At 33.4% G+C, this 72,089-nt stretch overlaps 4 protein-coding genes across 4 annotated transcripts; all 4 read right to left on the minus strand.

The window, feature by feature from the left end:
- Window positions 1–2,438: 2,438 nt before the first annotated feature.
- LOC103493074 (cellulose synthase-like protein G3) lies at window positions 2,439–6,368 on the minus strand. Its single transcript, XM_008453697.3, has 6 exons — window positions 5,542–6,368; window positions 5,252–5,383; window positions 4,399–4,524; window positions 3,831–4,274; window positions 3,391–3,738; window positions 2,439–3,134 (listed from the first exon to the last, which is right to left on the minus strand). The coding sequence occupies exons 1-6, from the start codon at window positions 6,175–6,177 to the stop codon at window positions 2,586–2,588; spliced, it is 2,235 nt and encodes a 744-aa protein (XP_008451919.2). The 5' UTR covers window positions 6,178–6,368; the 3' UTR covers window positions 2,439–2,585.
- A 42,872-nt stretch (window positions 6,369–49,240) lies between these two features.
- Window positions 49,241–53,809, minus strand: LOC103493072 (cellulose synthase-like protein G3). The gene is given in 8 exon segments (XM_051087107.1): window positions 49,241–49,879; window positions 50,252–50,599; window positions 50,684–51,127; window positions 51,229–51,264; window positions 51,266–51,322; window positions 51,514–51,551; window positions 51,554–51,683; window positions 53,122–53,809. Coding segments are annotated over 8 exon segments (2,211 nt in total). The 5' UTR covers window positions 53,731–53,809; the 3' UTR covers window positions 49,241–49,330.
- A 3,620-nt stretch (window positions 53,810–57,429) lies between these two features.
- Window positions 57,430–62,085, minus strand: LOC103493071 (cellulose synthase-like protein G3). The gene is made up of 6 exons (XM_008453696.3): window positions 61,260–62,085; window positions 59,528–59,674; window positions 59,258–59,383; window positions 58,727–59,170; window positions 58,230–58,577; window positions 57,430–58,072 (listed from the first exon to the last, which is right to left on the minus strand). Exons 1-6 carry the CDS (start codon window positions 61,863–61,865, stop codon window positions 57,524–57,526), a joined length of 2,220 nt encoding a protein of 739 aa, XP_008451918.2. The 5' UTR covers window positions 61,866–62,085; the 3' UTR covers window positions 57,430–57,523.
- Window positions 62,086–63,372: 1,287 nt separating this feature from the next.
- On the minus strand, window positions 63,373–67,474 carry LOC103493260 (cellulose synthase-like protein G3; the record flags this gene model as incomplete). Its single annotated transcript, XM_051088121.1, is given in 7 exon segments — window positions 63,373–63,788; window positions 63,790–64,068; window positions 64,243–64,593; window positions 64,706–65,146; window positions 65,271–65,396; window positions 65,589–65,738; window positions 67,364–67,474. Coding segments are annotated over 7 exon segments (1,728 nt in total), but the record flags the coding sequence as incomplete, so codon positions are not given.
- Between the last annotated feature and the right edge of the window lie 4,615 nt (window positions 67,475–72,089).

Here is a 72,089-nt window from a genome sequence, read left to right on the forward strand (position 1 = left end):
TAATAGAAATCGGAGAAGAATGTCGACGTCGAAATTAATGATCGTAAGAAAATAATTTTTGGTTGAACATCAAACTGAAAATATTAATTTTGTAGAATAATTAAAAATATTATAATATTTATTTTGAAAAACTCTACTCCCACTTATCTTTATTTTGTGATGCAAAGGTAGGTGACAAAAGAAATCCATAAAATGAAATTTAGACTTGCATGCCTCGTTTAAGTAACAATTATTTTGTATTTTCCCCTCATTTTTTTGGAAAATGTTTTCCACTTTCTTGGTCCATATTTTTATCAATTTTGAGTATCTCTTATAATTCAATATAATTTTTCTAACATATTTAACCTACGTAAAATAAGTCAAAATTAACATTATTCAATTAGGATATAAAGAAAGTTTTTTTATTTAAAAAAACAATAAAAAGATATTTTCAATGAGAATTTTTTTAAAAAAATATTTATAAATATAGTAAAAAATTAAAATTTAGCAGTAATAAATCATGATAGATTTCTATATATGTCTATTAAGATACAATTAGACAGAGATCCTATTCTCATCTCTAACTTTCTTTATTTGTTATCTATTAAACTTTCAAAAGTTTTACCAAAATTCATGAATTTTAATTAAAAAGAACCTTAAGCTTTATGCATTTTTCTCAAAAAAAAAAAAAAAAAAACCAGTATTAATTTTCTTATTAACCCATGCTATTTAATGTAGTAAACTCTTTTTTAAATTACATTCGGGTGAGAAATTAGTATTTAGATAGTTAAAGCTTGCAACATTTCCAAAATTTTAAGGTTAAAAGATCGAACATTTATCTAGTTCGAGTTGTAATTTAATTTAATTTCTTTTAGTAATAATTTATACAACCTAACAAAGTTTAAAGGTTAAAATGAATTATATACAATAAATAAAGAGGAGATCTTTTCAATTACATGAAGTGTTAAAAAAATTATAAATATTTAAAAATTTAATTATTATATTCATATTCCAACGTGGTATCAAGAATGAATTAAACTTCATATAATAATATAAACTGACTGTAAAATAATATGTGTGTTAATTAATGACACTAAGAAGCTTCAACTTGTCTCGGTATGGGATAAGAAACATGGCATATTACTATATACCTCTCCATTTATCTTTCATTTCAATTGCTAAGGGCAGGTGGGGAAAAAAAATCCATAAAACTAAATTAAGGTACTTAATTATGCATTTTGATTTTTCTTCTTTTTTATTTTGTTTAAATTAAACTTATTTCTTCCCTATCTATATATCTAAATTATTATACTCAAATTGTGTCATAATCATAACATTTAAAAATCTGTATTAACTCTAATTAATACCATGGAACAATCTCAATATGATACCATGAACTACAAAGTCACGAGTCACAACATGCATGGTAGCAACACAATATTCCAAATTTTTCAATGTTTGATGGAAACATGACCTTAAATTTTCAAGGAGAGTTCAACAATATCGTTATCGTTAGTTTTAGATGGAAATCGTTAAAAATTTGTTTAAAAAATATCCAAAAGTTTCATAAATATACCTTTAAACTTAAAAAAGAAAAAAAAAAAATACTTTTATTGATCTAATGTTTACACTCAGTTTTTTAGTACAAAAAAAACTTAAAACATAAAATTTAAAATTTAAAATCCAAAATAAAAATTATTCTCTAAAATATACTAAAACAAATAAAAATTACAATTATCCATTAATACGATTTGAAGAATGAGTCGATTTCCTCTACTTTCCTTGATGATTTGTTTGTTTCTTTTAAGTTGTAATCGATTCATATAAAAAAAATCACACAAATAACCTATATTCATTTTTAAATTCATTCAAACTTTTTTTTCTTCAAGAAATTAAAATTTTGGCTACACTTTAATCAAATTAAAAATTTGATTAAAAAGGATAAGAACTCTACACCATGAAACAACTAAAATACAATAGGATAAACTATTGGCTCATGTATCGTGTTTTAAATAACACTACCGATGTTTTACTTTTCTCGATGTGAGATGGAAGCATCATCTTTCATCTCTAGTACTTAAAAGATTGGTGAAAAAATCCATATAATAAAATTTAGATAATTAATATTATCACTTCTTCTTCAAATGATTTTCATATTTTTCTTAAAATTTCAATAAACCATTGCTTACACCACACTTTTGTCAGCCATTATATGGAGATGTTTAGGGACACCGATTCCTCAAGGACCATTTGAATCCTTGTTTGAAAAGGCTCCCCACACCATAAAGATGCTTGGCTAAGGATAGAAACTAGAGAGGTTATCTCCTATCATTATGGTTGAAGAACTCATTGAAATTTTAGCCATAGAGTTCTAAAAATGCAAATGTTTTCATGTGGTTGAATAGAAGTTGAATTCAATTTTTTAAAGGTTAACAATACCTGGAATCAAAATAGAAAGATTCAAGCTTCTAACTCAAGATTCCTTAATTAATCTTAAGATGAACACAAGGTCCTAACTTTCTTTATTTTTACATTTCGAATCTCTAACCACCTGATGAGACATCGCTTAACATTAGAACTACTATCATTGTATTACATTTAAGATTTCAGAACACATGCAGAAAAGCAAAGAACAAAGAGTAAAGAAGCAAAGCGAGGAAAAGGGAAATGAAAGTAATTTTGGGTGGCAGTTTCCCTCCATCGTTCCTAAACACCATGGCCTCATATAGAGGCCAACAATTGATCACCACAAATCCAGTTAAAAATACTTGAAGGAAGAGTTGTTCCCATGCGCCGCCCAACAATCTCCAAATGCCAATGACTCCTGCGGTAAAATTGACAATGGACGCCGTGGTCATCGGCACGAACATGGGGGATGGGGTTCCGAAATCGAACAATCCCTGATAGTACCTCTTGCTCTGTTCTTGATCAATAACTTTACTTGTAACATTAAAACTTAAGGCAGAAATTTTAAAAGATCTTAAAACGAACTCAATGAATCCAAAGAAGAAGCCAGATAGAGCCCTTATGCTCCATATTCTTTGATCATTCCACCATTTATGAAATGCGTATCCCTCTAATATGAATTCAAAAAGGTCTTGTCCATAAGCTCCCAAGAATAGAAATGCATACAATACAAACCATGGATCCAAAACCTATCAAACATTTGATCAACCATGAAAAGGAAAACACAAAGTGAGTATCTTTTAGAAATTTAATTTACTATGATTTTTTGTTTTTGTGTGTAGTAGATCTTTAGACATTAACTTTCTTTTTCCTGAATAGATGTTTGAGCTTTCAATTAATTTTAAAAATGTGAAATATATAACCGATTTATCATATACAACATTAAAAGCATAGAATCACAAACACTATTTTATAAATTTTAAATGAACTAGATAATTAGATTACCTTTGGAAAGATGGAGATGCCATTGATGAGGGCCAATTGGGGAAGGAAGGCATAAACGATGACCGAAAAGGGTAGAAGGGCCCAAAATATATTGTAGCTATAAGAAAGGCCCATTAGAAGGCCCAAAGTCCTTACGCCGAATGTGATTGTGTTGTATTTCGAGACTGCAACGTCCAAAAGACCAATAACCCATCTCTTCACTTGATTCATTCCGTCAAGGAGGGTAATGGGCGCATCGCCGTAGAAAGCCGCCCTCTTTGGATTACAGAATAAGCTTCTCCACCCCTCCGATTGCAGATGATACCCTGTGAAATAGTCCTCCACTAAAGACCCATATCTAAAACCTATCTGCAATACATACACAAACCCACACCTTCGTTAATCATTGATCATATACTTGGTTGTTTATCATATAGTAAGCCTAGCTAGCTAAGCCATACCTTGGAACCCCATTTGGTGTTGTTTTCATAGTCACAACCTGCAACCACATGGGCCAAGTCTAAGACTTGTTGAGAACAAATGGCAGTTTTCACAACATGATTAGGGTCGAGTTGAGGGAGTTCGGGTGGCTCAAATGATGATGGACCTCCAAATAAAGCTCGTCGAGCAAAAAAACACCCTGTGCCAAGATAAGCTGGGCCTAATAATCCATCCATACCCATTGGATTAAATATATACAACCGCTTAAAGTCACTAGCATAGATGTCGTTTTTGTTAACTCCGTGAAAAAGTTGAGGGAATTGAATATAACTTAAATTCCTAGCAAGTTTTGAGTCTAAGAAGTAACATAAGACTCGATTTGGTGTTTGTGGATCATTTGAATACACATCACAATCCGAAGTGAGAATAAGTGGTGCATTGGTCATTGTAGCTGATACTCGAAGCTATTGCAATAAAAGTAATAGAGTTAGATCGAGGGAAGAAAAAGAAGAATATATGGATAATTCTAAATTGACTTGAGTGAAAAAAGAAAGAAACAAAGTAAAAAGAGTTTATAGAGTTAATTACCAGATTATTAAGAGCACCAGCCTTAAAATGATGATGAGAAGTTACACTTTTTTGTCTTGAAACATAGATGAGATTTGGCAATGACTCTCCAACAATGTCTTTGTTTTTACCGCTCTCCAATAATACCTAAAGTCACACATAAAAGTATCATGAAATTCTATTACAATTTTTATATAAAAAAATTAAAACAAAAAGTACCATTCTTTTAATCTTATAATTAGTATACACTTTTTGTTGATTAATCGTAAATTAAAGTTAAGTATGTTTGAACGTGATTTTTTACTCATCAAGCTCATTTTTACCATTATTAAACTTTTGTCTTAGTGTTTGACTCATTTGAGTTAGATTTAATATAAGTCTAAGGTGAATATACGTTGGAGTTAGTGAGATAGTGTTTTGTGTATAAAATTGGAAGATTGAGTTGTCAGTTCAGTATATTAAAAAAATTGGTAAATGTGAAAGGGAAAATTTAATTTGGGTCTTATTTTACTCCAATAGTAAAAACGTAATAGATCAATGCTAAAATAAAAGTGGGCTCAATTTGACGTAGATGCAAAGGTAAAGATAACAACAGTAAACTTTCATAATTTTAAGCAGAGGAGATGAAGCATTTCAGTTATATTTATGCAAACCTTGTCATAATTAATTTATCAATAAAATTTGATTATGATTCGATCAATATTGCTTTATTATTAATGTGAAATATATGAAGAAAAAATAAAAAAATAAAGTTACTCAACAGATATAACACTCATTATTATGATAATTATTAGACATAGATTAAAGAAATTAAAAATTAAAGTTACTGGGTAAATATGACATACAATTATTACACATGACAGGATGACGTTACCTGAATTATGGCAGGATGATTGTGAGAGGTGAAAGATTTTGTCCATTTGTGAAAAGCCAAATGTTCTTCATTTCCAACCTCCCCTTTCTCCATCACATTTTCCACTCCCATTTTCATTTTCTCATACATTATCTGTACATCCAACACATCATTTCATCAAATCTTTACAATTAATAATTTTAATGCATTCAAGGGAAAGTTAATTTCTTCTATTACTAAATTTTAGATTTAATATTCATTCATGAATAACATAAATTGAATCTAAATTTTGATTATGATCATGAAAATACCTTAATCTTCTCCATCTCAGGATTGCAATAATAATCCTTATTAGAAGCAAAGAATGCATCGGGGTTTCTCTCAACCACCTCGTTTTTCCTACAAAACGGCAACCACACGGCGGCGAATTTAGCCGCTTCCATGAAAGCAAAGAGCGTCAAAGCAGAGCCGCCGTCATCGGAAACGTAAACCGAAATCTTCGATGTCGGGTAATCATAAGCCATGACGGACAAAGCCGTGTTGACGACGTTCATCGGTGGCTCCTTATACGGATCCGCCGTGCAAATGAACACATCCAACGCCGGAAAATCAGAATCCTTCTTGAGCAACAGTTTCAAGTTTCCGAGAAACTCGCGACGGCGGAGAGGATTCATCCGGTTGGATTGACAAGCGACCCATGAGAATGCCAAAACGAGGTCGGAGATAAACAGAGAAAGGGAAATGAAGAAGGAAGTAAAAGAGATGGGATTGAAAAGTGAAGATAAATGGTGATAAAACAGAGCTAAGATGGCGAGGGAGTAAAGGGCAGCGAAGAGGCGGTTGAAGGTGGTGGCACGGGGAGAGATGTGTTGGGTATGGGAGTTAAGTGGCAATGGCTTGGGAGCGGCAGCGGCAGCCGCGGCGGCGCGTGCTCTGTATTCCTCCATGAATGATTATTTGATGTGTTAAAATTTTGGGTGGCGATGGTTATGGTGTTTTAAGGTTGTAGATGAAACATGAGAGTGATATTTTATGTCATCTTCGTAAAAATTCCTAACACTGTGGGGTTTGGGAATGGGTGATGCCCATAATTAAGCTTTTTGTTTGGATAATAAATAAATAATAGCAAATTTTTGATATCAAGAAGAATATACTTTTCAATTGTTTTGTCCAGTGGACTTAACACAACTTTCTATCTTGATAAAATATTTTTCATTCTCTAGAATTATTGTTGTACTAAAAGAACGTTATTTTCGAATATAGAAAAATAAGTCAATTTATTTGTATAGACAGTAAAATGTCATCGATGTGTCGAAAACATAATACATGTTTTTTTTTATATTGCTTGGAGCCTATGATTTATTTTGAACAATAACATTTTTTAATATTTTATCAATTAAATTATGTTTTAACGACAATAAATAAATAATATGGAAAAACGAAGGATAATAAATAGATAAAATAATAGAAGAAAAAAAGTAATGTGATTGAGTGGTTTAAGAAAGGACCCATCCTTTAACTAGTGGGACAAAATTGTCAGAAACAGGACAACATTATTGAGAGGTTAAAAAAAGTTTTATAATCTCTCTTCTTTTTCTTTTTGAAGGTCAACAATAACATGTGAAGTTGAGGATTCCAACTTCCAAATCAACTTTTTGGTTGATGGTTTTGGGTTATTTATGGTATAAACATATTATATATTCTAAAAAAATTAAGATATCTTTTAAATATAAACTTAAAAATTGAAGGGATGAAACTTGAGGCCGCCTTGGATAGCCATTTGATCTTTTCTTTTTCCTTATCTTTTGAAAATTTAGTTTAGAAACACCAATTTCACCGCTTAATTTTTCGTTTTATTATCTATTTTCTAATACAGTTTATCAAAAACCAAAATAAAATTCGAAAATCGAAAAAAAAAACATACGTTGTTATTCTTATTATTTTGAAATTTAAAATTTGACTTCAAATTCAATTACTACTTAAGATAGATTAATACTATTACAAGATATCTAAGAGAAAATAAATTTAATGTTAAAAAAAATTAAAAAAAAGAACAAAAAACCAAATAATTAATTACTAAACAAGACCTAAAATTTTAAGTCGTAAGATTAAAGATTTTGGAAACTAGTTTGGAAAGATAGAAATGACTTTGATGAGAGCCAATTGGGGAGGAAGGCATAAATGGTGATTGGAAAGTATATGTGATTGAGCTACAGATATATATACTCTTCAACGCTTTTGAAATGTAAACAAAACTTTGGGATATAGTCTTCTACTGGAGATTCATAGCTAAAGCCCAACTACAAAATATAAAGTCTCCTTAATCATTAATTATCATACACACAATCTTCTGTTTACTCATCAACATGTTATTGTTTTCAATTTAGTCAACTATGTTATTAATTGTAATAACATAGTTTAGTATGTAATAATATACGGAAAGAAGTAAGTTGGATTAAGTAAGTTGGATTTTTAAGTGACGGAAATATAATTTAAAAGTGATTAGATTTATAAGATCTAAAGTGAAACTTTTGAAATCAAAGAGACTAAGTAACATTACGTGGTTCAACAAGAAAAAAGAGGTATTTTAAAAAATATAACAAAACGACTGTTCACACGAGATTTCCGAAGAAATTTGTTTCGTGGAGTTGAACTTGTGTTGATCTTGTATTTATGTTGATTTGATGCAATGTGGTTCGATCTCTAGAATTTGATCCTCTGATTCTCTCTCGACTGGATGCTTACGCTTGATTTGAGGAAGCGAAACACGTGATGTTCTTGAAGTTGGAGTCTTGGAAGAAAGGTTGTATCTTCGAAGAAGCTTCAATCTTCGAGGGTGTTCTTGAAGTTGAAGACTTGGAAGAAAGTTTGAATCTTCAAAGGAGCTTCAATTTTTGAAGGTATTCTTGAAGTTGAAGACTTGGAAGAAAGCTTGTATCTTCAAAGGAGCTTCAATCTTTGAGGGTGTTCTTGAAGTTGGAGTCTTGGAAAAAGTTTGTATCTTCAAAGAAGCTTCAATCTTTGAGGGTGTTCTTGAAGTTGGAATGTTGGAAGAAAGTTTGTATCTTCAAAGAACTTTGATCTTCGAGGTTGGTTGACTTCAGGAGTTAAGAGGCTTTTATCTCTTGGGAGAATCCTCTCTAGACCTTATGGAGTCAAAAATTTCCCACCTCCACAAATTAAGAGAACTCCTCTATTTATAGAGTTCCCTGGTGGGCTTTTATGGACTTGAGTCTGTTCTGGTCTATGGACCATACCCATGGATTTGAGTCATATTTTATTTTAGGCTAAATTAAGTTTATTTTTTGGCTCAATTGAATTTTAGACTAACTAAATAATATTTAATTGAATCAAAATAATTAATTTGACCCAATTATCATAATAAAGACACGTGACATCATTAGAATTGTCTAATTTGTCTTTAAATTTAATTTGAGACACATGCCAATTTTTAGTTAATCCCAAATATAATTATTTTAGTAAATGATGTGGCAATTTGTGATTGGTTCCAAAATTTCTTATTCAACAAATGCCCCCTTTCGAGATTTATACACGTGTATGAGTGGGTCAATCTCAAAAAGATAAATTTAAAGTCCAAATATGAGTTTTTTTTTTTTTTGCTCAATTTGACATATCTAATTAATCAAACTATGAATTTAGTACATGAGTTTGATTTAAATTTGAAATAATAGTTGGGATATGGCCAACCCTTAATTTAGAAAAATTTAAGATTTTATCCAGAATTTACTTTAATTTGAGGATAAAAATTTAAGTTTGATGATGGTTTGATTTGATTTTAATAATTTGGAATGACCAATTTTAACATGAGATAATTGAATTTTAATTTCATTTTAAAAATTAAAATGTTAAAATGTGTTTGAATATTTTAAAAGTGAAATTCGAGATTTTATTCCAAAATAAAATATCATAAAATAATTGAATTTTGATTTTATTTATTATTAAAAAGAAAATTAAAACCTTTCCAAATCCTATTAGGAATTGGATTTTAATTTTATTTATTATTAAAAAGGAAATTAAAATCTTTCCAAATCCTATTAAGAATTGGACTTGTTAGCCTTATAAATAGACTCATACCATAATCATTCTTTTCTCATCAAGGAGAACAAAGGTTTGAAAGAAAAAGAAAAAAAATTTCTCTTCTCCCTTTTTTTTGTTTTTTTTTTTTTTTGCTCTTTTTTTTTAACTCTCCATCTTTTTTTTTAGGAACTAGAGTTATTGTCAAAAGGTAAGGATTTATTTATTTATTTATTGTTTTTTTAAATCATTTGTAGAAGTAACTTCGCCGTTAGCGATCCAACTTCTACTGGGGGACGATCGGGCTTTTGCCGTCAGATCCACCACCCTGGTAGGAGCGATCGGGCACCATAGTCATTTGGAGAGTTGATAATGCCGTCAGCGATCCAACTTCTATCGGGGGACGATCGGGCTTTTGCCGTTAGATCCACCGTCCTGGTAGGAGCAATCGGGCACCATCGTCATTTGGAGAGGTGATACTGCCGTCAGCGATCCAACTTCTATCGGGGGACGATCGGGCTTTTGCCGTCAGATCCTCCGCCCTGGTAGGAGCGATCGGGCACCTTCGTCCTTTGGAGAGGTGGTACTGCCGTCAGCGATCCAACTTCTATCGGGGGACGATCGGGCTTTTGCCGTCAGATCCTCCGCCCTGGTAGGAGCGATCGGGCACCTTCGTCCTTTGGAGAGGTGGTACTGCCGTCAGCGATCCAACTTCTATCGGGAGACGATTGGGCTTTTGCCGTCAGATCCACCCCCTGATAGGAGCGATCGGGCGTCTTCGATATATCATTATTATTATTTATATATTTTATTTATTTATTATTTCTTTTTTTCTTCTTTATATGACTGAACTTAGATCTCTTTACGTCGCCCACGTACCCTTTATAATATATGGATCAAGTCATAAGCGTAGTTCAATTGTTTTTTTTTACTGGACTGAACTTAAAGTTTCCTTTAAGCTGCCTACGTACCCTTTATAATATAGAGATCAAGTCATAACGTAGTTCAATTGTTTTTTTTACTGGACTGAACTTAAGGTTTCCCTTAAGTTGCCTACGTACCCTTTATAATATAGGGATCAAGTTATAACGTAGTTCAATTGTTTTTTTTACTGGACTGAACTTAAGGTTTCCCTTAAGTTGCCTACGTACCCTTTATAATATAGGGATCAAGTCATAACGTAGTTCAATTGTTTTTTTTTCTACCATTCACATTTTAAGCTCTTGTGGGCTAGGAGCACCATGCAGTTTAGGCTCTTGCGATAAGGAGATTTGCATATTTAGCAACTTTTATTTTCATCAAGAATTTTCTAATCTCCTTCGTTTATGGGATTGGTGAAGATAATGAATCTTGGTTTCACGGTCAAGGAACCTTCTGTATTTATGTCAACAGACAATTTCCTCTTCATGCGTGATGGGACACGACTGTGAATCTTATCGTCATCATTTTCTTCATGAAATGGTTTTGCCTTAAAAGATTTCATCTCTCTTTGTTGTTGATCGTTTGTCATCTTTAGACGATCAAAAGCAGATGTTGAAGGTCGATGTTTCTTCGATGTGGAGATGCTTAGCCTTTTGAAAGCTGATGTTCGAGCGTAAGTAGACATTGGACATTGGTTTTCTTCTTCTTTCGTGGCCATACTCAATCTTTGAAAGACTAAAGATCGAGTAGTTAAAGGCTTGATACGATCAAAGACAGAAGTCCTTTGCTTAATTTCATTTGAATTGTCTACTTCTTCATAAGAATCATAATTGTTGTCGACTTCTACTATGTTGGTAGTATGACATGCAGTGACTTCTAGTATTTCTTCTGGATGATCCTCAAGGAAACTTCTTGGGAGGAATTCTGCCAAAGTTATCGACCGTCGAGGTTGGAGGAAGTGCTCGTCTTTTCCTTTGATGGGCTTAGGCTTCCACATCTTCTTGTTCCTTCTTCCCTTCTTTTTATGGAAAATGTTTCCTTTTGAATGCTTTTGATGGAAGTGCGAATTCGTTTGTACGGAACTGAAGGAATGGAATTCCTAAAGCGAAAGCTTATGAACGCCCGTGCGAGTGAAATTCAATTTATGAAACCAATAAATTCAAAGAAAAATAATAAACATGCTTTTCATGGAAAAGGTGAAAATAAACTGACCTTTGTAGAACCAATTCTTCTTCCAAGCTTCGTGGCACCACAAAATCTTCCTCGTTATTCTCCAAGAAAAGAATCACAGAGAGTTGTGGGCTTCTGTAATTTTGGTGAGGGAAGAAGCTTTTGAGAGAATTTTGTTTTGTTGGGATACAGAGAGATGGTAAGATCGTGTTCTGCTGTTCAAAAAAAAAACCTTTCTTTTTATTTTCTTTTAAAACAAATCTCAACAATGGAGTTATTCTATTCTATTTAAATATATTAATATATATATATATATATTAATTAAATTAAATAAAATCAATATAAATTTAATTAATATACATTATATCTCATATAACATAAAATTAATATAAATTTAATTACAAATATATTATATCTCATATAATATAAACTTTATATTATATCATATATAATATAACCAATGATTTAGATCTCTCATATAATCTATAGTTCTAATATGAATCGAATTCAATTTTAACCTATAGTTTATTTATGAATCTCATTCATATTATTATTATTATTTGAATCATATTCAAATATTAACTTCTCTCATAAAAAACTTTACATTATAATGTATCAAATACATTATATTAATTGTATCATATACAATTTATTCCCTTTAATCAATTTGAACAATTCAAATTAAACCAAAATAAATTTGATTCTCATTTATCCTTATTGAGCTAACAAGGGGACCTTATGGACCTACAGATTGAAGCTCTAATGAAATGAGATTAATTAATTAAACTCTTTAATTAAATTTAATCTCTATTCATTAACTATTAGTCATTCCATTAAAGACTAATAGTTGCACTCTTCTAACTGTAGATATATTTTTGTGTCCATTAGATATAACCAATCAACAGTGCAATGACCCTTCACAAATTGCTCGTAAGTACAGCTAGGCCAAAAATTACCGTCTTGCCCCTGTAGTTACATCTAACTCCTTAAGTACCATTGATTCCTCTAATGAACAATAATTATAGTCCTACTATAACTGAACTCCTCTCAGGCCAAGAGAGGGTGTGGCGCCACATTGTTCAAGCCCTGAAATCAACTCTTAAGAGAGCAAATTCTATACTTACTCTATCTATAGAGAAGGAGTGAATTCCTTCTTGTGTAGCTGCGTTCCCAGCTCCCCAATCAGACGAATCCCCAAAATGGTAGGCATATTGAGTCGGCTACATAGGCCACTCTCACCCATACAAATCAAAGGATCGCCTACATAGGCAGGAGTTCACAACTCACTCAAGATTCAGGTCAAGTTACCTATAGTCATCCTGGTGAAATGTAGTCTCAACTAGTAACGGTGTTAATAAGAGAGACTATTCATTTCATGGTCCGGTCTTATACAAACTCTTTGTATAGAATACCCCCGCTCTAATGTCTCGACATAAATGATTAGGATCAAATCATTTGTAGCACTTTAGAACAATTGTAACAACTACAAAGCAGACCGTATTCGTAGTGTCACCAGGATAAGGTATCCAGCCTTATCCATTTACTACAGACCATTTAGGTTATCACTTAAACATGATCCACTTGTATGTCTCTACATACATGTTTAGGTTATAGAAGATAACCTTGGATGTTAGTTTATTGGTTTTGTGAGTTAATGCAACTAAATATCAAATAAAATAAAACACTTTATTTTATTAGATAAATAAAAAGTTTGTATTATATATACAATTACAAACTACAAGACCACGAGATTTAGGGCATCAACCCCAACAATCTCCCACTTGTCCTAAAGCTAGTGGGGTGTACAAAATAAAAAATAAAATACTATAATAGTACACAAAACAAGAAACTAGGGCATACAATATGCACCCAGTAAATCTCCCACTTGCCCTAGGTTAAATGTGGCATGTCACGTAGACCCAGACTCTCTAGGTGACCCTCAAACACCTTAGCCGTGAGGGGCTTTGTAAACGGATCAGCAACATTGTGTGTCGAAGCTATCTGTATGACGATCACATCCCCTCGATGCACTATCTCTCGAATCAAGTGATACTTGCGCTCAATATGCTTTCCACGTTTGTGGCTTCTGGGCTCCCTAGAATTAGCCACTGCCCCACTATTATCACAGTAAAGAGTAATTGGCTTTGACATGTTTGGAACTACTTCCAAATCAATCAAGAAATTTCTAAGCCAAACAGCCTCTTTGGCAGCTTCACAAGCTGCAACGTACTCTGCCTCCATAGTGGAGTCAGCAATACATCCTTGCTTGATACTTCTCCAAACTACAGCTCCTCCGTTAAGAGTGAACACTGAACCTGAAGTAGATTTCCTAGAATCTCTATCAGTCTGAAAGTCAGAGTCTGTGTATCCTGTAAGAATCAAATCCTTAGAACCATACACAAGCGTGTAGTCCCTCGTTCTCCGAAGATACTTGAGGATAGTTTTAACGGCAGTCCAATGAGCTAATCCTGGATTAGATTGATATCTACTGACTATCCCCACCGCATAACAAATGTCAGGTCTAGTACATAACATCGCATACATCAAGCTGCCAACAGCTGATGCATAGGGGATATGTCTCATTTCCTCAACGTCTTGAGGTGTCTTAGGACACTGTTCCTTAGACAAAGTAACTCCATGCCTGAAAGGTAGTAAGCCTCTCTTGGAGTTTTGCATTGAATATTTAACAACTATTTTGTCAATATACGATGCTTGAGACAAAGCTAGCATTTTGTTCTTACGATCTCTAAAGATCTGAATACCCAGAACAAATTGTGCCTCTCCCAAATCTTTCATTTGAAATTGGGTTGCTAGCCATTGTTTGATGTCAGTTAGTAAACCTATATCATTCCCAATGAGTAGGATATCATCTACGTACAAAACTAAGAAAGCTACTGATTTGTTGATGATTCTTTTGTAGACACAAGGTTCATCAACGATTTGATCAAATCCATAAGATTTTATTGCGGTATCAAATCTTATGTTCCAAGATCGAGAAGCTTGTTTTAATCCATAAATAGAACGATTAAGCTTGCAAATCTTTTGCTCTTGACCTGGAATTATGAATCCTTCTGGTTGTTGCATATAGATGGTCTCCTCAAGATTGCCATTCAAAAAGGCAGTCTTTACATCCATTTGCCAAATCTCATAGTCAAAATATGCAGCAATGGACAAAAGTATTCGAATAGACTTTAACATGGCAACAGGTGAGAAAGTCTCCTCATAGTCAACTCCCTCAACTTGGGTATAACCTTTTGCCACTAGTCTAGCTTTAAAAGTTTGTACCTTACCATCTGCACCTCTTTTTCTCTTGTAGATCCATTTACAACCTATAGGTTTTACCCCATCAGGTTGATCTACAAGATCCCAGACCGAATTGAAGTACATAGACTCCAATTCAAGATTCATAGCTTTGATCCATTCATCTTTATCCACATCCTCCATTGCCTTCTTAAAAGTCAATGGATCCTCAATGTCGCCATCAGATATGACAGTTAAGGTTTCAGTTAAACTCATATAACGAATAGGTAAGTTTGTAACCCTCCCAGAGGTTCCTTCAACGATTGAGGTTGATGTGTCCTAGTAGATGAACCGACATGAACAACTCTTGTTAATGCACTAGGCTCTTCAACAACTCTTGTTGAAGGTTCAGTAGTTTCTTTGGAAAGTTCATTTAATACTATCTTACTACGAGGTTTGTGCTCCCTTATGTGGTCCTCTTCTAAAAATGTAGCATTTGTCGGTACAAACACTTTATTATCTTTAGGATCATAGAAGTAACCACCTCTAGTTCCTTTGGGGTAGCCTACAAATAAACATAATTTTGAACGAGGTTCCAATTTCTTAGGGTTATTCTCAAGCACGTGTGCTGGACAACCCCAAATTCTGAAATGACGTAAACTACCTTTACGACCATTCCATAATTTTAAAGGTGTTTCAGAAACACTTTTAGATGGAACACAATTCAAAATATAGACTGCAGTTTGCACTGCATAACCCCAAAACGAATTAGGTAAGTGAGCGCAACTCATCATAGACCGAACCATGTCCAACAAGGTTCGATTACTCCTTTCTGATACACCATTCTGTTGAGGTGTACCAGGTGCTGAGAGTTGAGATACAATTCCACATTCCATCAAATAGTTTTGGAATTTCAAATCCATATACTCTCCACCTCGATCCGATCGAAATGTTTTAATAGTTTTACTTAATGCGTTTTCAACTTCAGCCTTGTATTCCTTGAACTTTTCAAGGGCTTCAGACTTATGTTGCATTAAATAAACATACCCATATCTTGAATAATCATCAGTAAAAGTGATGAAATATTCAAATCCTCCTCTTGCTTTAACATTCATAGGACCACATAGCTCTGAATGTACAAGTTCTAGAGGTTCTTTGGCCCTATGACCTTTTCCAGTAAAAGGTCTTTTGGTCATCTTACCTTCAAGGCATGACTCACATACAGGTAAAGAATTTTCTTCTAACTCACTTAGAAGTCCATTCTTTACTAATCTCTCAATCCTATTGAGATTTATATGCCCTAATCTTAGGTGCCAAAGATGAGCATTTTCTTTTGGAGAAATTTTAAGTCTTTTATTTTGAGTTATTGCAGTTTTGAACATTTCAGTATTAAGAAGAGCTTTAGATGTTAATGATCTTAACACATAAAGATTATTTTCTAACTTTGCAGAACAAATCTCAACACCATTTTTGTAAATAAACATTTTATTTACATTAAAAGTTAACGAGTAAGATTGTTCTAGTAAGCACTTTACAGAAATCAAATTCCTTTTTAAATCAGGAACAACATATACATTTTCTAATAAAAGAAAAGATTTCTGTAAATAAAGTCGAAGCCCTCCCACTGCAATTGCTGAGACGACATGCCCAGTTCCAACTCGCATCGTCATCTCTCCAGTCTCCAACTGCCGCCAGGAACTAATTCCCTGAAATGAAGAACAAACATGATTAGTGGCACCTGAATCTATTATCCAGGCTGAATCATCATTTTCCACTAAACAAGTCTCTAGCACTAGTAAATCATATTTACCTTGTTTAGCCTTCTTCTTTTCTGCCAAGTACTTAGGACAGTTTCTCTTCCAATGTCCCTCTTGGTTGCAATGGAAACATATTCCCTTTGCAGCTTTGGCTTTCTTGGTCGTTTTAGCAGCAGCGAGGTTAGCTTTATTTCCTTGGCCACCCTTCTTCTTCTTCCACTTCTTATTGCCAGATGAAGAAGGCATAGACTTAGTTCCAGAGGTCGAACCCCTATGGAACTTTCTTGTGGAAGTAGCAACATTTGCCTCTCCCTTCTGTCCCTTGATTTTCATCAGAGACTCAAAAGTCTGTAGCTCGTTGAAAAGGGTGGTAAGGGTATAAGCAATCTTATTCATAACAGCATTGCTTCTAAATTGCAGGAAACTCTCTGGCAGAGATTCCAAAATAAAGCTAACCTGACTGGCTTCATCGATGACAGCCCCATTCATTTCTGCCACATTGAAATGAACCATCATATTGAGAACATGTTCTCGCACTGAGGCTCCCTCATTCATACGGGCATTATAAATGTATTTCAGAGCATCATGCTTGATCTGATAAGAGGCCTGACCAAACATCTCCTGCAAGGAGTCCATAATCTCACGAGCAGTGAGCATTGATTCATGTTTCTTGGCCAATACTTCAGATAAGCTTGCCAAGATGTATGCTCGGGCTTTTTCATTTGCCTTGGCCCAACGCTCATATGGTTCTCGAACAGTTCGAGTTGCATTAGCAGCTGGGACTTGAGGACACTCCTCAACTAGGACAAATCTAAGGTCATCGATGATTAGCACAGTGTTGATAGTATTTTTCCAAGATGCATAATTATTGCCATTAAGTTTATCAGCAGCCAGCATATTCAAAGTAGCACTCGTCATTATCAAATTACTGAAAACATACAATTTATTTATATTAGTTATACTAGCATTTTCCATATAAAACCAATCAATTTAGCAAAATTTTAATGTATCCTAAGTGATATCTATTTTGCAATGATGCTTCAGTGAGGTAGGATAAAAATCTCCGTAGGGTGATTAATTATCCCTTCACTAAATTGAGACAATCTCAACTAAATATTACACTAGAATAACTCTTATTCCTATAATAGTTAGTCATCATTGTTTAGTCAAGAAATGATTAACTTACTTAAAAATTTCTTGTAAGTGTAACCTTTCATTTTAGATTCTAGAGTTCCGCCCCAATAAGTAATCCGTAGGGAAAAAACCAATTGGAGCAAAAACTAAAGAAATCTTATCCATTTCTGGAGTTTGAGTAAAATCTAATGCAAACACCTTCCGTAGGGGAACACAAGCAAAGGTGCCTCAAGGCCAAGCATGAGAATTTACTAAAAACTAATGAAAGAGACCGCGGGATGTGTTGACACACATCCCTCTCCCACTTACTATAAACACTATCTCCATTCACCTTGTTATTGACTTACACAAACACCATCCGTAGGGGAACACAAGCAAAGGTGCCTCGAGGCCGAGCATAAGTCTCACGGTGTGAATGTTTAAGGAGAAACATGAAAAGAAAAATGAAGTATCATATACCTCATTTCCTCCCACTTAGTGTTTTACTTAAAAAAAAAACAACTTAGAAAATACGGCTAATTATTTATCTAAGTCCATTGTTAAATTGGCCCAATATAACTCTTATATTGGATAGTTTAACAATATATGATTATTGTTCATCAAACACTTTGATAAATATAATCATGTATTGCATGCTTATAAAATGTTTGACTAATTCACCTTCCAGGTCAGTTCCCAGGTAGGGGTGTTCCGTTACCGTCAGCTTAAGTACCCCAGCCTAGACAGAACCTTCCTTAGACAAAGGTCCCTTATAGACAAATATTTTATAAATTTAATCTTTTATTGATATCATTTTAATCCTAATAAAACGAGAAAAGATTAACCCTATTTCTAATCTCATTAGAAATATTATTCATTAAGGTCTAGGTGAATTAATTTTAAACTATTTAAAACTAATTGTGACCTTATGTTAGCATGCAACTCTTTATTATAGATTTTAATTCTAAATTCATAAACTTATAACACTTATAAGGAAAGAAAATAATTAAAATCTATAAACATGCAATTCTAATGTCATTTAATATATATATTCTCTAAGTAATGACATGCTCAATGCATTTTCATTTTCATCACACAATACAACAATTATATTAATGCAATGAAAATAAAAACATCCATCAATCAAACTATATAATACAACATGTTAAATTATAGGATGATGCATGAATATATTAATTATACATGCTATCATATAATATAACAATTATATTAAATATGATGCATGAGCATGCTTAGAAAATCATGCAACTAAAATACAACACTTATATTTAAGTATGATGCATGATAATTATAATCCTAAGGTGGGATTTTAAACTATATGACATACATTATGTATATAATTAGTTTAATAAAACATCACATGCAATAAAATATTAAAAGCAAAATAGACCGAATTTGGCACTCCTAAAAAAATAATCAAATTAATATAATCAAATTATATTAATTTAATTAATTAAAACAAAAAAAATGAAAAACTACACGATCTGGATCTCGAAGCCACGACCTCTTGCAACAGAAATGGACAACAAGCCACTGCACCAGGAAGCAATCAACGATGTTTGGAAGACGCGCGTAAAACATATATTTGTTTTGTTTGTTTTTTAATAACAAAATCTGCTGCAACTCTGTACAGATTTGAATCTGTACGAACTGGAAAAAAAACTCCGTAATGCCTCCGAAAATCGTTCATCAACCCAGCAACACTTGCCTCGAACGACATGGACTTACAGACTCGATTACAGAATTAAAATGGCCAAAACAACAGCCCCTTACATCAATCAAATTAATGAAAAATAAAAAAAACTGTAATCTAAGGTGCCAAAATCGAAAACATCTATTTTGCAAACCCACATACAACAATGCAGAGAAAAAATACCCACCTTTTCTTTGAATTTTGTTTCAAAAAAAAATTGAAAAAACAATTGCACGATTTGGCTCTGATACCAATTGAAGGAATGGAATTCCTAAAGCGAAAGCTTATGAACGCCCGTGCGAGTGAAATTCAATTTATGAAACCAATAAATTCAAAGAAAAATAATAAACATGCTTTTCATGGAAAAGGTGAAAATAAACTGACCTTTGTAGAACCAATTCTTCTTCCAAGCTTCGTGGCACCACAAAATCTTCCTCGTTATTCTCCAAGAAAAGAATCACAGAGAGTTGTGGGCTTCTGTAATTTTGGTGAGGGAAGAAGCTTTTGAGAGAATTTTGTTTTGTTGGGATACAGAGAGATGGTAAGATCGTGTTCTGCTGTTCAAAAAAAAAACCTTTCTTTTTATTTTCTTTTAAAACAAATCTCAACAATGGAGTTATTCTATTCTATTTAAATATATTAATATATATATATATATATATTAATTAAATTAAATAAAATCAATATAAATTTAATTAATATACATTATATCTCATATAACATAAAATTAATATAAATTTAATTACAAATATATTATATCTCATATAATATAAACTTTATATTATATCATATATAATATAACCAATGATTTAGATCTCTCATATAATCTATAGTTCTAATATGAATCGAATTCAATTTTAACCTATAGTTTATTTATGAATCTCATTCATATTATTATTATTATTTGAATCATATTCAAATATTAACTTCTCTCATAAAAAACTTTACATTATAATGTATCAAATACATTATATTAATTGTATCATATACAATTTATTCCCTTTAATCAATTTGAACAATTCAAATTAAACCAAAATAAATTTGATTCTCATTTATCCTTATTGAGCTAACAAGGGGACCTTATGGACCTACAGATTGAAGCTCTAATGAAATGAGATTAATTAATTAAACTCTTTAATTAAATTTAATCTCTATTCATTAACTATTAGTCATTCCATTAAAGACTAATAGTTGCACTCTTCTAACTGTTTTGTATTTGTTTTGTTTCTTTTAGAGAAAGTTTTCAATGGAGTCTCTTGGACAAGCATAGACTCGTTTAGGACATTATTTGCAATCTTTTTAGTGTCATTGATTTCATTCTTGTCACTCCTTGTTCTTTGAACCAAGAAATCTTTTGCTCCTCTGTTAGCTATACTCAACTCCATATCATAGCCTTTTGTAAAATATAGAGAAGTTCCCAATGCATACCTTGGGTGCACATCTCTACTGCAGATAGTTCTGTGAGTTTGTCTTTGCAATCCAGGCTTAGAGCTCTCCATCGGGTTATGTAGTCGATGACTGGCTCTCCCTTCCACTGTTTTGTATTTGTTAACTCCATCATGCTGACGACACGCCTAGTGCTATAAAAGCGGTAGAGAAACTCTATTTCCAGCTGCTCTCAGCTATCAATTACTTCTGGCTCTAGATCAGTATACCACTTGAAAGCATTTCCTTTTAAGCTTCGAATGAACTGCCTGACTAGTTGATCTCCTCTTGATCCTGCATTTTCGCATGTTTCGACAAAGTGGGCGATATGCTGCTTTGGGTTGCCCTTTCCATCGAATTGCTGGAATTTTGGAGGTTGGTACCCAAGTGGCATTCTCAAGCTGTCGATTCTCTTGGTGTACGACTTAGAGTACATGAAAGAAGTTTGCGGTGGTCCTCCATATTGAGCTCTAATGGAATTCGCGATCATATCCTGTAGCTGTTGAACTGAGAGAAGCAACAGAGACTGATTGTTGTTGTGGTTGGTTTTTCTGCACCACATTCTTCCCTTTATCAGTAGCTTTGACAACAGGAGTTTGACTTAACTCACCAGTTTCGCAAGCCTTCATTTGATCTTTCAAGGCGGCGATTTCATGATCTCGCTCCTCAACAACTTTCATTAGGAAATTTATTTTTCTCTCCGTCTCTGCCATGGTTGCCTCAGCTGTCACATCTACCATCATGACAAACACTACTTCAAGGTGTGATTCTTTGTCTGATAGATTAGAAGCAGGCGTAGAGTTATCGAACAAAGGATTATCTCTGATGATGATCCCGCCTTTAGGAGATTCTATCAGTTGTTCCAAACTTTTCTTCTTGAGGACAAAACCTTGTTCTTGTTCTTGCATGCTTCTCTTTAAGTGACTTTGGGTGACAAGTCCAATGTAAGAGTCACTTGCAGCAGAAAATTTGGATGCAACCTTATTTGTTGCCATTGATTTTCTTGTAGTTGGATGACGAGAGAGAGATGAGAGGTAGAGAGGTTCCACTGGGCGTGCCAATTTGTTCACACGAGATTTCCGAAGAAATTTGTTTTGTGGAGTTGAACTTGTGTTGATGTTGTATTTATGTTGATTTGATGCGATGTGGTTTGATCTCTAGAATTTGATCCTCTGATTCTCTCTCGGCTGGATGCTTACGCTTGATTTGAGGAAGCGAATCACGTGATGTTCTTGAAGTTGGAGTCTTGGAAGAAAGGTTGTATCTTCGAAGAAGCTTCAATCTTCGAGGGTGTTCTTGAAGTTGAAGACTTGGAAGAAAGCTTGGATCTTCAAAGGAGCTTCAATCTTCGAAGGTATTCTTGAAGTTGGAGACTTGAAAGAAAGCTTGGATCTTCAAAGGAGCTTCAATCTTCGAAGGTATTCTTGAAGTTGAAGATTTGGAAGAAAGCTTGTATCTTCAAAGGAGCTTCAATATTTGAGGGTGTTCTTGAAGTTGGAGTCTTGGAAGAAAGTTTGTATCTTCAAAGAAGCTTCAATCTTTGAGGGTGTTATTGAAGTTGGAGTCTTGGAAGAAAGTTTGTATCTTCAAAGAACTTTGATCTTCGAGGTTGGTTGACTTCAGGAGTTAAGGAGGCTTCTATCTCTTGGGAGAATCCTCTCTAGACCTTATGGAGTCAAAAATTTTCCACCTTCACAAATGAAGAGAACTCCTCTATTTGTAGAGTTCCCTGGTGGGCTTTTATGGACTTGAGCCTGTTCTGGTCCATGGACCATACCCATGGGCTCAATCACATGGATTTGGGTCATATTTTATTTTAGGCTAAATTAAGCTTATTTTTGGGCTTAATTGAATTTTAGCCTAACTAAATAATATTTAATTGAATCAAAATAATTAATTCGACCCAATTGTCATAATAAAGACACGTGACATCATTAGAATTGTCCAATTTGTCTTTAAATTTAATTTGGGACACATGCCAATTTTTAGTTAATCCCAAATATAATTATTTTAGTAAATGATGTGGCAATTTGTGATTGGTTCCAAAATTTCTTATTCAACAGCGGCAAAATAGTTATACAAGATAAAATAATTTTGAAAACAGAAAAAGTCCACAGGCCCACAATAAAAAATATGCCGTCAACTATGCTGTCAACAACGCGCGCAATATATTTGGTACACAATTGTTTATATTTGGCTATTGTTTAGTATATGATCGTTTAATTTGGTTACACGATCGTTTAATTTGGTTAGACGATCATTTAGATTTAGTTACACGATCGTTTAGAATTGAGTAGCCAAATCTAAACGATTTATTTTTTTAAATTTTATGTACATGATTGTTTAATTTGGTTACACAAGCGTTTAGATTTGATCGTTTAGACTTGGGTAGTCAAATCTAAACGATCGATTTTTTTTTCAAGATTTGGTACACGATCGTTTTGATTTGGCTAAACGATTTTTTAAGATTCTTTTGGTACACGATTGTTTAAACTTGTCTACACGATCGTTTTTTTTTGTACATGATCGTTTAGACTTGGCTACCCAAATCTAAGCGAAGTTTTTTTCAGTCTTTTATATTTAGTACACGATCATAAACAACCAAATAAAAGTTTGAAAAATAAATAGATCTCTTTATATTTGATACATGGTTTTGAACCAAATAAAAGTTTGAAAAAAAAAGATGAAAGAAAGAAAGACGAAGGAAAGAAAAAAATCAAATCGCAGATAAAGAGGAGAAGAAAGACGATAAAAGAGAAAGAAAAACCTGAAATATTTAGAAAATGACTAACTTTATGGGCTTTGTCACACGAGTCGTAACTATTTTACCGATTTGTTATATTTATGAAAATTTCCAAAAAGAAAAAAAGAACCAGAATTTCAAATAAGTGGTAAAATTAGGAGAAATTTTCATAAATATAACGAATGACAAAATATTTACAGTCTGTGTAGCAAAATGAAAAAGCCCCATGAAGATGACCATTTTTTTTTAAATATTCCTGGTTTGCCATTCCTTTTCATCGTTTTTTCTCATCTTCTTCTGAGATTTTTTTTCTTTCCATTGTATTTTTTCTCCAAGATCGTGTACCAAATTAAATTTTTTTTATTTTTCTCAAACTATTATTTGGTTGTTGAAGATCGTACACTAAATATAAAAGATCTTGAAAAAAAAGTAGTTTAGATTTGGGTAGTAAAATCTAAACGATTTTGTAGCACTACAAGAAGTGGGGAGATTCTCGACGCATAAAAACATAGACAGAAGTGGAAAAGACGTCGAGAAACAAATTTTTGATGCAAAAGGGAACGTCGAGAAGACCATCAGAAGAAGCGTGTCGGAAGACCTTTTCACGATGCGCACCAACAAGGCGTCGGCAATAACCTTCTCTTGACGTCGTCTTCACCGACGTTCTTGATGTGTCAGGAGTAAGTAATCTCCGACATTGATATTTCCAACGTCATTGGTGCGTCGAAAATAACTACTCCCGATGTGTATATATCTAATGTTGGCTATACGTCGAAAAAAAATTATCCCCGACACGACGTTTGTAGCATATTTCTGACGTTTGTAGTGCGTCAGGAAATATTTTTAATATGTATTTTTTATATTTTTAATATGTAACTTTTATTTTTTCCTAAAATATTTTCTTGTAATGTTTTTAAATCGAGTCTCTATTTCCTAAAATATTCACATTCGTTTTCGATTAAATTAAAGAAAATTCAAAATAAATTAGTAAATTACGAAATACAAACACAAATTCAACAAAAACTTTAATGATCATAATACAAAGAAGTTAGCGTTCATAATAAAAAAAATGTAATGTTCATAATACAAAAAAGTGTAAAGAAAGTCATACGTCTCCTAATGAGCCTCGTACGCCATTCTATACTGTGGGTCCTACAATGATACAAAAGTGGCTAAGTTTAGTATATATATATGCATATCATCACTGTATACTGTAATTTCAAAAACTTAAGAATAATGAAAACATATATACGTACTGCAAAAGCTAGGTATCATCATGTGGTGGTCCTTACTATGCCCGAGTCACGTCTTCTATCAACTTCGCATTTGTTCCACTTCTGAAACTAACGCTTTGTAATTTTTTGTCTACTATTCAATCCATTGCATAACTTGTAATTGAAGCTTTACTGTGGATTGCGAACATGACTTATTGGAACTGCTCGCACTCGTCGTCTTGCGGGCCTTCGACTTGGGTCCCCAACAAAGGCCTTTTGAGTAGCCCGATCGTCTATCCAACACCATCTCGCATATCTCATCTCCAGAGAGTGACTGATTATCCTCTAGGATAGGCTGGGACTGGAGCTCCAACATTTGATTCTGCAACAAATTTAGAAACTATCTTAGTAAGTAAATAATATATTATATATTAAAGAGGACAAATGAAAGCAGAAGTGTTCGTTGGATAACTTACATGCCCGCAACCTGGGACACGAACGACCTATCTCGAACGTGTGTTTGTCAGAACAACTTCACATGATCGACCAACTCCCCTCTTTGCTCGGAGAGCTCGTGCTGTCGTTGTAGAAACGACTTTGACCCGCTATTATATTACCAGGCTGATTCTGTTTAGCAGCCTTGTTCGTTCGTGATTGCTCCTGCATGAAAACAATTATATTGTTTATTTCTTATATATATTAAAAGTTGAAATCATAATTAACCATGAGAAAGCATTCAGTTGCTCACCTAGAATGCATGACTCATGTAGTGGACACAGAGGAAGTGTCAATCCTCATCACGTCCCACCAATAGATTTGGTGGGTAGGCACGAGCCTCCTTGGGTTTGCTATACTTTTTAAAGTGTCTGTGACAGTCACCCCAAAACTCTTTAAAGGTGATAAGCATCTGATGCTCATCGAACCTATTCATTGGTTGATCATTGAAATCAAGCACAAAAAACCGCTACACATTACAAAAACAACATATTAGCTTGGTTAACTTAAATATGATTCAAATGAAATCATAAATGTGTAATTGACTTACCTGGAGGTTTCCTTTGATGACCTTGATGTATCCTCTGCCTACGTCTGTCCACTTAAGGTAGCAGACGAGAAATTTCTTTCGCACACATACGCCTATCGTCTAGTTGAAGCAAACGACGTGTGGAAAAAAAGGCTTCACTAGTAGAAAAAGAGCATACAATGACAGTTAAATGCTGTCATAAAAGGTTTTCATGACAGTTTTTTGCAGTCATTGATGCGACAATCATGGAAATTATTTTATGACAGTTGTATAAACTATCACGAAATGTTGTTTCAATGACATATAATACTTGTCACGAAAGAACTTTTTTTATGACTGATTATAACTGTCATTATTTAGTTACGATGACAGTTAATAACTATCACAGTTTACATTTTATGACAGGGTATAACTGTCATTATTTATTTTCAATGACAGTTAATAACTATTATTGTTTATATTTTATGATAGCTTATAACTGTCATAGTTTACATTTTATGATGGAAGATAACTGTCATTGTTAATATTCTATGACTGGTATTAAATGTCATTATTTATCATTTATGACACTTTTTAACTGTCATCATTTTACTTACCATGACTTTAATTAACTGTCAATAATACTTTTTCGATGACAGTTTTATTTTTCAATTTAAATGTCATAGTTGTGTTTTTAGTCACTTTTTTCAAAAGCCCTATTTCTTATTGAATTCTGTATTTGTTGTCGCCCTGCCATTACACATATCATTACATACAAATACAATAACAAATGGAAAAAGGGTAAACACTTTAATAGAAAGAAACACACTTACTAATATTGCTTTAATTGTTAGTACAAATATTTTTTGGTACGAACAAACTATTTTAAATAATTACATTTAAACAAAAAAATTTCCTACCAAACCTATAAAAAAGGCTATACATCAACCGTATCCATGGTTTCATTGCTCCAATTGATTATGGCAAAACCTAATAAGAAAAGAAACGGAAAAAAAATAATTCAACAAGACAACACATTCACCCACATAAACACATCACATTCACTTCATGATGAACAACACACTTCAACAACATATAACACATACACATTTCAAATATGTTTACCTATTCAACCATAACATGATTGAGTACATACCTTATAGAATGCCATAGGATTCCCTTTTGCCTTGTTAAGACCTTTGTCAACCTTGCAAAACAAAAAAGAACACACTTCAAGATCAACAACACTTCAAGATTAACAACACACTTCAAGATCAACAACACTTCAAGATTAACAACACACTTCAAGATTAACAACACTTCTTTATCTATAACACTTTTTTATCAGCAACACACTTCAACAATAATTACATATACTCTTCAAGATCAACAACACACTTCAAGATCAACAACACTTCAAGATTAACAACACACTTCAAGATCAACAACACTTCTTTATCTATAACACTTTTTTATCAGCAACACACTTCAACAATAATTACATACACTCTTCAAGATCAACAACACTTCTTTATCTACAACACTCTTTTATCAACAACACACTTCAACAATAATTACATACACACTTCAAGAACAACAACACACTTCAAGATCAACAACACTTCTTTATATACAACACTCTTTTATCAACAACACACTTCAACAATAATTACATACACACTTCAAGATCAACAACACTCTTTTATCAACAACACACTTCAACAATAATTACATACACACTTCAAGAACAACAACACACTTCAAGATCAACAACACTTCTTTATATACAACACTCTTTTATCAACAACACACTTCAACAATAATTACATACACACTTCAAAATCAACAACACTTCTTTATCTACAACACTCTTTTATCAACAACACACTTTAACAATAATTACATACACACTTCAAGATCAACAACACTTCTTTATATACAACACTCTTTTATCAACAACACACTTCAACAATAATTACATACACACTTCAAGATCAACAACACTTCTTTATCTACAACACTCTTTTATCAACAACACACTTTAACAATAATTACATACACACTTCAAGATCAACAACACTTCTTTATATACAACACTCTTTTATCAACAACACACTTCAACAATAATTACATACACACTTCTTTATCTACAACACTTCTTTATCTACAACACACTTCAACAATAATTACATACACACTTCAAGATCAACAACACGCTTCAAGATCAACAACACGCTTCAACAAAGTGCAAAGTACAAAAGGAGAGAAAACCAACCTATTGAAGTGCTGGGATTTGAAGTACAAGAGGATAGAAAACCAACCTATTGATTGAACGATGCACTAGAACAAAGTAAAAAAGGAGATACTAAATCAATGGAGATAATTTGATGAACTTAAAAAACTGCATTTTAGTACATTCTAAGATGACCTTACCTCATTGATATTGAACATGACAGTTGTATTTTCCTCCAGCACTGTATTTTCCATGGTAGCTCGAACACAAAAATATGTGACAAAATATATGACAAAATATGTGCAAAATATGTGCAAAGTATGTGACAAAATATGTGACAAAATGTGTAATAAAATATCTTATCCTAAGCACAATGTACGTGCTTCCCTACAAACTCAGCCCACTCAGACCTTATACAATCAATGTCATCCTGTGTGTATGCACAAGGTGAATCTTTCATCTGTAGACAATAAAGTGGTTCTAACTGTTATGCACGTTATATGCACGTTAGTTTTATAACTGTTATGCTTACTATCTGTATGATAGAAGTACTCGTTGACATTATGATGTCACGCATGAACCGCATCACGTAATAACCACATTCTACTACTCCTGATTGCTTCGGACTCCCGATAGCTATTGGTCGCATAGATGTAAAATCCTTCAACGACTCTATCATTATGCAACATTTTCTTCGGACCCCAAATACGTCATATGGTGTGGTGATTTGAATTGCTGACCCCATATGTTCAACCATTCGTAGTAAGAACTGTAGTGCAACTGGAGCATTTTGAATTGGTGTCGGTGCGAATGTGCTCATATCCTTAGTAAATTCTCCATAATCCATCTACAAAAGATATTGCAATTAGGGTTAATACAAAATGCGACATGTATATCCTTTAATGACAATTTCATTACCTTTATATTGTTCGTAATGACAAGATCACGTGAACCAACTTCCTGGGATATTTTGTACATCCCTTGCTCTGATGGAATGGGAATTGCACAATCCCCATCCACCACGACATTTACTACCACTTTAACATTGTCACCTTCTACATCTGAATCAATTATGGTCCCCCATGCAACGACATGATCTTTCGTTTCAAACGCCAACTTGCACGGGGTTCCAACCTATTTAGAAGACATTGTCAAATATGTATACCTCACAAAAGTTTAATTAATAAATCAATTACTTTAGATTCACTAACCTTCATTTTCTCTAACGTCACACCTTCCACCTTCTTATCATCCTTCGCTATGTTGACCTTTACGAATCCAAGTGAATTGTTAGAATAGTATACACATAGAACATGTAACCTTATGGATTAAAGGTCTTTAGAAAAACATACCTTGATGTCTTCATTCAATTCAACAACATCCTCTACGTCTTTTTCTGATTCTAAATCATTTGATAAATCTTCCAAATCGTTCACATTTTCATCCCCTTCCATGAATGATTTTTCTTTAGAACCCATACCTGGTTCTTCTTTTGAGTTGCCTACGCAATCATCATTCTCTTTCATTTTCAACAATTCCTCCTCCAACTCTTTTATTCTTTTAGCCATTCGATCGTGTTCTTTAGAAGTGGCCTTGTCATCCTCTTTTTCATTTGTTTTTTGTTGTGTTGCGGTATGAAAGTACTTTTTCCTTGTGAAATACTTTCCCACACCGCGGAGTATTCCAAGACGATCCTTACCACCCAAAGCCCTTGTTAGAATATCCTCTTCATCGAAAGCATTAGTCGTATTTTGGGTCGCTACAAGTTCATCCTACAAAATTGCAAAGAATGGAAATTAGTACTTGCTTATACAAAAAAAAAAGTACAAAAAATGCAAGTACTTACTATAAGATTCACCATTTCCTTCGTCTCTTCATCCGGAATTTGTCCCTTACGATCCATTCTAGCTTGTTTCCAAACTATGGATCGATCAATTTGATCCGATGACGATGCTTTCTATTTATAGTTAAAACACGGAGCGAATGTTAAAGAATGTGGCAAAAGAGTAACTATAACACAATAAGCTATTTAGAATTACATATAATCCTACAACAGCTTAAAGGAAATCAGCTTACCAACTCCTCCATAAGATTTGCATACCCCTTTCTAGAGGTTCTGTGGTTGTACTTATGTTTCTTTCGCTTCTCCTTCCCATTTTCACTCTTTTTCTTTACATTTCATTATACAAATTTAATCAATTACCATATGAAACCTATAAAATTGCAATTCAAATTTAAAGAAGGATAGGAAGCGTTATAATTACTTTGAAGTCTTCCTTCAACCGAGATGCAACAAACTCAGTCCAATGTTGTTGATCTATGAAAGAGTACTCATTCGGCGGAAATTTTAGTTTTTCGATATCATCCAAAAATGGCAAGACATATGTTGTCGTCAATCTGTACTTGAATTGACGAAAGCATACGCCAGCGTTCTGGATGATAGTCTTCTTTTATTGAGGGTCTACCACAAATCCAGCCTACATAATATTCACATAACATGTTACATAGCAAAATAAATGGATAGTGTACCAAAGTTCAAATGTTCATGGCAATTGTTACCTCTATTAATTCAAATATTTTGTCCTTTATTTCCTTTGGCACCGTAGGCCAATCAGAGTATATAATGGGAACATGGAACCGCACAGTCGTTCCTGTGAAACTCTTCAATTTCGTTGCATTTTGACCAATTGCTTGACCCAACTCGTTGTACTGAATCACTAGTTTTTGACCCTCACTCCTAGCACGAGTTATTTCCTTCATTTCAGTTGGACCACGTTTTCTTTTTTGTGTACTACTTTCTCCTTTTTCCTTATGTGGAGCAACATCCGGTGAATCAACCATATCTACGATACTGATCTAATAGTAAAAGAAGAAACGGTTAGTAATAACCATAATTACAGTACTAATGGAAAAGTACGAAAAATAATTAGATTCGAAATAGAACACATAGTACTTTAGCAAATTGTTCTTTCAAACGCTAACATCATGATTAACTCATACTAACAATAATACAACACATACTACTTTAAATATGGCAAATAAAAGACTTAATAATGTTCAAAGTTGTAAAAAAATTCTTCAACATGAAATAAGTTTGCTTCATAACAGTACGGTTCGTATCTCCAACTGCCTTTGTCCTGCAAATTAAGAACGACTATCATTATCATTAAACATAACCAAAAAAAGGACATCCAAAGAGAGTTTAATTACTTTACATACGTATGAAAGTCAAGTGGTAACCCATGTGCCTTCACAGTCAAGTCTAGTGTATGCATCCCCACTTTCATCAATGTCACTTGTTGAATTCCATTTTGAGACTGGGGGTAGTGCGTCAACATATCTCCAAGGTCATCATTAGCACATTTGTACGGAAAGTCTTTTTGTGGTGGCCTTACAATAACCGACCATCTTGGATTAATAGGATCTGAGACATAAAAGACTTGTTGTCCGTGTGTGGCAATAATGAAGGAATCTGAAGAATGTCTAATTCGGCTAAGGTCAACCAACGTGAAATGAAGATCGTCTATTCAAATACCATTCTTATTTTCAACCCATTTGTATTTGAAAAGAACAGTATTGAACGTATTGTAACTAACTTCCCAAATGTCTTCAATGATCCCATAGAAAGACATGTCACCAATCACTGGATTTTTGTCCTTCGCACTAAACACCTGCATTGTCGTTGCCACTAACATAATCCCACTATTTTGAACAGTTCGATGGTCATCACGGGACTTAGTGTGGTAAGAACATCCGTTAACCATATACCTTTCATACGTCATTACACCACAATTGGGGCCCTGTGCAAACCATCGTATTGTGTTCGAGACTACCTTTCCTTCATGTAATTCACACATCACCTATTAAAAAAAGAGTTATATGTTGGGACTGGTAAATAATAATAATAAAACAACATGAATGATTTGAAGTTTTCATACACCTTATCTCGTATCCATGCACCGAATGATCGATTATGTTCAACTTGTAGCCACTGTTCATTTTTTGCTCTTCTTGGGTTTTCAATTTTGAGATGGTTCATATGTTCTCTACAATATAGGTAATAAATATAAATTATGTGTTCTTAAGGGTAATTTAATGGTGTTAGTGTATGATGATAAGAAATCATACTCTATATATGGATGTACTTCTTCAGTGTTCTGTAAAATGTGAAGATGTGCTTGCTTTAGTTCTTGCATATCAGGGCGGACATAGGTTCCCGCTAACAACGACCTATCTGTTTGTTTCTCTTTCCTTGAATTTAGTGATCCAAGACCAATTTCATCTAATCCAGAAAGGAAATCCGAACAGAAGTGAACAGCCTCTTTACATACTTGTGCTTCTGCAATGCATCCTTCAGGTCGATTTCTATTACGAACAAAACTTTTCAACACTTTCATGTATCTTTCAAATGGGTACATCCACCGCAAATATACAGGACCACAAAGTTTTACTTCTCTCACAAGATGAAAAACCAGATGAACCATAATTGTGAAAAAAAAGGGTGGAAAATACTTCTCAAGATTACATAAAGTCATAACTATATCTTTTTGCAATGCATCAAGCTCTGATACGGAGAAACTTTTAGCACAAATCACATTGAAGAAAAAACACAGTTTACTTATAGTGTATCTCACATTCTTCGGTAGGATTGAACGTATTGCAATTGGAAGCAATTGTTGCATTAAAACGTGACAGTCATGCGATTTAAGACCATTAAGTTTTAAGTCATTCAAATAGACAAGACTTCTAATATTTGATGAATATCCTTCTGGAACTTTAGTTTCAGCCAAAGTCTTACAAAACCGATACTTCTCTTCTCTTGACAATGTATAACATGCTGCAGGTATGTAAGTTCTATTACCTGTAACCATTGGTGCCAATTCTGGTCTTATATTCATCTCTATTAGATCAAGTCTACTATTCATCCCATCTTTACTTTTGCCCGGTAAATCAAGCAATGTTCCTACTATATTCATGCATACATTCTTCTCAATATGCATTACGTCCAGACAATGTCGTACATGCAAGTTCTTCCAATATGGTAGTTCGAAGAATTCTGATCTTCTTTTCCAGTAGTCATTGCCACCTTCGTTGTTATTCTTACCACACTTCTTCCCAGAAGAAAAAATCATTTCTTTGAGTTTAAAGTAGATGACCTCTCCTGACAAGGGTTATGGAGGCTTTCCATGCTCTTGCTTACCATCAAAATTCTTTTTCTGTAATCTATAAGGATGATATCTTGGCAAATATTTCCTGTGTCTCATGTATACATTTTTTTTCCATGTTGTAGTCTGATTGAAGTAGTCTCTTCTCCACATATTGGACAAGCCTTAAAACCTTTGACAGTACACCCACATAAATTACCATATGCAGGGAAATCATTGATAGTCCACAATAAGATGGCTCGCAAAGTAAAATATTCTTCTTTATACGCATCAAAACACCGAACCCCTTCTTCCTATAAAATTTTGAGATCATCAATTAAGGGTGCTAAATAGGTGTTGATATCATATTCCGGTTGCTTCGGACCTGATATTAACATTGTCAATATCAAATGTTTTCTTCTCATACACAACCATGGTGGAAGATTGTATATTGTAGTAATAACTGGCAAACAACTATAGTTCGACGATAAATCTTGAAATGGGTTAATTCCATCAGTCGATAAACCTAAACGAAGATTTCTTGGTTCTGACACAAATGTTGGCCACATGTGATCTATCAACCTCTATGATGGAGTGTCGGACGAATGTCTCATAATACCATCGATTTTTCTATCCATCGCATGCCAACGCAAGTTCTTAGCATTCTCTAAGTTCTTAACATTCTTATAAATCTTGGAACTATTGGAAAATACCACATCTGCTTGGCAGCAACTCCACTGTTTTCCTTTGTTGAGTTTTTATTGATCTTCCACCTTGACAAACCACACTTATGACACTTTGTCGAGTTTGCATACTCTTTTCTATACAAACAACAATCATTAGGACATGCATCAATTTTTTGGTAACTAAGTTCTAAGGCACCTAGTGTTTTCTTCGCTTCGTATAAAGAAGTTGGTATTTCGTTGTTGTCAGGTAGGAGATCACTTATTATGGACAACAATTCGGAGAAGCTAGTGTTACTCCAATCATATCTAACCTTTAAGTTGTATAGTCTCACGAGAGCTGACAACTTAGTGAATTTCTTACATCCTGGATATAAGGGTTTCTTTGCATCATCAAACATAGTATCAAATGTGTTGGATGTATTACAAGATCCGTCATGAGCGGATTGCAACATGTTTACTGTATTAAACAAATCGTCATGTTCATATTTTCATTGACTATATTTTCCATTTTACTGGTAACGGTCTTTGAGTTCAAATCTTCCCCATGCCAGAACCATATCTTGTAACTTTTATCAATTCCATTGGCATACAAATGATATCGAACTATTGAGACATCCTTAAGTAAACGATTCCCGCATTTCAGACATGGACATCTTATCGAATTAGAACCTTTGGCATGAGACAAACCAAATTGAATAAAACTTTCAACTCCTACATCATATTCTCTAGACATCCTATTTTTCATCATCCATGATTTGTCCATTCTGTAGATGTTACAAACACCAAATCTTCTATAATTTCCCTTTACACAAACCTGAGTTACAAAAGAGATGGATGACAATTGTAGAAGCATGTCCAAGTCAAAGATTCATTAATGTATGACAAGGGTAAATATACATAAATATTAAAACAAATAAGAAAATAATAAATTTAGCCTAAATTGAGAATAATTTACAACTCATAATTCGTGTATGGTAAGAAGCCCAAAATAAAATATAAACGGATGAAAATTAATTATATATGTGTGTTATAATCTCCCCACCTTAAAAACTAGCTTTAGTCTTGAATTATTTTTTCCAAGTTTATTATTGAGTTACTTAGTAACCTACAAGTAAACCTTAACCTTAACAATTTCGCTTTATGAAAAACTCTTAATATTTTCAATAGTTTTTTTTAGATCAATTTGTGCAAAGATTTGCTAACAACATTTCTTAACAATAATGCACCAAACACAATGAACACCTCAAATGAAACTAGTGATGATCATGTTAACCAATAAGTCACTTAACTATAGTATTTCATATCTATAAAGATCCAATATATCTTTGGTGCAATCTTCCTTTTATTAGGAAAACATACAACTCCTTTTATATTTGCAATTGAAGAAAGCATGTGATCGTCAAAACAAACTTTAAACTAATGACCCAACAAACTTTAAACTAATGACCGAACAAACATTGTTCCAAGTAGATCCTCAATTTAGGACCTAATAACGTTTCCCACTATCGACTCTAAATTAAAATAACCCAACACCATAAACTATAAACATCGATAAACTTCACACTCATGAAACTAACATTAGGACATATGTTCTCTAGTGTCTTCTCTATTTTCGCCTTATGCCTCTTAACTAATTCGTAATCAATATTAGTGATACATTGGATTCACAAATTTCATAAACTATAAACTCATCCTTACATCAACCAAGAAAAATTTACATTGTAATTTAATTGGGTATTAAATCGATTCTAGAACCTTATGAAATTGGAGATGGATATTATATATCAGTTAAAAAGAAATGGATTAGAACCTGAGTACGTGAAAGATTCGAAGTTGCGCTTATGACGGGTGGACTTAGTGCGTCGGTTGGGTGCACGGATCACGGCTAAACTGGATGCGTCGGCCGTGGCTGGGTGCGTCGGTCGTGGTGGGTGCATCGACCGTGGTGGGTGTCGGGCGTCAGGCATCGGCTGAAGCTCGCTGTGCGGGCAAAGGCGGAAGCGGTTGGTCAGGCGTCGAATGAAGCACGGCAGTCGCGCGGCGCGTCGGCTGAAGATGGTTGGTCGGGCGTCGGCGGAGGAACCACGAAAACTCTTCAGATTCGGAGGAACCACGGACGTCGGCTGAAGGTGGGGGCGCCCGTCGGCGGTGCGTCGGCTGAAGATGCTTCGTCGGTGCGTCGTGGAAGCGCCGTGGTCGACCGTCGGAGGAAGCACGAAATCTTCAACAAAGCCGCGCGGTGGTTGCCAAAGGAAGGGGAAGGGGAAAATTGAAAGGAAAATTAGGGATTGGGTTTTTTTTTAATAAAATTAGGTTTTTTATTTTAATAAATTATATTAAAAAAACATATACCCTTTTATGACACTAAATAACTGTCACGGAAAACAATATCCGAAAACAACGTTTTTTCCCGCCAAAAAAGCGCATTTTCACATATTATGACAATTGTTTCTCCTCTCCTCTCAATTTTTTTCTTTACAAATGTCATAGAAAGTGACTTTTCTTGTAGTGCTTCTTTGTGCCAGGGGTGATGTCATCGGAATCTTTCCATTGGCTGCAACGTAGTGTTCCAACTCTAAGAGTCGAGACTACGCACGTCTCCTAGGAGTTTGAGTTGCAGATAGTTAAGAAGACGACCTTATTCAATAAATTATAAGAACATATAATATTAGAAAAAACTTGATATAATCCTAAGTTAAAATACTATTATTGTACCTAAATTGTCGCCCACGGATGACGATCCTCCCGCAAGGTTATCTAAATCATTTGCAAACTCGAGAAACATAGCATCCATCTCGAGGAAATTAGTGCGTGGGAATGATATAGTGCCTGTGAACATAGAAAACAAACATTCAATAAAATGATTCACTTTATTTCGGTGTCCAATCACACCTTAAAAAAGATTGGTGGCGACTCCCTATTTTTTCCTTTTTAAAATTAAACCCTTTTTAAGGACTTCAGCCGCTCTGCGTCGTCTCGGGTACATGGCGACATGAATAAACTTGAATGGCAACTCATCAACAATTATCATTTTAGCACATGTTTCCCTACATAATGGTTGACTGAAAATAGTAGTCACAAAAAAATTACTACCACTTTTTCCACGAGTGGAAGGTTGAAGAGTTAAAATGGTTTGTCTTGATTCTACTTCCTTATATGGGTACTTCTTACACTAATTTTTTAAGTGCTTCCATAATGTGCTAGTTCCACATGAAGCAGTATCACAACAATATTCTTTATCACAATAATTGCTTGTGCACCTAGAATTGTTCTTTTTCAACTTTGTGAAATGATCCCATACAGTGGAAGTTGTTTTCTTAGTGGCTCTAGCTCTCTTCTTATCAGGTAATGATGGTTTACTTGAACTCACAGTTCCTGTTGCGTTATTAGTAGAAGGGGAAGGACTAGGACTAAGACTCGGGTTAGTTTCACTATGTTATCCACTACTTGTCTCCATGGTTTAAAAGAATATAAAAAACTAAAATCAGATCGACCATACAATCGTCTACATTCCACAATCACCCAAACAAAAGCATAATGTAAACGATTTTTAGAATGTAAGCAGTTTTTATAATTACAGTAACAAAATATATCACTTTTTAAAACTTCATTATGGCTAATTGCAATTACAAACAGTTTTTATATTCATTATGACTAATTGTATTTACAAACAGTTTTTATAATTACGGAATAAAACTATATATAGAATGTAAAAGACTTTTGGTTCTACAAAATTAATTACAAAATATAAATGTAATTATAGTATTTCAAATACAAGGTTCTACAAAATGTAATTGTAATTACATCATCACCAAATCAAGGTTCTACAATCCACCAAATTACAATAACTTCTGGTCCAGAAGGCAAAAGAAAATGCATTTCTTATTCTTTTGTTTTTGGTTTTCGTTTCTTTAAATAAGATACAATATGAAGTGATAACAAAGATGTAAAAAGAGATCCATAAAGTATTCAAATAGGATCTTTATGATATAAAATTAATTTTTACTAACCTTTTGTAACTAAAGGCAAAGAAAGAAGGCGTGGACCGAACTGACAGTGAGGAGGAGACCGGTGGCATCACGACGAGGAATAGACCGACGGCGAGAATGAGAAGATGAACTTGAAGGCTGTGAGATGATCAGATTCGGATTGACGTGGGTCTGTGGGCGAGGATGAGATCAAAACCGATCGAACAAAGAGAGACGAACAGAGAGTGGTGAGGATTAATTCTAGAATGGGACTGAGTAGTGTTTTCTCTAGAGTTCATTAATTCTTTACATACATGAAATTTTCCATTAAAGGCCTATGATGGAGATCAAAATATCAAAGTTTGATATTTTAATATTCTTGAGGTAAATAAAAAAATCTTTTTAAATAAAAACTAAATTCTATTTTTCTAATGGCTCTCATGCCACCCATATAATCATCAATTCATGCTTAGTTTTTTTAGTTATGAATTGATAACCATGAGATATTTAAAAAATATCAAACAAAAAATTTTGTTTTGTGAACCTCGTTAATTTAGTTTAAAAGATAAATTTTGGTAATTATTTTTATGGATGTTGTAGGGTGCTAATATCTTCCCTACACACAACTGACTCCCGAACCTTAAATCTGAATTTACGTAGACCAATTTTTTTTGTGACCAATCACACCTTAATATGATTGGTGGCGACTCCAAACCTTTTAAATATTAAAGATTAAATGATTAGGGATGTCGGCCGCTCCGCGTCACGATCACGTCGCGACAAACGCTATTATGTTTTTTGAATTATGAATATTATGAATATCAATTTTTTTTAATTTGTGTTTATATTTCACAATTATTAATTTATATTGAATTTGCTTTAATTTAATCCAAAATGAATTTTATTATTTCACAAAAATAGAGAACTTGTTTAAGCAAACGGTTTTTAGAAAAAATTAAAATTACATATTATAAAAAATTACATATAAAAAGGAATTCCCGACGCAACTTAATGTCAGGAATAGGATGACACGACACGTTGGGGATAGTTCTCCTGATGCGTGTCCGATGTCGGATAAGGGAACGTCAGGAGAAAGAATTCCCAAGCAATGACAAGCATAGGCATAAGAGACGTCGGGAGAAGGAATTCCCGATGCAATGACAAGCATCGACAGAGGTATTCCCGACGTCGTGTTGGTCATGCATCGAGAATTCGTCTCTAGACGCGTTTCTTTCAACGTGTGTTCCGATGCAGTAAACGACGTCGAGAAAAGATATCCCGACGTTTTTTAGCTTCTTTCGACGTCGTTGTGCGTCGGGAATCCTCCCGTCTCTTGTAGTGTACCCTAGTTCAATGTATGTTCTTTGACTTTTGTTGACGTTTGTGTCATACCACCAATACTTAAATAGCCCGGCTTTTCTTCCCAACGAATATTGAACGTGCAAAACTTCACCAAGAACACCGTAGAAATTATTGGCGCCACTTTCACTTGCATCGCTTTCACCAATAACCATCAGTCCACTGTTTTTTGTAGTACGTCGGGAATCAAGTTCTGACATGTGAAATCTTAGCCCACCCACGATGCTTCCATTGTAACAACGAACGTCATATGATGGTCCCATGGCAAGTGAGAAAAAATCGTGAGATAGATTTTTAGACTCACGTAGCTCTATAACCTGAAATCAATGTGACAATTATTATATACATTCATGTGCTTAAATACATTAGTGCATACATGTCACACGAAAACTTTTGCTATATACCTGTACTTGAAACCATTCAGGGAATCTCCATTGATGTCTTTCTATACAAATCCATAACATTTTAAGCATGTAGACGTATTGACTCAAATTTTTTCCTGACAGGGATGATTATGAGTTTAATTTGTGTAACAACAATGTATAATAAATACTCAACAACTATACCTAAGAATTACGAAGGTAAGGAATACTTACTTGCGATACTCCGATATTTCGTGTACATTGTTAAGTATGTACCAATGGAAAAAGACGTTTCTCTTCCTGTGATATAGTACGAAGACTTGCTACACCTCAGGGTTGTACTTTCTGCTTGAAAATTTTAAACTCACCAATTACCTCATTTATAAGGGTATTATCATTTCGCTCATCTTTTATGAATCGAGTCTCTATACCACTTAGGTAACACGAACAAAAGGTGCTCGATTCATTCATTCATCTCTTGTGAATTGAGTCTCTATTCCTCTCTTCTCACATCCTAAACTTACTCTCCTGAATGTATAATCTCTCAAAATTTTCACTAAAGCTAACTTCAAATTACAAAGGCTACCATAACTATAGGATAGCCAGCATAACCTAATTATTAACCACAAACAACTTCAATCTTTGCATCCTACCTACCCCTTCCAACAACCCTACTTTACAAGCTATTCTACTACCACCTCTTAAAGCCCTTAGAAATACAAACAAATTCAAACTAAAAAAGGCTACCATAACTACAAGATAGCAAGCACAACCTAATTATTAACCACAAATAACTTCAATATTCGCATCCTACCCATCCCTTCCAACAACGCTACCTTACAAGCTATTCTACTACCACCCTTTGAAACCCTTAGAAATACAAAAAAAATTCAAAACAAAAAAGGCTACCATAACTGGAGGATAACCATCCCAAATCAACAACAAAGTTATTCAAAACTACTAAAAAATAAATATTAAAATTGAACTAAGGCTTTCATAACTGCAGGATAGTCAAAACGAATAATAACACATATTATAGAATTTTTAACACAATAATAACTATTGCCCCCTCCCCCCTCAAATTTTCAACCATAATCCCTCACTTCAAAATTTCAATTCAACCCCCCTCCCCCCCAAATTTCAATTCAACCCACTTGCGCAAAATTTCAATTCAACCCCCTCCCTTCTAATTTAAAACTTACCCCCTTCAAATATTCAATTAAACACCACTCCCCCTCTTCAAATTTAACCCACACATTCAAAATTTCAATTCTTCAAATAAAATTCTCAAATACCCCCCTTCAACCCACATTCAAAATTCTCATTCCAAAACCAAAAATCTATTCCTAAAAAATATTTTACAACTAATTCATCATTAACAATCCTAAAACTAGTTTTCAAAAACAAAAACCTAAACTAAACTAACATTTTTTTTAATTTTTTATTTCAAACTTACCTCAACTACGAATGTACGGTGGCAGACAACGAGAGGGACGGCGCCAAGCTCAGGCGGCGAGGGCAACGACAGCGACAATCAGACGCTTCTCTTCTCTTCGATCGCTGGGGGAATTGATTTCTCGTCACTTCTCTTCCTTTTTGTATTGGTTTTGTATTTCACAGAACTGAAGCATCAATTTATAGGGGAACTCCGATGCAACACAAAAGCTTTAGGAGATCTCCCTACTTTCGATGCGATTTTAAACGAATAACTAATGGTGTCAGAGATCTTGCCTTACTACTGATGCTATTCCCGACGTAGATAAATAGCGTCGGGCAATCCCCTTACTCTCGACGAAGTCCCTGACGTCATGCATGATGCATTGGGAATATCTGTCTGACATAATTAATGTTCAATAAGTTCCAACTATTGGTTCTCGATGCTTGCATGCCGCATCGAGATAAGTTATTATTCCCAATGTCTTTCTCGATGCTTATATCACAACGTCAAGAAAATGTGTCTTTCCCACAAGTGTAAATTGGCATCGGGATATTGGATCTTTCTCGATGTTTTTTCTTCTGATGCCTTTTTCTACGTTGGGATAACCTCGATTTCTTGTAGTGTCATATCCCGAACGATGATCTATCATCCATGCATATGAGACATGCCTAATACCCCCTTATACTCCACCCTGATAGGTCACCATATGTTGGAAAGTCATTAATCGTCCACAACAAAGCTGCATGTAGCTGAAAGAATTGACCTGTAAGAGAGTCATATGTACGTACCCTGAAAGTTTGTAACTCTTTTAGTTCCTCAATCAATGGTCAGAGATACATATCGATTTTCTAACCAGGAGATCTAGGACTGAGTATAAGCAGTGACATGAAGAAATTTGTCTCTTTCATGCATTTCCATGGTGGCAAATTGTAAGGAAGTAACACAACTGACCACATATTGTACGAGGTACTCATTTGGCCATATGGGTTAAACTCATCTAAAGCCAACCTGAAACGCACGTTCTGTGGATCAGAAGCAAAATCAGAAAATTCAAAATCAAAGTGCTTCTATCCCTCTAAGTCAGTTGGATGTCTCAACACATCGTCTGTTTCAACACGTTTATCCCTATGTCATCTCATGTCAGAGGACTCTTCCTACGATACAAATAAGCATTGTAATCTCGGTACTAAAGGAAAGTGATGCAATACCTTATGCAGAATTTTTTTCCCTCTGTTATGATTAACCTTTTACCGAGCCTCGCCACATGTAGGACAATGTTGCAAATCAGCAAACTCTTTCCAGTACAATACAAAATCGTACTTGCAAGCGTGAATAGTCTCGTATCCCAAGCCCAAGTCACGAAGTTTTAATTTGGCTTCATAAAATATACTAAGGATGGTACAACTACACATTAGAAACGCTACTCTTAAAAGTTCTAACAACATGTCGAACGACTTGTTACTCCAACCATTTAGAACTTTCACATACATTAACTTAACCAAAAACTTCAAGGAAAAAAATTCAAAACAACCAGGGTACAACTCATTACGTGCTTCATTCAATAAGTCTTAAAATATGTTTGTTGTATCTTCATCTATATCTACCCCAAAATTTCTCGATATTTCATCTTCCAAACGACGTTCCTCTGTTTCCTTTTCCTTTTCAATCAGGACTTGTAAACCATTCAACATACCAAACATATCATCTTCTTCATTAAACTGTCTACTACTAGTTCCTTCATCAAAAGGGTTACTACTAGTTCCTTCCTCAAAAGGGTTACTACTAGTTCTTTCCTCAAAGTTTTTTGTACCTCTAAAGCTTAATGACTCTCCATGATACACCCATTCTGTGTAGTAGAGGGATATTCCAATAATCAGTAGATGTCATTCCACAACCTCTAGTGAGTTTCAATTTAAATTCATACATCTCTTGCATGGATACCTTATTCGTCTATAGGTATCAACGTGAAACTTGGCAAATTCTAAAAATTTGGTCACTCACTCTCTATACTCAAGGAAAAACTTATTCTTCAGTTTCATCCAATCCTTGTCCATGGTTTAAGTCCCTAAAACATAAATAGGTTTATTGGAAACATATTCCTCTCCTCTCACATCCTAAACTTACTCCCTTTAGTATACAATCTCTCAAAATTTTCACTACACTGCTAGAAAAATGACTTTTAATGACACTACTAATCAAGACATTGTGTCGTTAAAAATAAAAAAGGAGTGGGGTGAGGTAAATTGTGTCTTAAAAATAAAAGTACGGATTATTTCTTGACACAATTTAATTTTTCTTGACACAATTTTCTTGTCATTAAATTATGTCGTTAAAAATTTTTCCAAATAAAAAACATTTATATTCTACAAAATTGTTAAATCCCCTTTCTGTCACAATTAAAATAACATTATAAGCTTTTAATTCCCCCCTCTCTCACAAAAACACAAATTGACACTCTGCGTAAATCTAAAGACGGACTAAAACCGTTGTGGTTTATACTATGTTGTTGTGTGTTTATCACGCTTTTATCTAATCCATCTTTCTTTACCTTGAATCAGTTTTTTTCTCCATTTATAATTCTTTTACTGATAATTATTGAAGTTTGTTTATGATGTATTTTTGTATTGCGTTGGAATGAAAGTTGGATGTGATGATACTTCCCCAAGTGATCGACGCTAATTATACTATGTTGGTGTTTTTATCACATTCTGTTGAATAATTATCTTGAATTATCTTTAAGATTCAAGAAGTTTCTTGAAGACAAATTTTGGACCATTGGATCTTACACTTTCTCCAAGATTAATTTATAGCCATTGAATCTTTCACATCTCTTTAGAATATTTGGAGCCATTAGATCATACACATATATCAAGGACAAACTAGAGCCATTGGATTTGCTTGATGGCCAAGTATCTTTTGGCTATAAATAGGTAAGAACCCATGGTTGCCAATCCATCCCAAAATCTCCCACAAGTTGAGTGAAATATATAATAGAGAGAGTTTCTTCTTAGAGTGCTTTGTATCCCTCAATAAGAAAGAAAGTTTTTGTAACTCCTATTTTATATAGTGAATTCTTCTATCCTTGCCAGTGGTTTTTATCCTAACTTGTTTAGGGGTTTTTAACGTAAAATCCTTGTGTTCTATCCTCTCCCTTCTTCTTCTTAATTACTATTGTTCTCAATCTCCTTTAGGTGCAATCTTACTCTATTCGATCATAGTCCGAATTAACAACAAGTGGTATCAAAGCCAAGTTTAATTTTAGGTGTTAATATCTACTTATCGTATGCTCTGTGGTTGCCAATAATAGGTGGATCCTCCACATCAGAAAATAAGTAAGATATTTTTCACCTTTATTAAATGGTAAGATTGAGGATTGTTTATAGTTCGTGATAGAAGTAATGATGACAAAGTTCAAGATTGAGAAGTTCAACGGAACTAATTTCTCGTTATGGAAGTTGAAGATGAAGGCTATCTCTAGAAAAGATAATTGTCTTGAAGCCATCGATAAGAGGCCAGCAGAGATTACAGATGACAACAAGTGGAACGAGATGGATGGAAATGCTATGGCAAACATTCATTTAGCATTAGTTGATAATGTGTTGTCAAGCATTGAGGAGAAGAAAATTGCAAAGGAGATTTGGGACCATCTCATTAAACTGTATGAGGCCAAATCACTTCACAACAAGATTTTCCTTAAGAGGAAGTTGTACACTCTTCGGATGTCTGGATCCACATTAATGACAGAGCATATGAATACATTGAATACTTTATTTTCTCAACTCACATTATTGGGTTATAAAATAGAGCCAAATAAACATGCAGAACTTCTACTTCAAAGTCTTCCTGATTCATATGATCAACTTGTCATCAATTTGACAAATAATATTCTAACTGACTATTTAAGCTTTGATGATGTTGCTGCTACTGTCTTAGAAGAGGAAAACCGATGCAAGAACAAAGAAGATAAGTTGGTAAGTTCACAACAAGCAGAAGCCTTGACAGTGACAAGAGTTAGACCATTGGAATGCAACTCAAGTGGGAGCAAAAATCAAGGAAGGTCAAAGTCACAAAGTAAGAAGAAAATGAAGTGCTACAATTGTGGAAAGAAGGGACATGTGAAGAAGAATTGTTGGGATCTAAACAAGAAAGATTTCAATCCTCAAGGAAATGTAGCAAGCACCATAAATGAAGGTGGCGCCTTGTCTTGTGAAGCAGTGACAACTATGGAAGGTAGAAAAAAAATGATTGATGGATGGTTCTTCGACTCAGGAGCCACTTATCAATGACCTCTCATCGAGAATGGTTCCATAATTACGAACCTATCTTTGGAGGATCTGTGTTCAGTTGTAATAATCATGCTTTGAAGATTGTCGGCATTGGAACTATCAAGTTGAAGCTTCATGATAATATTGTTTGCACGATTCAACAAGTGCGACATGTAGAAGGCCTGAAAAAGAACGTGCGCTCTCATTAGGTCAACTTGATGATCTTGATTGCAAAGTTGTAGTTGAGAAAAGACTTATGAAGGTAATCCAAGGTGCGCTAGTACTTATGAAAAGAAGAAAGGTGGATGCAAACTTGTACATGTTAGAGGGAGAAACTTTGCAGGAAGGAGAAGCATCTGTTGCTTCAAGTAGTTCAGGTGAAAATCTCTCAATGATGTGGCATCGCAAATTAGGCCACATGTCTGAAAAAGGATTAAAAGTTCTTGTAGAGAAAAATCTACTCCCAGAGCTCACTAAGGTGTCTCTACCCTTTTATGAGCATTGTGTTACAAGCAAGCAACATAGATTGAAGTTCAATACATCAAGTTCTAGAAGTAAAATGATTCTACTACTGGTTCATTATGATGTATGGCAATCACTGGTTACATCTCTTGGAGGAGCAAGTTACTTTGTGTTCTTTATAGATGATTATTCTAAAAGGTGTTGGGTGTATCCTATTAAGAAGAAGACAAATGTATGTTCTGTCTTCAAAGTATTCAAAGTGCAAGTGGAACTTCAATATGGTAAAAAGATCAAGTGTTTACGTACAGATAATGGAGGAGAATATATAAGAAATGAGTTTGTGGAATTTTGTAATCAGGAAGGCATTAAAAGACAATTCACTGCTGCTTACACTCCTCAACAAAATGGAGTGGCACAGCGGATGAACAGAACCTTGCTAGAAAGAACAAGAGCAATGTTGGGAGCTGTAGGCTTAAAGAAAGCTTTCTGGGCAGAAGTTGTTAATACCGTCTGTTATATAGTGAATCGTTCTCCATCAACTGCAATTGAGTTAAAGACACCAATGCAGATTTGAACTGGCAAGCGAGCTGATTATTCAAACCTCCATATATTTGGAACTACAAAGTTTGATCCAAAATCCAGAAGATGTTTATTCTTAGAATATGCTGATGGGGTGAAGGGGTATCGCCTGTGGGATCCCACTGTCCACAAGGTCATCATCAGCAAGGATGTAATCTTTATGGAAGATAAGAAACAAGTAGCAGATGATAGCACCGTAAATGAAAGCTCAAGGATTGCAACAGTACACGTGGAGAAAGAATCTGTAGATGACTCTTTTGAAGTTAGGCCAATGCACGAGATCCAATAACCACTTGAGCAACAATTACTAGAAATTCGTCGATCTGGTCGAACAATAAGACCCCCAGGTTGGCAATATGAGTATATTATGGAGAGCAATGTTGCATAATGTCTTCTAACCGTGGATGGAGAGCCATTACCTCTAATAGAGGCAATGACCAGTTCAGATGCTGCTCAATGGATGACAGCTATGCAGGAAGAAATAGAAGCTCTTCATAAGAACAAGACTTGGGAACTCGTAACGCTACCACAAGGGAGAAAGCCCATTGGGAACAAGTGGGTGTATAAGATAAAGCACAATAATGATGACCAAGTAGAGTGATACCGTGCAAGATTGGTGGTAAAGGGATATGCTCAGAAAGAAGGTATTGACTTCAATGAGATATTTTCTATAGTAGTTCAACTTACTACTGTTAGAGTAGTTTTAGCAATGTGTGCTACATTTGACTTACACTTGGAGCAGTTAGATGTAAAAACTATATTCCTCCATGGAGATCTTGAAGAAGAAATATATATGCTCCAACCGAAAGGCTTTGAAGTAAAAGGAAAAGAGAACTTGGTTTGCAGGTTAAACAAGTCTTTGTATGGTCTCAAACAGGTACCGAGATGTTGGTACAAGAGATTTGATTCCTTCGTTGTGAGCCTTGGATACAACAAGCTAAATGCAGACCCTTGTGCATATTTTAAGAAGTTTGGAGAAAAAGACTTCATTGTCTTACTGTTGTACGTAGACGACATGTTGGTAGATAAATTTTGGACCATTGGATCTTACACTTTCTCCAAGATTAATTTATAGTCATTGGATCTTTCACATCTCTCTAGAATATTTGGAGCCATTAGATTTACTTGTTGGCCAAGTATCTTATGGCTATAAATAAGTAAGAACCCATGGTTGCCAATCCATCCCAAAATCACCAACAAGTTGAGTGGAATATAAAATAGAGAGAGTTTCTTCTTAGAGAGCTTTGTATCCCTCAATAAGAAAGAAAGTTTTTGTAACTCCTATTTTATATATTGAATTCTTCTATCCTTACCCGTGGTTTTTACCCTAACATATTTAGGGGTTTTCCACGTAAAATCCTTGTGTTCTATCCTTTCCCTTCTTCTTCATCATTATTATTGTTCTCAATCTTCTTTAGTTACAATTTTACTCTATTCGATCACAGTCCGAATTCACAACACATTCCGTCTGATCCATCTTCTTCCATTTGAATTTTTTGATTTTTCTTCATTTTAATATTGAATTTTTTCTTTCATCTTGACTTTATGTCTAAATTTTTTCAAAGTAATCGACTTGAAATTCTGGCATTCAATTGCTTTTAATCTAATGTTGTCTCTGAAGATGGAAGTGACGATACTTTCCTCAAATGATCGATGCCGAGTATACTTTGCTGGTGTTTGCAACACTTTTTATCTAATCAATCTTATGGCACATAACAATTTCTTTTACATTTGTTTATGATTGTTTTAATTTAATGATTAGTACTTTGGTTTGAGGATTAAAATTTCTCTACAATGGTTGGCAAATTTGAAAGGATTACTAAAGTGTGTATTGAAAATGCATTTATGCATATTGAATTCTAGGTTTTAATTATGTTTAACGAATCAATATGGTACATGATCTTTTGAAGTTTGACGGGATCAAGTTTAAGCCATCTCTTTTTATCAAAGGACCTATTACTTGAAACTCCAATTACAACATAAGTAAAGATAATTCTAACCTGTTACTTCAAAGGAGCTCATGGTATATCAACTATTACCAGTGATGTAGTAGCCAAATTGGAGTTTGCCAAATAGAATTAAACTCAGTCACTACTATAAATTTGGGTACCATAACTGTAGGATAGCCAGCACGACCTAATTATTAACCGCGAACAACTTCAATCTTCACATCCTACCCACCCCTTCCAACAACGCTACCTTACAAGCTATCCTACTACCGCCCCTTCAAACACTCAGAAATACAAACAAATTGAAAACAAAAAAGCTATCATGACTGCAGAATAGTCATCCCTAATCAAGAACAAAGTTATTCAAAACTATTAAGAAATAAACTATTAGAATTGAACTAAAGGCTACCATAAAAATGTAGGATAGCCAAAACGAATCTTAACACATTATTTTTTAACACAATAATAGACATCGCCCCCTCCCCTCAAACTTTCATCCCTGATCCCTTCAAAATTTCAATTCAACTCCCCCTTCAAAATTTCAATTCTCACCCCCATCAAAATCTTAATACATATTTTTCGACGTTTTTCTGCCGAAGCTTTTTTTTTTTTTTTTGCCTTGGGAAAACCTCGATTTTTTGTAGTGTAGCCAAATTTAAACGATTGTATAGCAAAAAAATCTTGAAAAAATTTGTTTAAATTTGGACCTAAATTTTAAAGATCAAATCTAAACAATTGTGTACCAAATAATCTTGAAAAAAATAATCGTCTAGATCGTGTACCAATACGCCTAATATATTTGGCTATCAAAATCTAAACGATCAAATCTAAAGATCGTGTACCAACAATGGCCAAATCTAAACGATTATACCAAATATATTAGGCGTATTGTTGACAGGAAATTTTTGGTATTTTTTATTATGGGCCTGTGAGCTTTTTTCGTTTTCAAGATGGTTCTATCAATATTTTGTCACTTTGTTATATTTCTTAAAAGACCCCTGAAATTAATCTGAAGGTAAGAATTAATTAAATTGAAGAAAAAAAACTCTATTTACCAAACATTTAAAATAACTAAAAGTATACTCAAAGATATAATTAAGCAATGAACAAACTTGTATGTCAATTGATAATTTAATGTGATATCAATTTTGATGATCTAATAGTATAGAAAGATGAGATGAGTAGTGTATCTTTTGAATTAAATATATAAAACATTTCAACTACGAAACATTTTAGATCTAAGTTAAATATGTTTTCATTTAATTTTATGATAAGTATTCCAATTATTGAGTAAGACATTCTCAAACCGAAAGTATCTTTCTAGAGAAAAAGAGTAGCAAAATAACAAATAAGTAAAGCAAGAGAGATGGAAAAGAAAGTAAGTTTGGGTGGCAACTTCCCTTCATCATTCCTTAAAGCCATGGCTTCATAAATTGGCCAACAATTCACCACACCAAATCCAGCCACCAACATTTGAAGAAACAAATGTTCCCACGCCCTGCCTGATTTCCAAATTCCGATCAACCCGCCGACGAAACTGGCTAAGTTGACGATGGCAGCAGTGGTTATGGGAACGAACATTGGCGAGAAAACTCCAAACTCGAACAACTCTTGCTTGTACCTCTTGATTTGTTTTTCGTTCATCGCTTTGCTGGTGAGGTTGAAACCAAAATTGGGATTAATCCCAAGAGACTTCAATGTGAACTCTATGCATCCAAACAGTAAACTAGATTCAGATCTTATCATCCACATTCTTTGGTCATTCCACCATTTTTTGAATGTTCCTCCAACATGGATGAACTCTACAAGGTCCTGACCATAAGCTCCAAGGAACAACAATATGTATACTACAAACCATGCATCCCAAACCTGCAAAAGTTCTCAATATTAAAATTTATGTGTTCACTAGTCAACTTGGGATATTTTCTAGTGATATTTTACTCTATATTTCTACTTGATGTCTTATTTAATAGCCATTTTGACTCTTGAGAAAATTTTGTTTACAACAGCTCCCTATTTTTTCGATATAACATATGAATTCTTTGTCGAAATTCAATAATATTTAAAAAATGTTTTAAGAACCTTCTCTTTTTGTCTACATTACGTGCGTACGTATGGATTTCAAATATATGTGGACAACAAACAGGAAAAGAAAATTATACCAGCAAAGTAGTAGTGTTTAGAAGTTAAATGATTATAAAATAAATAGGAGCAAGACTGAGACAAGTATTAAAATATAACCTGTGGGAAGATTTGAATGCCATTGATGAGAGCCACCTGAGGGAGGAAGGCGTAGACAGTAACCGAAATGGACCAAGCGGGCCAAAATGCAAAAAAGGCGTAACAAAGCCCCATGAGAAGCCCCATGGATCTTACTCCATATGTGATTGGGTTGTACTTTGAGAAAGCGACTTCCAAAAACCCAGTACTCCATCTTTTGATTTGATTCAACCCGTCAAGAAGGTTGATCGGCACATCACCATAAAAAGCAACCCTTTTTGGGTTGCAGAATACACTCCTCCATCCCTTAGATTGCATACAATATCCTGTGAAATAGTCCTCCACGAATGACCCATATTTAAACCCCAACTGTTAAACAACGACATAAAATTTTAAATAATGGTTGGAAAAGAACCACCAATTGTAAATTAATTTGATTTTTAACGACCATACCTTACAACCCCATTCAGTATTATTCTCATAATCACAATTTGCAACTAAATGGGCCAAGTCCAAAACCTCTTGAGATTTGATGTGCCTTTCGACAACATGATTTGGACTAAGTTTGGAGAGTTCGGGTAACTCAAGTGATGATGGACCTCCAAAGAATCCCCTTCGAACAAAGAAACACCCTGTACCAACGTAACACGGGCCTAAAAATCCATCCATGCCAGATGGATTTATTATATATACGTGCTCTAACTCTGCACAATAAATATCATTTTTGCTAACTCCACGGAACCGTTGAGGAAACTGAACATAACCTAAGTTATTTCCAAGTTTTGGATCCAAGAAATAGCACAAAGCACGAACTGGTGTTTGAGGATCATTGGAATACGTGTCACAATCCAAAGTTAGAATAACTGGTGCATTGGTCATTATAGCAGATACTCGAAGCTATTTCAATAAAAACAAAGGAGGAGAAAAATGAAAAAAAAATTATAAAGTTTGATTTTAAAACAGATAAGGTAAAAAAAGTTATTATTAAAGTTGATTACCAGAGTGTTAAGAGCACCATGAGAAGTTACATTTTTTTTGTCTTGAAACATAGATGAGATTTGGTAATGCCTCACCCCTAATGTCTTTGTTTTACTGCCCTCCAATAGCACCTATTCTCACGCAAAATTTACCATCAAATCCTATTTTGATTCCTTTAGGATTGTGTGGGATAAAGATAATGGGTTGTATATAAGATTTTATTTTATTTTATTTTAAACGAAGATCAACTTTTCATATATTTTAATAAGAACTTAATGAGAAAATAAAAATATATGTTTGAATACAAATGAAAGTAATAATACCTGAATAACAGTGGGATGATGTTAGGAGTAAAGGATTCGGTCCTCCATTGATTGAAAGTCATGCGCTCTTCTTTTGCATTCAACAATTCATCTTCAACAATCCCTTTTTCACAAATATTTTCTACTTTTATTATCATTTCCTCATACATTATCTGAAAAATTCAATACAACCCGAATACTCAACCTATCTTAAAAAAGTATATATACATATATATTTTTATGTTTTATTTGTACAAGTGAAAGCACACATGAATTTAAAGTGAAAGGTAATATATGACGATTAATGTTGCATGATAATAAGAAAAGTGATTTTGTAGGCATTAGGTGTGCCATTATCAATTAGACATTAAGGAACTTTTCTCAAAATTGGGCAAATTTTGAGCAAAATTTGAGAAACTCTGGAAAGTAGTTTTGCAGTTCTTTATATTTTATTTGATTCTATTTCTTTTTTCTCATAGTTCCCCATTGGTTCATTGGTAGTGTAGACATGTTTTAAGGTTCGATTCCCAACATTAATGATTTTGTATTATTTTTTTTCTTCTTTTGTTAATTTTTCATATATGTTTAATATATTTTTTTTATATAAATATTTTTCATATTTATATGTATTATTTGATTTTCAAATTTCATATTTAATTTTAATTTTTCTTTTCTATTTAACTACATTTAGTTTTTTTTTTCATATTTACATCTTTAATTTAATTTTAAATTTATATATTATTTTCATCATTCAAATTTAAATATTTAATATGTTGATTTAAATATTTACAAAAAATTTCAATTTTCAATTTTGGAATAGACATGTTTATATTATTTTAAATTTAAATTTATTACTTTTTACTTCCTTCTAAATTAGTTAGAATTTTACCTTATATAAATTTTTTTACTAAAATATTCATTTTAGCTACCTTTAATACGTTTCAAGACATTATAAAACTGAGTTGAATTAGAATCAACACCATTTAAGATAAATGAATTGTATGAGAAATAATATTTCAAATCAAAATTTAACGACATTTGATTAATAATTTGTTATTAATTTTGCAAAAGGATTTATGTATATATTTGATAATGCTAATGTTCTATAATTATTTTTATATATATTTTTTATTTTTTACATAATTAAATTATATTTAAATTAAAAATAAGCAAAAATGTTATGAAAAATAACATAATAAACAAGAAATAAGAAATGATTATCAAATAAATCTCTGTTTCCTAAAATTCATGAAAGATTATTACGAATGAGGGAAAACTCTGACTTTCGTTGATGTTTTTTACTGCTCAAATATATAGTAAGAATGCAGGGATGAAAAACACTTATTCTGAACACACCCACACTAAATATCGGTGTAACAAAAAGATTCTAAAAACTCACAATGGACTTTACAATAATAGACCATAATAATTGATAAATAAGATTAATGGACTGAACTAATAGGTTGCCATAACAAAAACACAAAGAATGAACAAGCAAAAACAAAAATCATGGATGATTCATGTGCTTCAACATTATTGGATTTTAGGAAAAAAAAAATTAAAATTTGTTCCTTAATGGGACTATAAATAAATAAATACGAATTTTCACACCTTAATCTCTTCGATCTCGGAGTTCCAATCGTGGTTGTTGGAAGTAAAGAAGGCATCTGGATTCCTATCTATGACGTCGTTTTTCCTACAAAACGGCAGCCACGTGGCAGCAAACCTCGCCGCCTCCATAAAAGCAAACAGCGTCATGGCGGAGCCACCGTCATCCGACGCATAGACGGAGATCTTACTTGTCGGGTAATCGTATGCCATTACCGATAAGGCCGTATTGACGGCGTTCATCGGCGGCTCTTTATGCGGATCCGCCGTGCAAATAAACACATCCAGCGCTGGAAAATCCGAGTCCGTTTTCAGTATCTGTTTCAAGTTGGCCGGAAATTCACGGCGCCGGAGTGGATTCATCCGAAAGGCTTGAGAATTGGCCCACATAAAGGCCAAAAGGGCGTCGGAGATGAAGAGAGAAACAGAGAGGAAGAAGGAAGCGAAAGAAGTGGAATTGAGAAGTGAAGAAATGTGGTAGTAAAACAAAGCCAAAAGACCGCAGGCGTAAAGGGCAGCAAAGAAGCGGTTAAAGGTGGTGGCTCGTGGAGATATGTGTTGAGAGTTTAGAGGGAAGCCCTTGGCGGCGGCGCGTGCTCTCATGTCCTCCATTATTATTGGAGATGATAGATAGGATAGGAAGTGCAGAAGAGAATTTGAGAATATGAACCAAACTTTTACTTTTAAGCTCAAACTTGTTAATTAGTATTATATGATGTTTTCATTTTGATCAATTTTATTTTAATTTAATAGAATTTAATTTAATTTAATTTAATTTAATTTGGTCCTATTATTTTATTTTGTTTATATCAATTGGTATCCAAATATATATATCTTTGTTTTTCTCTTTCTTAGGCAAAATTTAATATAGTTGTATATATACTTTCCAATAATTTCCTTTGCACCATTTTATTACTCGTGTGGTTAACAATACGTCTTGTCCATTTTAGGATGGTTCCGTATACGTTGAAATCAACAATTTTATCTTCCACAATAATTTGTTTATATTTGAATTTCCGTTGTTTTAACTCTTTGTATCCTTTTCTATTTTAGTTTTTAAACAATTTAAAAACGAGTGTTTTAGCTATAGTCTCCAAACTTTTAAAAACAACTTATTTTAGTCTTTATCTTTAGATTTTATTAATTATTTAACAAAATAGTCATCTGATTTTATATATTTGGAGGATTAAGCTATATATCCAATCTATTACTTAAATTGACAAACCGATTTTTTAAATTTATTTTATAGATATTTTATGACAACAAAAATACATAATCAACACATTTACTAACTAGTGGCTAGAATTGTTAACAACAAAATACTTTAAAATCTTCGCATCCTACAAACCCCTCCAAACTACAGAGGTTATCATAACTGCAGGATAACCAACATAACCTAATTATTCTTTTTATAAAGGTTTTAAAATATACTCTTTTTAAAAATTCAAGAACTAAAACAGACATTTTTAAAAGTTTAAAGACCAAAATAAAATAAGATAAAAAAGATTTCCACTCATATAATAATTACTAATTTAATTACTACTTTGTTACCGCGTATATATAATTTTTTTTAATTACAATTAATTATGTCTTCACCCCAATTATAAATTTCATCCTTAATATCTTTAGTAAGCAACGTTTGAATTATTTTTAATTATTAAATGTTTTGGTTTGCCGGTAAAAATAAACTTAATTCACAATAAGAATATTATTATTTATTATATCTTCATTATTTTCTTCATTATTTTTCTCTTACTTTTTAATACAGTATAATAATCTCTTATTTTTTAATACAATATAAATATTCTCTTACCTTTTAATACAATATAATAATCTCTTACATTTTTATACAATATAATAAGGGTTTCTTTAAAAAAAAAAAAAAGAACAAAATGCGAAAATATTTATACTGTATAGAACAATTTTGAAAAAGGAAAAAGTCTGCAAGCTCACACAACAAGAAATAACAAAAACACCCCATCTTTAATCAGTCACATTCACGAAAAACGGTTTTATATCCAGTCTAAACGATTTTGTACCAAATCATAACAATCTTGGTACAATACTTGATAATGTAAAAAGAATATAAGAAGGAAAAAGAAGAAGGATACGATACAATGAAAAAGAATAAGAAAAAGAATATTGTCTTTATGAAAAAGATAACGTCGAAGATGAGAGACGACGAAGAAGGAATAAATTCTGAAAAATGAGATGAAGAATATTGTCTTTTTGGGCTAAAGCATCAACCATTATGTGCTACCCTATTGTATAACGCCTCCTTTTGCTTTCTTCTCGCATCTTGATTGACCGAATGAGCTTCTAAATCCGTTGTACACTAGAAGAGAAATATAATTGGAATTTTACGGACAAAAATTATGTTTGAATTTAATTTATGAAATTAAGCAAAAAAAAAAAGTCTTATATAGATTTAATAGATTGATTAATTAAATAACATATTGATAAAAATTAATTAATTTGAAATCAACAATAATTTTAACTATAAATGCTTGAAAATTGAGTAATTAATAATTATTTTTTAAAAGAATTAATCTTAATATTTTCAAACATAACAAAATATTAAAACTATTTACAAAATATAACAAAATCTATTAAATTCTCTAAAACCTATTTAAGTTTTTTTATTCTTTTTTTCGTAAATAGTTTCAATATTTTGCTATCCATAATAATTCCCTTAAAATAAACTCATTAATACATTTAATAAACGCAATAATAATTATAATCTAATACTTAATCATGTTTATATATAATTAATTAAGTAATAATTAGTAATTTCAATTTTAACAAATAACATAAGAATACTACAAAACAATAAATGAGATAGGAGTATGGTATATTAATAAAGAATACTAAAAAATGTTCTATAAATATTATATGTTTTTATTGAAAGAAGTAATATAAATTAAAACTAATCTCAATATATAATTTGTGTGATTATTAAAAAAAATAAAGTAAGAAGTTTTTCAAAAATAGAAAATTTTGATAAACTATTTATAAGTTATAAGATAAAACTACTCAAAAAGACAAAATGTTTTACGTTTCATTTTCCTATAAAACGTAAAACATTTTGTCAAATAATCTACTTTTAACAATTTTCCATAAAAAGAAAGAGTTAATCCATTATTATAGTTGAAAAATGAATTTCTGTACTAACTAAATTTAATTAGTCTTAGTTTACTAATTAAATATATTTAATATACTGTTCACTAATTATGTAAATATTTTAATAGTTTATATTTGATTTATAGAAATAAAAATTTTATATTAATTAATTAATTGTAATTCAAATAAAATTATATATAAAATAAGAAAGAGGTAGAGAGAAAATCCACTGTTTTGGAAAGGAATAAAAAACTTGTCTATGGGAAATAAAGATGTCTCGTTATAAGTTATTTCCAAGCAAATGTTTGAAAACCGTGCAAAAGACCCACAATCCAAATGCCACCCGTTGCTGGTGTTGTTCTCGCTGTCACACTTCTGCTCAGTTCTCGTCGTTGCTCTTTAGCTGGTGGTTCTGCTCGCCGTAGAAGGCTGGAGGGAGGACAATAGGTGGAGACGTGAAAACGTTGAAGAAAAAAGGGGTTAATTAGGGTTTAGTGTTTCTTTTTTTTTCTTTCAAATTTCATTGTAGTCGAATGATTCAGTTTTAGTCCAATAATTTTAAACATTTAATTTTAGTTCATATCGTAACAATTTGGTATTATCCAATTTTAGTCCAACGATTTTAAATATTTAATTTTGGTTGTTTGTTAGAAGAAAAAGTAGTATCTACTCCAATAATTTTAAACTAGATATTATTTGATGTTTTTAAAACGTCAAGAAAAAGTTTATACCAATTAACATTGTTTAAACGTCAAAAAATTAAAGCCTCAACGTGAAATTTTTTTCGAAAATTCGTCCACTTTGCCTTTTTCATATAACTTCTTGACGTTCGCAAAACATTAAGGAAAAATTAGATACTACTTAACATATTTAAATCGTCGAGCAAAGTACATATCACTTGATATTTTTAAATGTCAAGAAAGGCCCCAACTTGGAATTTTTTCTAAAAATTTGCCACCTTTGCTTTTTCATAAAAATTATTGATGTTTTGCAAAATGTCAAAGAAAAGATGATACTACTTGACGTTTTTTAAACATCAAGAAAGACCTTAGCATGAATAAGTTTTTGAAAATTGGTCTCCGCCTTCTCATAAAAATTATTGATGCTTTATTTTTTAAATCACCAATTTCTTGATATTTTTCAAAAACTGTCAAGTATTTAAAACGACAAAAGTTAAAAATGCTTCATATCTGAATTAAATACCTAACACACATTTTCCCATTTAATTTTATGTTGAGTCATTCCAATTATTGACCAAACAACATTTCCAACAGAAAACATTTATCTAAAGGAAAAAAGTAGCAAAAGAGCAAAGAAGTAAAGCAAGAGAGACAGAGAAGAAAGTGAGTTCAGGTGGCAACTTCCCTTCGTCATTCCTCAAAGTCATGGCTCCATAAACTGGCAAACAATTCACCACACCGAATCCAGTCACCAACATCTGAGGAAACAAATGTTCCCATGCCCCGTCCGATTTCCAAATTTTGATCAGTCCACCGGCGAAACTGGCCAAGTTCACGATGGCTGCAGTGGTAATGGGAACGAACATTGGCGAGAAAACCCCGAACTCGAACAACTCTTGCTTGTACCTCTTGTTTTGTTCTTCATCCATTGCTTTGCTGGTGACATTGAAACCAAAATTGGGATTAATCCCAAGAGACTTCAACGTTAACTCTATGCATCCAAACAAGAAACTAGATACAGATCTTATCATCCACATTCTTTGATCATTCCACCATTTTTTGAATGTTCCTCCAACATAGATGAACTCTACAAGGTCCTGACCATAAGCTCCAAGGAACAACAATATGTATACTACAAACCATGCATCCCAAACCTGCAAAAAGAATATCCATATAATAACAAATGTTTTCATTAGTTGAGTGACGCATAAATAGGGAGATGATTTTGATTACAGAGAAATTTTCATGTGATGTTTTGATATAATATTGTATTCTAAATTTATAGAAAACTTGAAGGTATTAAAAATTAACCTTGGGGAAGATCTGAGTGCCACTAATGAGAGCTAACTGAGGTAGGAAGGAGTAAACAATGACAGGAATGGACCAAAAGGGCCAAGATGCATAATGGGCATAAGAAAGACCCATGAGAAGGCCAATGGACTTTACACCATATGTGATTGGGTTGTACTTTGAGAAGCTGACTTCCAGAAGGCCAATACACCATCTTTTGGTTTGATTCAGCACACTAAGAAGGGTTATGGGCACATCACCATAAAAAGCTGCCCTTTTGGGATTGCAAAATAAACTCCTCCACCCCTCGGATAGCAAACGATACCCTGTAAAATAATCCTCCACTAAAGACCCATATTTAAACCCCAACTGCCAACACAACAATATATATAGAAATTTCAATAGTGACCGAGAAAAAATATATATATTAAATTGGACATATTTTTAAACAATAAAAGCATAAAAAATTGATAAGAGTAGATCATTATACATCATCATTTGAATTTTAACCACCATACCTTAAAACCCCATTTTGTATTATTCTCATAATCACAGCTTGCAACTAAGTAGGCTAAGTTCAAGACCTCTTGAGATTGAATGGACATTTCAACAACATGATTTGGACCAAGTTCGAAGAGTTCAGGTGCCTCAAGTGAGTATGGGCCTCCAAAGAATGCTCGTCTAACAAAGAAACACCCTGCACCAACATAATTTGGGCCTAACGATCCATCCATACCAACTGGATTTATTACGAATAAGTGCTTTAATTCTCCGCTATATATATCATGTTTGCTAACTCCACGGAACCGTTGAGGGAATTGAATATAACCTAAGTTTTTCTCAAGCTTCGGATCCAAGAAATAACATAAGGCACGAGTTGGTGTTTGAGGGTCATTAGAATATGTATCACAATCCAAAGTGAGAATAATTGGTGCATTGGTCATGGTAGCCGATACCCGAAGCTATTTCAACAGAAACAAAAGAAAACATGTTATAAAATAGATCTTAAAAACAAACAAAGTAAATGAGTTTAATGGTTAGTACGTTACCAAAGTATTAAGAGCACCCGTCTTGAAATTGTGATGAGAAGTTACACTTTTTTCCCTTGAAACATAGATGAGATTTGGCAATGCTTCTCCACTAATATCTTTGTTCTTTGTGCTCTCCAATAATACCTACCTCACACAAATTGCCACAAAAATCCAATTTTAAATTATTTAGAATTGTGCTTAGAAAATAATAAGTTGTATAGGTTTTTTTTAAAAAAAAAAATTAAATGAAAAATTACAAAAATCATAAGTAGAAATAAGTAATAATACCTTAATAACAGTGGGATGATTTTGAGGAGTAAAAGATATGGTCCATTGATCGAAAGTCATACGTTCTTCTCCATTTAACAATTCATCTTCAACCATTCCTTTCTCACAAATATTTTCTACTTTCATTCTCATTTTCTCATACATCATCTAAAAAACAAAACTCAACACAATTTAAAAAAGACGAAATTCTAAAATGAAAAACCACCTTAATTAATACAAGATACTAGGATACGAAGAGTTCTATGTTTTGCTTATTATGAATAAAAGTACACAAACTTAAATTATGAGGTAGTATGTCGATTATTAATAATATGAAATAATAAGTGTTCTATATATGGTGACAACAAAAAATGTGTGTTTCTCATTAGGCAATTATTAATGTCAAATTTGGTCCTCTCATATTTTATTTTATTTTTTTGGTTTAAAACAATAATGGACCCTCTCATTTTGTAGTTTGTATTGTATTAGAAATTTGTGGGTTTGGGAATCATTGATTTGTCAATTCAACGAACCACCTTGGTTGGAAATAATTTCATTCATTATACTTTCGAATATGTATGGAACATAATTTAGTGACTTGCTTTTATAATTTATCAACTTATAAGTATTTGAATGTCCATTGAATCTTTAATCGTATTTTTCACAATAATGAAGAAATTAAATCGATAAATATTGGTAACTATTAAATTATTACTGACTAAAATTTATAACTACTTGGAACCAATTTGAAAGTACAAAATTTAATATTTGACAATCCTTTGAAAATTTAAAATAACAATGAAGATGTTTTTTTTTTCTTTCTTGATGTCTAAAATGGAACGAAATTCTCCCATTTTAGTCTTTGTAGTGTTCAATTTTGTTAAATTTTTTCCTCCAAATTTTATATTAAAATCTTTGCAAATACGGACAATATCCGATCAACTTATATCTTATCAACTCGTAGACTATAATATCAAGAATTCATAACTTTCTAAGATTTCATAACTCCTCACTCTTCACTATTTTATCTCTTATCCAAAATAAGATTAAGTGAATAAAAATACAATATGTCACGTTGTAAATTTAATTATTTTTTAATCTAATATGTGTTATTTAGTATATTATAAGTTATATAATATTAAATAATCATCTTATATAAATTTTTATGTTAAATTACAAATTTGCTTCCAACGTTTAAAAGGATATAATTTTGTTTCTATAGTTTATAACTAGGATTTAATCCTTTTAAATTGATAAAATCATAAAAAATAATCTCACTTATGAAAACTATTTATAAAGATGGTCAAATCATAAGAAGTATACATACGAGGTTTTATCAAAATACAAACTAAACTCTAACTTTCTCCTTATGATAGAAACTAAAATTGCAATGTAATCAATTTTTTAAATATAGATTATATTGACAAATAAATTAATAATAACTTACTATAAATTAAATCAGTAAAATTAGTTTTATCATCGATAAGTATATAATATAAACATATCTAAATATTTATTAAAATTTAGAATACAATTTTTAAATTTTTCATCGAACACAAATCTAAAAACATAAAATATAATATTATTTTTAAATTTATCTTTTCAGATTCTAAGATTCTCTACCAATCATGTCCTTAATATTTCGAAACAAACAAAAAGACCAAAATAGAATCGAAAAAACTTAATTCTTTCTTCGTGAAAATGAGGCCTTCGAACTAAAAATAATAATAAATAAATAAAAAGGTAACAATACCTTAATCTCTTCGGTTTCAGAGTTCGAACCGTGGTTAGAAGTAAAGAAGGCATCAGGATTTCTGTCTACGTCGTCGTTTTTCCTACAAAACGGCAACCACGTGGCAGCAAACCTAGCCGCCTCCATAAAAGCAAACAGCGTCATGGCTGACCCACCGTCATCGGAAACATAGACGGATATCTTACTTGTCGGGTAATCGTACGTCATGACCGACAAGGCCGTGTTGACGACGTTCATCGGAGGCTCTTTGTATGGATCCGCCGTGCAAATAAACACATCCATCGCCGGAAAATCAGAGTCCTTTTTCAGCAACTTTTTCAAATTTGCCGGAAACTCACGGCGACGGACCGGATTCATCCGGAAGGATTGAGCAGTGGCCCACATGAAGGCCAAAACGACGTCGGAGATGAAGAGAGAAACAGAGATGAAGAAGGAACCCAAAGAAGTGGAATTAAGAAGTGAAGTAACGTGGTAGTAAAATAAAGCCAAAAGACCGCCGGCGTAAATGGGTGCGAAGAGGCGGTTAAAGGTGGTGGCGAGTGAAGGTATGTGTTGGGAGTTTAGTTGCAAGCCCCCGGCGGCGGCGTGTGATTTAATATCCTCCATTATTACATTAAGTGTTTCTCCTCTGCTGATGCGAAGTTCCAAGTCCTCACCTTTTATAGGAAATGAGATTTCTTCTATTTCTAAATTCCACTTTGTTCTGTTTTTTTCTCTCTAATCTAAAGCAAGTAGCGTTGTCTTCTCAAATTCAAATCGAAATATATATTTCTTTTCCTAGAAAATTGTATTCTCATAAACGACATAATATCTCTTCATTGGTCGTTGTACCCATTATCCCTCCTTCTGCCCCATGTGGTTCTCATCAAATTTGACTCTCAAAATTAAATAAAAATTCAAGGATTCATATTTTTTTCCAACTAATCTCAAACCAACAAATATTTCTATTTCTTTTTAGTCACTAATATTTATCTATTCCATAGATTTTTCTTTTTTCTTTTGCCATAGAGAAGTTGTAAAAAATTCAGAAATGGACAAAACCATTGCTGTATTTGTTAATATAAATTGTTTGTTTCTTTTCGTTATTCAGTATTCAAGTGGTCCTCTCTTGTTCTATTTTGTTTTGTTTTGGTGTAGTGCATGTGAGCAATGGCAAAATTTCTAACACCGTTTTCAAATGACTCCCCATCCTAATTTAATTAGCAATTTATTTCGTGGATGTCAAGTAATTCTTAAATTATACTTTCATGTCTAGGTAATAGATGGTGTAGAAAAGTTTGTAGATGGACTCATTTTAGTCTCTTTCACGTCTGGTCAATTCTAGGATTGTAAATTTAACTTTTGGCTTCTACCAATAAAGTCTCATCAATTCCAATACCACTCTAGTAAAAAATTACATTAATTTATGTTGATCCAATAATTATGAAATAATTTATTTTAGTAAGATTTTCGACAATTTTAGTTAATTTAAAATTTGCTAACGTGTTTTTATATATATATATATATATAATTAATGTTAGTAAGGTTTCCAATATAATTTTGTTGATAGAAGCACATAATACAATGTCATCTTTTGTTGTTTATAGATTCATGAAATTGAAGGTAGCTTATACCCCTTTGGTCACTTGTTCATTCCTTATGCAAAATTTTGAAAAATTATTGTTAATAGCAAAATTATTGAAAATATTTATAATAACAAAATTCTGAAAATTAAAAATTTATTGGTATTGCTCGACATTATAAATATTGTAGATCAAAATATTAATATTCTCTTGTTGAGTGTTAATGATACGTAATGGTACCATTAACTTAAGTTTTTGGGTGAATCTGTGGTTTAATATAGAGTATTATATAGTATCACTCATGTTAAAAAATAATTAATCGAAAATTAGTATATAACATGATATTAAATTTGCATTTAACTCATTTACATCTTCATGATGTATATAATATGATACTAGATCCAATGGTCCAAGAATGTGAATGTAAAAAGATAAGTGTCTTTTTAAATAAATACATAAAACACATTTCAAAATTGAACTAAATACGTTAAACGTCTCATATCCGAACTAACTACATAGATATTTTCTGATCTAACTATACGCAGAAAACATTAATCTCAAATATAAATTAGATAAAAAAAAAACGTCTACATATCTTAGAGAATTAAACATTACAAAAGAAAAAACAAAAATCTAATTTTATGATAAATCATTCTAATCATTGACTAGACAACATTTTCAACTGAAAGCATTTTGTCTAGCGAAAGAAAGCAGCAAAAGAGCAAAGAAGTAAAGCAAGAGAAAAACAGAAGAAAGTGAGTTTAGGTGGCAACTTCCCTCCATCATTCCTCAAAGCCATGGCTTCATAAACTGGCCAACAATTCACCACACCAAATCCAGCCACCAACATTTGAGCAAACAAATGCTCCCATGCCCCGCCTGATTTCCAAATTTCAATCAGCCCACAGATGAAACTAGCCAAGTTGACGATGGCTGCGGTGGTAATGGGAACGAACAATGGGTGAGAAAACTCCAAACTCGAACAACTCTTTCTTATACCTCTTGCTTTGTTCTTCATCCATTGCTTTGCCCGTGATGTTAAAACCAAAATTGGAATTAATCCCAAGAGACTTCAATGTAAACTCTATGCATCCAAATAATAAACTAGATCCAGATCTTATCATCCACATTCTTTGATCATTCCACCATCTTTGGAATGTTCCTCCGAAAAGGATGAACTCTACAAGGTCTTCCCCATAAGCTCCAAGAAACAACAATATATATACTACAAACCATGCATCCCAAACCTACAAAAAGAAAAGGGTATAATCATCCACTTTATAATTATTGGCTTCACTGTTTGATCGATTCACGCATATACAAATGGTGACTTTCATCATAGAGATATTCTCCAATGATATTTTACTATATATATTTTTACTCTTTAAATTATAGAAAATTTGCAAGTACTAATATTTAACCTTTGGGAAGATTTGAGTGGCACTAATGAGAGCCAGCTGAGGGAGGAATGCGTAAACGGTAACCGGAATAGACCAAAATGGCCAAAATGCATAATGGGCATAAGAAAGACCCATTAAAAGACCCATGGACCTTACACCATATGTGATTGGGTTGTATTTTGAGAAAGTGACTTCCAAAAGACCAACACTCCATCTTTTCATTTGATTCACCACGCTAAGTAGTGTTATCGGCACATCACCATAAAAAGCTGCCCTTTTTGGATTGCAAAACAAACTCTTCCACCCCTCACATTGTAAACAATACCCCGTAAAATAGTCCTCCACCAAAGATCCATATCTAAACCCCAACTGCCAACACAAACGAGATAAAAAGTTTAAACAGTGAAGTCATTGCATTAGGATTTGATATAAGTAGACATAATTAAATGCATTATTTGAATTTTAAACAACCAAATATACCTTAAAACCCCCATTTAGTATTATTCTCGTAATCACAACTCGCAACTAAGTGGGCCAAGTCCAAGACCTCTTGAGATTTAATGTGCCTTTCAACAACATGATTTGGACTAAGTTTGGAGAGTTCGGGTAACTCAAGTGATGATGGAACTCCAAAGAATGCCCGCCGAGCAAAGAAACACCCTATACCAACGTAATTCGGGCCTAATAATCCATCCATGCCAGATGAATTTATTATAAATAAATGTTTTAACTCTCCACAATAGATATCGTTTTTGCTAACTCCACAAAACCGTTGAGGGAACTGAACATAACCTAAGTCGTTCCCAAGTTTTGGATCCAAGAAATAGCACAAGGCACGAGTTGCTGTTTGAGGATCATTGGAATATGTGTCACAATCCAAAGTGAGAATAACTGGTGCATTGGTCATTATAGCTGATACCCGAAGCTATTTCAATAAAAACAATAATAATAAGGATAGTTAAGGAGAGAAAAAAAAAAGAAGAAGAAGAAGAAGAAACATTATAACATTGATGTAAAACAAAGTGAATGAGAGTTTAATGGTTAATTACCAGAACATTAAGAGCACCGGTCTTGAAATGGTGATGAGAAGTTACACTTTTTTGCCTTGAAACATATATGAGATTCGGCAATGCCTCTCCACAAATGTCTTTATTTTTACTACTATCCAATAGTACCTACCTCACCCACAAATTACCATGAAATCCTATTTTAAATATTTAGTATTGTGTGTGAAAATAATAAGTTATTATACAAAATTCTTTTTTTGTTAAAATTAATTGAAAATTTACAAATTCATGTATTTCTATAGAAACTTAATTAGGAGAAGAAAATAGGAATTTGGATAGAAATTAATTAAGTAATAATACCTTAATAACAGTGGGATGATTTTGAGGAGTAAAGGATTTGGTCCATTGATTAAAAGCCATACACTCTTCTTCTCCATTCAAATATTCATCTCCAATCTTCCATTTTTCATATGTAGTTTCTACTCTCATTTTCATTTTATCATACATTATCTGAAAAAAAAAAAAAATCAATACAAACTCAACACAACTTAATATAAAAAGAAATTCAAAAAATTAAAAACTACCACAAATCCTTTCAACAAAAGCTTCAAACCGAACAAAAATGAAAGGAGAAAAACAGTATGATCTAACTAACTATTTGATGATAATACTAAGTAGTTTTATATATAGATACAAAAACATTTTATGTTTCGTTTACGGGTAAAAGACATTCACATTGTCAATTTTTTTTAGTGACAAAATAATGTGTTTTGGTCGCTCTTTCAATTTATTAAATATCAAAGTTGGGTTTTCTTTTTCTTTTTGGTTTGTGATTTATCAGTAATTTAGTAGCCAAATTTCTTCCCTCTCCCTATTTGAGATAATATTCAAATTTATGGAAAAATTTTGTCTTGTGCATACATGGTCAACAGTTTGGTGTGCTACACCATACTCTTATCTTTTTGGCTTTAGGCCGAGGAGATTGAGATCAACTATTTTATTGCATCTTCTCATATTCACCAACTTCAATGAAATACTTTTAAGTATGTAAATCCACGTAGCCATAATTTAGTTTCTATATTTTTTAAATTAAGGTAGTTTAGATTTACTTATAAAAAAAATATTTTTAGAAAAACTTATTTTTGAATTAAACACTTGAAATGTAATTGAAATACACTATTAATCTTATTTAATTATTTTACAACTTATTTAATTATAATTTATAAAAAAAATTTAAACTCCTTGATTAAAATTTATCAACTTACCCGTATTTAAAATTTCATTGAATCATATTGATAATTATTTTAGCTGGAGGAAGAGTTTTGTTTCTAAATAATCATTATTTGCTGTTGCTATAATTTGTTCCTTTGGAGTTATTATCAAAAGAAATAATAAAACAAAATTCTTCCATTTTTGTCCACTTTAAAGAGGTGACACTAGCTTCTGTATTCAACCTACGTTAGATGATATATACTCATCTCCAAATCATCACTTTAGCATTCTTTACAACAATAAATTTATTCTATATTTATCTAGTAAATTATTTATTTATTTATATTTTTACAATGATAATCCAACTAAATGATTTCCTTAAAACGTGTGCCTAATAGCCGAAATTGAATTGAAAAGCCTTCAAAGATTTTGTTTGCATACAACATACTCAATTTGTTTTTTCTTTTAACTCAATTGTAATTTAAACAATAATTGTGATACATTATTAGTGTTAATAGTCCTTTTATTATATTTATAAATGTTTCAACCATCCTAAAAAAATAGTAAAATAAAATAAGTTAAAATATTTACTATACCAAAATTTAAGATAATAACTAGATAAAAACATATCAATCTTTTAGTGTTTATTATCGATATAATCTCAAATTTTATAGTAAATATTTTGTTAAATTTATTATTTTTGATAATTTTTTAAATATATAAGAAAAAATGACATTTTCAAAATAGCAAAATAAATTAAAATATTTATAATATCAGTATCTATCAATATTTATCGTTTATAAATTTGAAATTTTGTTATATTTTGTCAAATTTTGGTCTATTCGATAACTCTTCTAAATGTTTTGATTAGTTTTATCAACCTTTAGAATAAATTTTCAGAAAATAAAAATAGGTAAGAATACCTTAATCTCTTCTCTCTTAGAATACGAATCGTGATTAGAAGAAGCAAAGAAGGCATCGGGATTTCTATCTCCAACGTCATTTCTCCTACAAAACGGTAGCCACGTGGCAGAAAATTGTTAGAAGGACACGTGGCATAAAATTGTTAGAAGGATGTTGACATGGTAGTTTGGGGGTCAGATGTCGGGAGATCTGTAGTGAGGACATAATCGACTTCTAGTTGCTCAAAGAAGATCAGCAACTTTTGGGACCAACGGCGGTAGTTTGTTCCGTCGAGTGGCTCAAGTTTAGACAGGTCCGGTAGGATTTTGTTGGAAGTCTTGATCGACATAATTGCTTTCAGATTGTTAGAAGGTAAGGTCGATCAGAATTATTGCTGTGTCGTGACGAACCACTGCCCTGAAAGCAATTTCGGCTGACCGTGGTGCTAATCGTTATGTCGTTTGCTCCTCAAGGTTAACACAGCTTCCATGGTACGAACGTGGACTCGTAAGTACAGGGAATAGAAACAAAGGGCTTATAAGGGCTCAGAACACAGGACGAATGAGAGGAAGAGAGGAAGAGAAGATTGAAGTAAATTGTGTGTTTTGATGAATGAGTGCTCTCCAATTTATAGAGGGGTGAGGGAGGAAGTGCATGGAGAGAGTCTTTAACGAGAAGAAGGGGACGAGAGTGAACTTCGCAAAAGTCTGGCAGAGGGAACGTTGGACACGTTTCACGTACGTATGTTTGAACCGCCTAAAAGTACGCCACGTACGTGAATGCCTTGACTGTCTAAAAAGGTTACACGTGTCCCTTAGCTGCCAAAGAATAAAAAATAAAATTATATTCCCATCTTTCGCGCAAGCGCGGTTGCCCGAGCCCGCCCGTCCGACCGGACGGACGGCGGCGACGCGCGTGTGGGACAGGGTTATGCTATCACCACTAAACTTGGTTTGTAGTCCTCTTGAAAGATAGGAGTTTATATTTCCTCATCCTACTTCAGATTTATCCATGTGGGACAAACTTGATGGTTTTGCTATTTGGGCCAAGCCCAATAAGTCATTTCCAATAATCCCCCACAAATGACTACTATAGCAAAAGTTTTCGGGTAAGTGAAAAGAATGAGATGTGTTCTGAGCATAGAGGAGATATTAAGCTTAGGCACCAATATCCGAAGATTTGAATTGATGCGTAGTGAAGTAAGGCAACAACCTTGGTTAGAGGGAGTGAATTATATCTTGAACTCCTTGTAACACTTGGTTGAGACCCTTACGACACGCTTTATCTCTAGGGAAAAGCCTTTGTTTCTGCAACATAAACTTGTGCCTTTTGGCCATGCACATAGACCGAACCTCGGGTCGTCGTGAGAGCTCTAGAAAGAGACCTTTAAACTCTTTCATAGAAGGCGGCCCCACCTTCACTGTCACGTTATATGCTCCATCAAGTTTGTCAAGTCAAACCACTCAAAAGAGCTATGGAGACTTCATTGTCCATATTGATTATGAACTCACAGGTTTTGGATTATCCATCTAGTCCATTTAAGGACTGTCCACACGATGGGCTATGGACCATCAAGTCTATCGCAACAGACCACCCAATAAGGGGCTATGGACCATCAAGTCTATCGCAATAGACCACCCATTTATCAAGTGCTATGGATCTCCGAAGGGCTTCAGGCCCATGTTCACAGAGGAATCTAATACCATTTTCCTTGTTAGTCCTTTGGTTAAAGGATCAGCCAAGTTCTTCTCAGATCGAACAAATTCCAAGGAGATGGTTCCTTCCTTTAGCAGTTGTTTTACTACTGCATGCCTAAGACGTATGTGTCTACTTTTACCATTATAAACACTGTTCTTGGCAGTACATATCGCGGCTTGCGAATCACACTATATGGACACCGGTACAGATGTCCCCCACAATGGTACATCTCCTAGTAGATTTTTTATCCACTCAGCCTCCTCTCCTGCCAACTCTAGTGCTATGAACTCGGATTCCATTGTGGATCTGGCTATACAAGTCTGTTTTGTAGACTTCCAAGATATAGCTCCACCTCCGAGTAAAAATACATACCCACTAGTGGAGTTAACCTCATCATTGTCTGTGACCCAGTTTGCATCACAATATCCTTCTAATGCGGCAGGAAATTTGTTGAAGTGTAGACAGTAATCTATCGTTCCTTTAAGATATCTCAACTTACATCCCAGTGGTATCTATTAGGATTGTGTGTATATCTACTCAATCTACTGACAGCATATGCAATATCTGGTCTAGTGCAGTTCATTAAATACATCACACTGCCTATGATCTTTGCATATTCTGGTTGAGACACACTATCTCCTTTATTCTTCTTAAGATGTTTACTAGCGTCAAAGGGAGTTCTCACAGGAGAAACATCAAAGGAGCCAAACTTCTTTAGTATTTTCTCTACGTAATGAGATTGACATAGAGACAAACTGGTTTTGTTTTTCCTGATTTTAACACCTAGAATTACGTCTGCTTCTCCCAGGTCTTTCATTTCAAAGTGTGATGAGAGGAAAAACTTAGTGTCAGTTATTAACTCCATGTTTGTTCCAAAGATTAACATGTCGTCAACGTATAGACATATTAATATGCAATCAGCTCCAACCATCTTTGAATAAACACATGTGTCAGAGGAATTTATTTTAAATCCATTGGTTATCAACGTATTGTTAAATTTTTCGTACCACTGTTTGGGAGCTTGCTTGAGACCGTATAGGGACTTTCTCAGTTTACACACTTTGTTTTCTTGCCCAGAGATTTTAAAGCCTTCTGGTTGTGTCATATAAATTTCTTCTTCTAAGTCACCATTTAAAAAGGCTGTTTTTACGTCCATTTGATGAATAAGAAGATTATGTATTGCGGCCAAAGCAATCAAGGCCCTAATTGTGGTTATCTTAGTTACAGGGGAATAGGTGTCGAAATAGTCAACACCTTGTTTTTGGGTATATCCTACTACCACTAATCTAGCCTTGTATCTTTCTATTAATCCATTTGGTTTTGTTTTCCTTTTAAAGATCCACTTACATCTAATTGGCTTGTTTCCCATAGGAAGATCCACCAGTTCCCATGTATGATTCATGACCAGTGAGTCCAATTCACTTTTAATGGCCTCTTTCCACATACTTGAATCTACAGAGTTTAGCGCTTCTTGGTAAGTTTTAGGATCCTCATCTATTAAGTACAAGTTTGTGAAGTTACAGTCAATTTCATCACGCATTTCCACTATGAAGGTGCTTAGGAAATCTGGACCGAAACTTTTCTCAATTCTTTGTCTTTTACTTCTCCTAGCTTCTAATTCACAACTTAGGTTTGGAGTATCAACAGTTTCAGAAACAGGTGTTTCACTAACGATTTCAGGATCATGCATTCTGTTAGATAGGCTAGGAGCATACAACGATTGTTTTAACGGAAAAACATGCTCAAAGAATTCTGCATCTCTAGATTCGTTTATAGATTTGTCATTTAAACACATAAACCTATATGCAGCACTATTTTGAGCATACCCGATAAAAATGCAGTCAAAGGTTTTAGGTCCTACCGTAGTTTTCTTCAATGCAGGAAATGGTACCTTAGGCAAGCATCCCCAGACCTTTAGGTAGGAAAGATTTGGTGCATGTCCTTTCCAGAGTTCGTATGGAGTTTTGTCTAGCCTTTTGTAGGGAATCCTGTTAAGAATAAAACATGCAGACAACACGGCTTCCCCCCCACATATTATCAGATAGACCGGAGCTTAATAACATGGCATTCATCATTTCTTTAAGAGTTCTATTTTTTCGTTCTGCTATGCCATTTTGTTGTGGTGAGTAGGGAGCAGTAAATTCATGGATGATACCATTTGATTCACAAAATTCTTTAAGAGTTTTATCGGAATACTCACCACCTCTATCTGATCTTAATCTTTTTATCCTTTTTCCTAACTGATTCTCAGATTCTGCCTTGAATTTTACGAACATACTGACAGCTTCATTTTTTGTTTTTATCAGGTATATCTTATTGAATCTAGAGTAATCATCAACAAAGGATACATAGTAGTTTTTACCACCTCTACTAGCAGTGGTTCTAAAGTCTGCTAGATTTGAGTGAATTAATTCTAACAGCTCAGTAATTCTATATTCAACTGGTTTGAAGGGCTTCTTATGGAATTTACTTTCTATGCAAACAGGACATTTACCAGTTTCATGCGTCTCAGAGGTATTAATGAGTCTCAAGTCTTTAAGTTTTCTAATTGATGCAAAGTTCACATGTCCTAGTCTACCATGCCATAAGTTTGCAGATTCAATCAAGTAAGCAGAACTGGAAGCATTTGCATTCATAGAAATCGTGTTTAGCACAAATAGACCATTAGACAGATACCCCTTACCGACAAAATCTCCATTTTTTGTGAGGACAACTTTGTCACCTTCTAGCACAATTTTAAGCCCAGCCCGATTCAACAGACTCCCAGACACCAGGTTCCTACGTAGGGAAGGGACATATAGAACATTACTTAAAGATAAAGTTTTGCCGGAAGTTAGCTTTAAAATAACCTTCCCTTTCCCGATTACTCCTACAGTGGCTGAGTTTCCCATGAACACGCATTCTCCATCAGCAGTGTCTTCGTAGTCATGGAGTAGTTCACGATTGGTGCAGAAGTGTCTCGAGGCTCCAGTGTCGAGAATCCAGTCCGGCTTGTTTTCTATCAGATTGGCTTCTACTATGGCTGCTATGATCTCACTGTCTTGCTCT

Source organism: Cucumis melo, chromosome 7 (assembly GCF_025177605.1).
Source record: "Cucumis melo cultivar AY chromosome 7, USDA_Cmelo_AY_1.0, whole genome shotgun sequence".
NCBI classification, from domain to species: Eukaryota; Viridiplantae; Streptophyta; class Magnoliopsida; order Cucurbitales; family Cucurbitaceae; genus Cucumis; species Cucumis melo.

Coding starts and splice junctions, on each gene's coding strand:
- LOC103493074 (XM_008453697.3), bottom strand. CDS start 6,177: ATGGAGGAATACAGAGCACGCGCCGCCGCGGCTGCCGCTGCCGCTCCC. Junction 4,275..4,398: donor CTGGTGCTCTTAATAATCTG/GTAATTAACTCT, acceptor TTATTGCAATAG/CTTCGAGTATCAGCTACAAT. Junction 3,739..3,830: donor ACACCAAATGGGGTTCCAAG/GTATGGCTTAGC, acceptor TATGTATTGCAG/ATAGGTTTTAGATATGGGTC.
- LOC103493071 (XM_008453696.3), bottom strand. CDS start 61,865: ATGGAGGATATTAAATCACACGCCGCCGCCGGGGGCTTGCAACTAAAC. Junction 59,675..61,259: donor CTGAAACCGAAGAGATTAAG/GTATTGTTACCT, acceptor TTTGTTTTTTAG/ATGATGTATGAGAAAATGAG. Junction 59,384..59,527: donor ATCATCCCACTGTTATTAAG/GTATTATTACTT, acceptor TGTGTGAGGTAG/GTATTATTGGAGAGCACAAA.